General features: G+C 42.1%; 2 protein-coding genes across 2 annotated transcripts; both read right to left on the bottom strand.

The window, feature by feature from the left end:
• Window positions 1-13,136: 13,136 nt before the first annotated feature.
• Window positions 13,137-29,574, bottom strand: hinfp (histone H4 transcription factor). The gene is made up of 11 exons (XM_078532774.1): window positions 29,523-29,574; window positions 27,579-27,834; window positions 24,043-24,212; window positions 22,501-22,727; window positions 21,734-21,845; window positions 21,275-21,427; window positions 20,739-20,816; window positions 19,892-20,012; window positions 16,975-17,113; window positions 16,034-16,158; window positions 13,137-14,118 (listed from the first exon to the last, which is right to left on the bottom strand). Exons 2-11 carry the CDS (start codon window positions 27,596-27,598, stop codon window positions 13,590-13,592), a joined length of 1,674 nt encoding a protein of 557 aa, XP_078388900.1. The 5' UTR covers window positions 27,599-27,834; window positions 29,523-29,574; the 3' UTR covers window positions 13,137-13,589.
• A 4,779-nt stretch (window positions 29,575-34,353) lies between these two features.
• Window positions 34,354-55,605, bottom strand: dpagt1 (dolichyl-phosphate (UDP-N-acetylglucosamine) N-acetylglucosaminephosphotransferase 1 (GlcNAc-1-P transferase)). The gene is made up of 10 exons (XM_078532763.1): window positions 55,488-55,605; window positions 55,239-55,393; window positions 52,609-52,729; window positions 48,602-48,815; window positions 47,616-47,762; window positions 45,151-45,235; window positions 41,784-41,972; window positions 41,258-41,345; window positions 38,677-38,832; window positions 34,354-36,623 (listed from the first exon to the last, which is right to left on the bottom strand). The coding sequence occupies exons 2-10, from the start codon at window positions 55,391-55,393 to the stop codon at window positions 36,558-36,560; spliced, it is 1,221 nt and encodes a 406-aa protein (XP_078388889.1). The 5' UTR covers window positions 55,488-55,605; the 3' UTR covers window positions 34,354-36,557.
• Between the last annotated feature and the right edge of the window lie 3,783 nt (window positions 55,606-59,388).

Here is a 59,388-nt window from a genome sequence, read left to right as displayed (position 1 = left end):
GGAGAGGGTGGGGGACGGGGAGGGGTGGGGGTGGGGGAGGTGGGTGAGGAACAGGAGAGGAGGGTCTGTGGTAGAGGGGTGGTAGAGGATGGTGTGGGGGGAGTAGGAGAGAGGAGGCGGGTGGGGAGGGGGGGAAGAGAGGGTGTAGAGAGAGAAAGAGGTGACAGAGAGAGAAATGGGGAGAGAGGGAGGAGGGGGAGGGAGAGAGAAGGGCGGGAGGGGGAGAAGGAGGAGGGCGAGGGGGGAAGGGGGGGACAGAGAGAGGGCAGGTACAGAGTGGGGGGACACAGAGTGGGGGGATAGAGAGAGAGTGAGTGGGGGAGTGACAGTGAGGCGGGGGTCTTGAGACAGAGCGAAAGAGAGGGAGGAGGGACAGAGAGAGAGAGAGAGAGGAGGTAGCGACAGTTAGAGAGAGGAGGGAGAGATGAGAGGGGGTGAGGGACAGAGATAGAGGGGGGCTGAGGGAAGGGCAGAGAGAGGGGAAGAGGAGGGGGGACAGAGAGATGAGAGGTAGAGGGGAAGGGACAGAAAGAGAAGTGGGGGGACAGAAAGAGGAGGGGGGGGGAAGGACAGAGAGGGAACAATGAGAGAGGGAGGGAGAGGGAGGAAAGAGTGGGAAGAGACAGAGGGGGCAGGACAGAGGGAGAGGAGTGGTAGGGACACATGGAGGGGTAGGTACACAGGGAGGAGGGGCAAGTGGCACAGAGGGAGGGGTGGGGAGGGACAGAGAGGGAGGGAGGGGGATGAGGGGAGGCATACAGAGAGGATGGGGGGAGGAAGGAACATAGAGGGAGGGTCATTGAGGGAGGGAAATGGATGGAGGGAATGGGAGGGACTCAATGGAAGGGGAGGAGGGAGGAGGGGCACTGAGGGAGGGACACAGAGAGAGGAAGGCGGAGGGAGGGTCACAGGAGAGTGACACAGAGGGAGGGAGAGGTAGAGGGACACTGAGAGAGAGATGGAGGAGGAGGGAGGGACACAGAAAGAGGGAGGGTGATAGAGAGGGGGTGGGAGGGACACAGAAAGAGGGAGGGTGTTAGACAGGGGGTGGGAGGGACACAGAGGGAGGGATAGACAGAGGGGGGAGGGAGAAAGGGGAGGGATGAAGAGAAAGAATGAGAGAGACTAAAAGGGAGGGAGGGGAGGGAGGGAGAGAGAGGAGGGATGTGCGAGAAAGAGGATAGATTGAAGGGACAGAGAGGTTGGAAGGAGGAGAGATTGGAGGATTAAGAGGAGGAAAGAGGGGAAGGGATAGAGTCTGGAGAGGAATGAGAGGAGGAGGAGGAAGATGGGGCAAGAGGGGGAGGGAAGGGGGCTGGAATGGAGGGGGAAAGGAGAGAGGGAGATAAGACAGACAGGGCAGGAAGGGAGGAGGAAGAGAGAGGGGTGCCAGCCAGAGGAGGGAAAGGGAGAGATGTGAGGAAGGGAGAGCCAGAGGTGGCAGGGGTGGGTGGGTGGGGGGTGAGGGAGGCTGGTGGAGGAGGGAGGAAGGAAAGGTTGGAGAGGAGGGAGGTTGTAAAGAGAGGCATGGGGAGAGAGGGAAGTGGAAAGGAAGGAATGATGGGCTAATGGGGGAGAGCAAGGAGGGGGAGGGGGAGGGAGACAGAGGGCTGGGAGAGAGGGGGGGTTGAGGAGGAAGGGAAAACAGGGAGAGAAAAGAGAGAGAGGTAGGAACAGAATCATAAAGGAGCAGTAGGGAAGAGGGGAGAGGGAGACGGAGATATAGAATGGATAATAGAGGAAAGTGAGTAAGCGAGAAAAGAGGGAGAGAGACATAGAGGACAAATTTGCAGGGGAAGGCAAAGCCTCAATTCAAATCATAAGTTAATAATGTTTAAATGAAATTCAAAAACATTTTAAATTTGCTCTACAAATGTAAACACTCTGTGACATTACACTCAAATGTTCATCGGACCATTCAACCTCACTGTGCACACTTTCCAATAATAACTGGTTTGGTGTCGATCATAATTGTGTAGTTCGAACAGAAAATTTCCCTATAGATTGCTTTTTTTTTGCAATGGTTGTCAGTATCATTTTTTACGTTGCATTTTGTAATATGACTGACCTGGGAGTCAACCATTCATGGTCTGATGATTATGAGATACTCTGGAGGGACTGTCGTAGAACTCTAGGAACTGAAGTTGATTTTCAAAAGGAGCCAGAGCTGATGGTGCCAGAGATATTTTGGTGCATGTGACTAGCATTATTATCAACATTCCCTCCTCAAACAACTCACAATGTACACGCATCCTGAAGGTCATTCTCAAATTTGCAAAAATAAATTTTTTATCTGAGAGTTAAAGGCTGAGGACCAGAACTGACTAGTCAGTGCACATCTTTTACATTGGTTTGATTTTATTGCACTGATGTGATTGCGTTTTATTTAAATAGCAGAAAATGTGTGTGGATGTAGTTGCAGATCTTTAGGGAGGGCAGCAAAGTAATTGTTTAAAAAAATGAGTACAGCCCAGAGCAGAGCCACGATTTGAAAGAAAGAACGATTTATTTCAGAGGGTTGACCAAGCTGATATGACCTAATTAAAAGACATATTGTGGATGTAGATTTCCTTATCATTTTGGAAGAGATATTAGTTACAGATCAAACTGCTGCTGCCTTGATCCTTTATCAGGCGTGACTTATACCATTTTGTGTCTGTCATTGTACGGCTGCTGTCTGGGCAACTGGGGTAGAGCTGTGGATGGGCCAGATTATAAAGTTATCATTGATTCAGTCCACTTGTGAACATCAACAGGCCCCCTGGTAAAGTAGCAAGAAGCTTGCTCTTCTCGTTTCTCCGCCCCGTTATTTATTTTTCCCTTTTCTCTGCAAGGTGCTGGGACAAGCTCCACAGTTGCCAGGAGCCTTCTGGAAGAATGGCTTACATTTTTATAGCGTCTTTCATGACCTCAGGACATCCCAAAGCACGTTACAGCCAAAGAAGTACATTTGAAGTATAGTCACTGTTGTAATGTAGAAAACACGGCAGCCAATTTGCACACAGCCAGCTCCCACAAACAGTATATTTTTTTAGTCATTTATGGGATGTGGGCATCGCTGGCTAGGCCAGCATTTATTGCTCAATCTAATTGCCCTTGAGAAGGTGGTGGTGAGCTGCCTTCTTGAACCGCTGCATCCACATGGTGTAGGTATACCAGCAGTGCTGTTAGGGAGAGAGTTCCATGATTTTGACCCAACGAACACCTAAGGAACGGCGATATATTTCCAAGTCAGGATGGTGAGTGGCTTGGAAAGGAATTTCCAGGTGGCGGTGTTCCCATCTATCTGCTGCCCTTATTCTTCTAGATGGTACTGGTCATGGGTTTGGAAGGTGCTGTCTCAGGAGCCTTGGTGAATTCCTGCAGTGCATCTTGTAGATGGTACACACTGCTGCCATTGTTCATCGGTGGAGGAGGGAGTGAATGTTTGTGGATGTGGTGCCAATCAAGATGGCTGCTTTTTCCTGGATGGTGTCAAGCCTCTTGAGTGTTGTTGGAGCTACACTCATCCAGGCAAGTGGGGAGTATTCCATCACACTCCTGACTTGTGCCTTGTAGATGGTGGACAGGCTTTGGGGAGTCAGAAGGTGAATTACTCGCTGCAGGATTCCTAGCCTATGACCCGCTCTTGTAGCCACAGTATTTATATGGCTAGTCCAGTTCAGTTTCTGGTCATAATCAAACACAGAACACTTGAACACTACAGGCAATCTGGTGGATGCAAAAAAAGAAAAATCAAAAGTTCCTAGCTGAAATAAATAACTCTGAGAGCTTGGAACATTCTTTAAGCTAAGCAGTGACAACAGTTTCAAGGGTTACAAGTTCAAACCAGCAAAGAAATGTATCAGAGTGTATGAGGAGAGATTTAAGGCACTGTTTACACTGGAGCAGAGAACGCTAAGTGGATATTTTATAGAGGCTTGTGCAATTAAGAAGGGCCTTGTGAAAGTGAAAATTATTTTCTTTACTTGTGAGTAAGTAACAATGGAAGGCCATCAATTTAAGATTGTCACTAAGAGTAGAGGAGAAATTTCCTTGCACATTGTTAAATGTGACTGAGACAGAGACCTTTGCACCTTTTAAGATAAAATGATAAATATTCAGAGAGTTAGACGATACAGGGGTATGGAGAGAGAGCAGCCCAGAACAAAAAACAGTAAAAACTGGGAAATAAGAGTACTGGTCCGAACTGGTCTTGTATACCTTAAAATGGAACACCAGTAAAAACTGGGAAATAAGAGTACTGGTCCGAATTGTTTTTTCCTTCTGGGATGGCAGTGGATTAGTTTAGGAGAGAGCTGGCACAGATATGATGGGCAAAGTGGCCTCCTTATCTGGTAAATAATAATCTCTACAGCTCCGTGACACGTTCTGCAGAGGGACACCTTCAAAAGGAAGATTCTTAATAGAGTTGGTAGTGAATTTTTCCATCTCAGTTGAAAAACCACTACTGACATCTCAAGGTGAGCATTTGGGCAGCTATCTGTTCAAAGGCTGCCAAGTCTGTTGTTCAACAAAGTCCTCCTGAGGTTGGCTTCCTGATGTGGTCTTAAAAAACATATATATATTCATTGTGGTAAGTGCATTTTTATATTCAGTCATTACATAGCCTGCCCCAGGCTTCTCTGGCAAATGTGTTCGGTGAGATTATTTTTGATTCAGACATTAATGACCTTCTGACTTACTTTGCTCTCTCTGCGAGGACTATTTCTTGTTAATAGCTTCACTAGTCTTAGTGACTGGTACTGTTTTACATACGAACATGCGAATTAGGAGCAGGAGTAGGCCAAACTGTGTCCCTCCCTTTGTTCTAGTCTCTCCCACAAGAGTTAACATCCTTTCACCATCGACCCTGTCAAGTTCCCTCAGGATCTCATATGTTTTAATAAGATCACCTCTCAATTTTCTAAACTCCAATGGATACAGGTCCAACCTGTCCAACCTTTCTTCAAAAGATAACCCCACCATTCAGGAATCAGTTGAGTTAACTTACTTTTACTCTTGGCTTGTAAATTCTAGACTCCAGAATCTGTAAGGCTGGCTTGCAGACTGTTTACCATATTTCTCTACTGAGGCATCTTGTTGCACATGAGTGTTAAATAAGCACAAGTTGTGGGTGTTCGGGCCACTGACTGCTTAAACAGAATGTCATCAACAGTGGTAGGTTAAGACACAAGCAATAGTAATATTTGGCATTAATAATCAGTTAAATGTATGCTATTAATGCTGACTATCTATCCTAGGTGCCTTCACCCTCAATATTGTACTACTTTGCCAGAAGCTATCTACAGATGGTGGACTGAGCAAGGTTGCCTGCTATATTAGCCTGGTATAACGATTGTAGGGAGAGATTGTAGGGGAGGTGATGGCGTGGTGGTATTGTCGCTGGACTAGTGATACAGAGACCCAGGGTCATGTTCTGGGGACCCAGGTTTGAATCCTTCCCTGGCAGATGGTGGAATTTGAATTCAATAAAAATCTGGAATTAAAAATTCTAATGATGACTGTGAAACCGTTGTCGATTTTTGTAAAAACCCAGCTGGTTCACTAATGTCCTTTAGGGAAGGAAATCTGCCGTCCTTACCTGGTTTGGCCTACATGTGACTCCAGACCCACAGCAATGTGGTTGAGACTCTTAGATGCCCTCTGAACAAGGACAATCAGGGAATGGCAATAAATGCTGACCTAGCCAGCGATGTCCACATCCCATGAACAAATAAAAAAAAATTAGGAAGACTGTTATTAGTGGTACTCTCCTCCTTTAAGGAGGGAGGGAACCTTATGGATGACTGGCTTGTGGCTAATTTTAGCAATTACTGGACTGTAGAAACAGGAAGCTTGACAGTATATCAGCTGTTATGTCCCAGAGATGAAAGGACTATGTTTTCTAACCCATTGCACCACCTACAGGGCAAAAATATACTGATTCTCCAAGTACATAAAACTACACCTAATTGGAAAGCAAAGCCTCACACTTTAATAATTAATAAAAATAATGTTATGGGTGTCTGCAGGATAATTAGCAAAGTAGACTTGAGCATATGATCTAGGCTGACATTCAGTGCAGTACCGAGGGAGTGCTGCATGTGCGAAGTTTAGTTGAGGCCTTTCTGCTTGTTTAGGTGAATCAGGTGGAAATAAAGATCTCGAGGCATTATTCATAAAGAGCAGGTGACCTGGCCATCCCCACAATCCAAACCAGCAACAAAATATTGTGTGCAAACTGGCTGCTCTCTTTGCATGTAACACAGCCGTGACGTATAACTACTTGTGACTTTCTAGATTTAGACACTTCTTAACCACTCATACAACATTGCCTGATGCTATCTGCAAGATCTTCAGCCAGAATTGACAATCATACTAAAAAGATTTGACTGGCAAGTCATGACCTTTTGATTCCTACCCTGTCTGACAGACTTGCAAGCAGAACACCTGCCAAGCTCCTTGGTTGCAGACACATCAGACAGGTGGCTGAAGAATAAGGCAAAATTCTTCAGAAGGGATGAACCAATGCAAAAATACGATCATAAAAAGGAAACTTTTTATTTTTATATTCATCTATTAAAGTGATAATTGTTCAAGAAATGCAACAGTGACACGTATTACATTTTCTCATTTTTTTAATGGATAGAGGAAGGAAATATTCATGGAAAAAAAATTGCATTTAAATAGCACCTTTCTGGTGTCTGTCATTGTTTGTGCATTACAGCTAACACCCACTTAGACTACTAGGGCAGGAAGATGGGTTCTCCATTCAACCCTTCCACGGAAGGATTGTCCCTGCAATGTCACGCTAGATTATGTGCCCAAGTCCTGGAGTAGGAATTGAATTCACACATTTTTATTAAGGGACAAGAGTATTACACTAACTGAGTCAATCATACAAATATGGCACAGAGTCTCTGTATACACTGATAGATCATTTTAAACCTAAAAATATAAATACATTGGTGCTAAGGGAGCAAATACAGCAATCAGACTGATTGATTAGGTTATAAGACACCAAACCCAATGCTGCCACTGATGCAGATATATGGACACCCATTAACCTGCTCTTTACGAATCAATGAATGATAGGTTTATTATTCAATAAATGAATCACTATGGATTAATGTGAGCGATAAGTGCACATCATTCCCACTGCTTACACTTACTTCTTTCCTTAAGAGTGATAGAATCTTGATTTTAGGAACATGCTCCAGTCCTGGAATTAAGTTGATTAGACAATTTTCAAAATCTTAGTCCATAAATTGTAAGGAATATATCGTTTTATTTCTGTTGGACTGTCATGAAGAACATATTTTATTTTCTATTGGACTGTGGATTAAAATTACTATGGCTGCAGTTTGAAAGACATGTCCACTGTAACAGGATGAGGGAAATATACAATGTTGCAGTCCTGGAACAGAGTGTGCCATGAATGACAGCATGGTGCCGGAAAGGAGTCCCAGGCCAAGGGAGCCGCCTGACAATGTTTTAATTGGCTCCTGACCAGGTGACCAGGTTTTGAAAGCAGTGCAGCGGAATAGCTCCTAGCATGAAAGGAACAAGACCTAAAACCTTTCTCATGTGTGGAAGATTCCAGTAATTCCACAATAATAGCTAGCTGGCTTTTTCTTATATCTCTATAACCTGCTCTCTCTCTGAAAACCCCTGTCAAGAGGCAAAGGGGAAAATCACTGTTAGAGACATTGAAAGGCAAGTGCTCAATTAGTGAACAAAATACTGAAAGTGCTGGAAGACCACCTTGTGTCATCAACAAGAACTGAAAAGAATTTGGAAGACATCGATCAAAGTCAACCCATCGAATCCTGTACTCCGGAATTGGTGCTATTGAACTGTTTTATCCCACCCTTCAGACACACAAAAACATGGATTGTGTGTGTCTTGTATGTGTGTTCATTGGGATTTAAGAAAGGATAGGGTTTAGGTTATAGAGTGAGAAATTAGCAATTCATATTTCTTTCTTTTGCCACTGGTTAATGACAGTTTGTTCAATAAATAGTTATTAACTTATTAAGTTTACAAACCTGGTGCTCGTATTCTGTTAATCTAAATTAAACAGTTAGGTAGAATTAGGGCAATCTGGTGGCTTGATCAAACTTTTCACATTTGTCGTGGTTCGGGGAACAGTGGGGCTTAATATTACAGTGCACTATCCCCAGTGAGTCATGACAATGTGTCACGTCTGACGTTGTTGCTTAGCACTCTGTGAATTGTATATTTTAATATTTAATATGAAAGGTCTAAAATGATCTATTTCTCCACCATTACGCACAGCTCAAGGTGTTCTGTTCCGCTTTTATTATAAAAATTTACAAGCAACGTGTTAACACAGAGGTTAAGGTGCCTGCTTCACATTACCATGGCCAAATAGTCAACAGTTGTTTTGATAAAGTACAAACATTTGCTGCAATTTTATACTCAAGTGGCTAAACACACAAAGAAGATACTTTCCATCCTCCCATGTTTCACCAGTTATATTCCCTCCAACATTCAAGGAAACAAATCTCAGTGTAACCTTGCCCAGCTGAAAGGGTTAAAAGGTTTGTATCCTTCAGCATCATTGCCTCTGCTCTGCTTAACAGAAGGATGGATGAACAAAATGATCAGCAAGTTCCTTTCGCTGATCCAAAGGCACACAGACTCCTGTTCAAACATTTAACATGCAACTTGCGGATTCCTGTCAGCTGAAGCCAAGACCTCAGCAGTCTGAAATGAGGTTTTGCTTTTCCAGTTGAGGGCAGAGGATGCATTGTAATTTCAAAATTGGACAAAGTCTGTTACTGGTGGGATGCCACAAGGATCAGTGCTGGGACCTCAGCGATTCACAATCCATACTAATGGCATGGATGAAGCAACGGAGTATAATGTATCTAGGTTTGCCTGGCAGTATAAAGCTAGGTGGGGAAGTAAACTGTGAAAACACAAGAGTCTGCAAAGGTATTGTAGATAAAAGGGTGGGCAACAAGGTGACAAATTGAACGTAATGTAGAGATAGTGAGCTTATTCATTTTGGTAAGAATAGAAAAATGGGCTACTTTTAATAGTGAGAAACTAAATGTTGGTGTTCAGAGGGGAGTCTGGATGCTCTTGCACACAGTGAACAGAAAGTTAACATATAGGTACAGCAATTAGGAAGGCAAATTGCATGTTAATCGTTATTGCAATGGGGTTGGGGTACTAGAATAATGGAGCTCCTGCTTTAATTGTACAGGGTTTTTCTGAGACAACACTGGAATACTCTACAGTTTGGCCTCTACACCCAAAGAAAGATATATTTGCCTTTTAGACGCAGTGCAATGAAGGTTTACAAGGTTGATTCCTGGGATGAGAGAAATCAAGAATAGGCCTGTACTCTGGAGATTATGAGAGGTGGTCTCATTGAAACAAAAAATTCTGGGAGGCCTCGATAAGATTGATGGTGAGCACCTGCTTCCTTTGGTCGGAGAGTCTAGAACTAGAGTATTGCCGAAAGAAAAAAAGACAGGTATAAGCTTTTTGTTTTGCACTCATCAGGACACTCGTGAGAATACCAAATTAAGGGGGAAACAATAATTTATACTGTATGTGAAGAGAATGCTGATTGGTTGGCAAGTGGCATTCCACAACCACATCTCCTTCCTCAGCAACCATCTCCAGCTCCAACTTATTGTATAGATTCCAAATGAAACTCCACCCGTCGTGTTTCGGATCTACTCCATGATTACAGATATCTCTTACAGTTCTGATGTAGAGTAATCCACCTGAGATGTTAACTCTGTTTCTCTCTCCACAGACGCTGCCTGACCTTCTGAGTATTTCTAGCATTTTCTGTCTCATTCCAGGAGTTTAATACTTGCTCAGTGCTATTCAGAGTTATTCTAAATAATGCAGTACAGCCTCTCTAGTCCTACCTTTGAGAACACCCACTAAAAATAAGTTACAAAAAAAATGGTTACATTATCAAAGGGCACAGCTCCTGACAAACATAGGGCGCAAAGAAACAATGTAGATATTCCAGATAGCACTACAATAATTTTAACTTTAGTGATAGTACCATTTTGTTTCAGTAGGGTGTGGGGAGTAGAAAAGAAAATTTAAAAAAATACAGCTCTCAGTGCTCTGCGGTTATTAAGCTGAAATGTGTTTAGCAACTTGGGAATTCTGCCTCCCCAGTTTTCTGGCCTTGGGGGATTATTTTAGGTCCACTCCCTGACCTCTGTCTGGACTCTAAGTTTTAGTGCAACAATCAGTTTTGCACTGCGACAGTCTCCGAGTTGCATGTAAAACAAAACAGCCAAATTTTTTGTTAAAATTTGAAACCCAAATCCCTTGTATGCTCTGTAATGCACTGCTCTGCAAATGACACCCATTAGTTCATGGTGCCCAAGGTTCCCACAACACCAAGGATAGGAAACGTGTCAGAGGGTGTATTGCCTCAATTAGCACCCACTGATGTCATACCGACCCATAAGTTGCATTGTAAAGTGCAACCTCACTTGCAGGAAATAGGGTGCTAAAAATTGGTGGGGGCTAAGTGCTTCTGGCTCTGAGCAACTTTCCTCCCAACCTGTACCCATCATACTGAGTTATCAGCAGAGAGGGCTAAGAAATCCAGGCCATAGTTTCCAAGTTCCAAAGCAAACAGGAGTAGCATGGCCACACATCGAACATATTGAGAAACTGGCTGCAATCTTGCATAACCTTGAATGTACTTCAATGTTTATCCCTCCCCCCATTAAAGCAAATGTCAACGTATTGCTTTTCAGTCTATCTTTCTTAATTTCCCATTTTAACCTCCTCCCCTTATGACAATTCAATCCCCACTGGGGCTTGTTTTCAGATATTGTCCATCCAGTTTCTAGTCCAAGAGACAATTGTTCCCACATGAGCATTAACACCGAGTTTCCGTTGTCAGCTGGGACAGGATAGTCTTTACAGCTGAGTCAAACATTGCTCCCATCCAACATGCATATCAACTTTCCAGCAGTAATTGTTGGGTTGCATTCAAGGAGGGGAAATTATGACCCATTTCCTCCCCACCCTTAACTCATATACAAACTGTGGTACCCCCCCACCAACCACCATAGGAGAGATCAGTTATGTGAGCACCGAACAGGTATTTGATGCTGCCAACCCTAGGAGTTTGGGGGTCAATTTCTTTTTCAGTTGTGTTTATTTGTACCTAGCTATAAGTTTTGTCTTCCCCCTTAAATCTTGCTGCTTCATGGCTTCAAGATATCTGCGTTGGTCCCATTTTGAGCATCCCCCACTTTAATTGTTCCACCACTGGCAGCCTGCCTTCAACTGCCTAGGCCTTAAGCTCCGGAGTTCCCTCCTAAAACTCTCCTTTAAGACATTCCTTCAAACCGCTCTCTATCATCTGCCCTAATATTTCATGTGATTTGGTGTAAAATTTTGTTTGATAATGTTCCTGTGAAGCGTATTAGAACATTAAAGGCGCTGTATAATTATAATTTACTTTTGGTCCCTATCAACAACATTCCATTTTTTCATTGCTACATAATTAATTGGTGCCCTAAAGCGAAAATGTAAATCCATAGCCCTCCCATTGCAATATAGCGTGTTGGAACGTAAGATAAGGTCGCTGGTGTGCAAGATTAGCAATGCGCTCCACTGAGGTCCTGACCTGTCTTCTTGATGCACAGGAATATACTGAGTGGAGGCAGAATGGCTCCTGGTGTTGGCTCACAGTAACACTACAGCATCTTTAGAACTAGAGCACCCCTTATACCAAAGGGGGTAACACTCACGGATAGGGAAGGACAGGCCAACACTGCAGAGAATCTGGTCACGGCAAAGTTGCAATTCAAGTAGTTGGGGCCAGGAGGCATAACCTTCAATTGGCAAAAGACATTTAAGAAATGCCTCTAAGTGCACACGCTAGTGAACAGAGAATTAAGCAAACTTGCTCACCATACTATTCTAACACACTTTAGTCACATTAACGATTAACCTTAACAATTACATATTAGAACACTTTACTTTAATATTTACCCAAGAACTCTTCCCCCCCCCCCATATTGCCAAATAACACCATCTTTTAGAAGCAAATATGTGGCATATGGTGAACAGGTTAAAACTTCTAAATCAAAGCTACCTAGTAGCACACTGGCTAAATGTTGCATGCCAAAGCCTAGGATGGAAGCTCAAATGACATCTTGTTACTACTCAGTAGTTAATGGGGCTTTTAAAAAATATTGGAAGGCTCCATCCGGGGACAGGTTAAGAAGCAGGCTGCATCAACCTGGGAGCAACATGGTGTTTTACACATGCACGAAGGGGAAAAAAATCTTGAATTAAAGTGTTCTTGATATTTTGAATTTGATGCATCTTAAAGCTGTCTTCAGTCTATTTGATTCTGCTTGATCTTGGACAGGTACAATACAAATTGAAGTTAAAAGCAAAAACTCAAAAAGATGGGTAGCAGAGTCATGAAGAGAAAGAATGATCAACCACCCAGAGAATACTTACTTTTGAGTTCAGGTGGTGTTAAGTTTTGAACCAGAACAGATCCTTAAAAACTGGAGTGTGAGGGAAGAGAGTGGAGGTGGGAGTGGGAAAACGAGTATGCTGAGAAACTGGTGGTCAGATACTATCGTTACAGTACAGAAAACATTTTGGTCCTTGTTATAGTCAAGTTCACTCCTGACTCAAAAGTAAAACAGAATATACAATGTGATCTAAAGGCTAATGCTTCTAGGTCGAGATGGCAGAAATCAATGGCCCTCAAGTTAAATTATTTTAATAATTTCAGGAATCATATTGTTATTCCGCTGTGTAGAAGTAATGGCGGAAGTCTTGTGATGTAGTGGGTAGTGTCGCTGCCTCTGGACCCGGAGCTCCGGGTTCAAGTTCCACACCAGGGTTTGATGGCCTAGGAAGATGCGTTCATAATGTGGCCAAACAGGTTGATTATCAGCCTGGTGGCAGACAGCAAGAGTGGGAAAGTTTCCTGGTCAGCCATACTGTAGGAGGAAATGGCAAACCACTGCAGTACCAAGCTTAGATCATGGACCAATCCAAATGGAAGTCCATGGTCACCTCTTAGGGCATGGTGCCTGAAGGAACAAAAGGAAAGCAATGGCAGAACAAAGAGGAAATTTTCTACAGTAATTTTTACTCCTCAAGGGTAAGAACAAGGAGTTATTTTATAATTGTTTGTGAAGAGGACTGCAGGGCAAAAAGATAGTACATTTCACGAAAATGAACAGCAATAACACCAGAGGACTTTTACACAATAAAAATACAATTGCTGGTGAAAACTGTACTTGCTGTATTGACATTGACCACCTACCACCTGTCAAAATCTATTTTCTAACAGATTTGTTTAACCTAATGATTAAAGCATAATTTAATAGGGATCACATTGCGCCTGACAATGCTACAGATAAAACATAATGAACCCCTTGTTTTGAAGGAAATGGTACACTAAAAGAAACATGATGACTATAAATACACCCCATGTTGGCCAACCAAATCAATAGAGCATCACAAAGCTCACTCTTGACTCAAAAGTAAAACAGAATATACAGATCAGATCAAGGCTTAAAATTTGCATCAAGAATTTGCGTGGGTGGTTAGTCCTAGCCAATTATTTGAATGCCTAGTTCTTCTGCAGTCTTTTCTATATTGTCAGCTGAGGTTCCCTCAGCCTCCATATTTGTGTCCTCACCAGATACTCCTGTGTTCCCTGGGGTATGTGGTGCATTGGTCAGAACGTAGTAAACGGTTTCATTCTCTCCATGCTCGTTTGTCCGATTGACCACCCGGATGATGGGATTTTTATTCAAGTCGGGGGAATCCAATGACGATTCTTGGAGATCTTCTCCACCAGCAGCCTTATCATGACTGGGATGTTCCACGTACTCAGCTGTACAATAGTTCAGAGTATCAGGGCTGTGCCTCCCTTTATCATGTTCCTCACTGTTTGTTTCCTCCATTGGTTCCAGTATAATCCCTCTTAGGTTTGCTTCTGACAAAACCAAACTCTCTGACGTGCTGTCCACACGGCCTTCCTGCTTTTCCCGGTCTTTCATCAGTTGTTCGGTCAGTTCGACGCTCTCATAACGTACCAACTGCAGCCGCATGTAACCATCTTCATGCTCCTTGTATCTGTATGAATGAATATTAATGTGAAAGGTGAGGCCATGCAGTTTGTGCCCCACTTGTTATTTTTCTCTGCTTTACCCACAATTTGTAAAGTTCCTTAGCCAAGAGAGGAGACATATAGTTAACCTGCTTCTAACTTTCCTCAAGCAAGATACTAGGGTCAGGAGAGGTCTGTCTGCAGGTAAAGCGATTGGGATGATGATTTTTTTTCTTCCTCCTTCTAAGGAAATGGCTTGTAATAATTAATACTCATGAGCTGCTAAGTGGGAAATGGCAGATGTAAACCCAGGGCACGTGTGTAAATGTACTGTGCCAACATGCCAAACACAAGCCGTGTCACGAGAATGCCTTTCCGAGTGAGGTCATAAATGATCAGGAACAGCTGTCCATAGATTTAACATATTTTTATGGACCCAATGTTAGGTCCTGGGCAAAACAATACATCGGTCCAGATAAATGCTACATTCTGCCACAAGATGTCCCAAGTGCTGCCATGGGCAAGTAGTCAAAAAATGGGCATCTCAATTTTTATCCTCCAACTGGCCAATTTAGGCACATTACCTCCATGTAGGACAAGAGAACACAGCCTTAAAACCAGAGCCCGGCCGTTCAGGAAAGAAGTTAGACAACACTTTTTCACACAAAGGGTTGCAGAAATGTGGAACTCTCTTCTGCAAAAAGCAGTGGATGCTAACTCAAATAATTTCCAATCCGAGATTGATATATTTTTTGCAAGCCAAGGGTATAAAAGGATATGGGGCCAAGTCAGGTGGATGGAGTGAAGATGCAGATTAGCCTTGTCATTTCCCCATATCTCACTGCTCCCAAAGTAGTAAGTGTGCATATTTTTTTTAGAAATGGACATTTCGTTTTTATATTTCCTTACATATTTTGTTCAAATCTAAAGGAACTCTTTAAAAACAAAAAACATTCATTTCAAGGTCATTCTGAAGAAACACCTTTCTGTTCTAGTCAGCTGAAAAAAAAGATACATAGCAAAGATCCCTTAACCAGCCCAAGAACAACAACTGCTCGATTGACAAAACCAGCTACATTTCCCAAAGCAGCCATTCTCATTGTCACTGAAAATGAGACTGCTAACTCACTCAGTGCCAAACTTTGGGCAACTTTGCATCAGAGTTGAGGCTGCAGTGACTTATTTGATATAGTCAAAGAGATGCGTCCCATCAACCCAATAAGAAAGCAGCAAAATAGGACTGCGTCATTTCAGTTCCCGAGGAGTCCTGAGTTTAGCGCAGGTAGGAAAGGACAAATGGTTTGATCCTATGCTAAAAATGTCTGTTTTTAAACCAGGAGAAATCTGAAAGGACAGCATGTTGACCCAGTTTCCTTGTGATCACATGACTTTAACCTAGATACAGTAAAGATGAACAACTCTACAAGATTCTGACACTTCACCAGTTAAATTGAAACACAATATCTTTATAGAATCTTATTTTGAAAGTTCACAATTTTTTCAGAGTTAGGAGATTTATGGAGTCTCAGTTCACATAACCAATTACCATTCTGAAGTAGAATGGCTTGTACAAGTAAATTCACTGCCTGTGGACACATATATGTGCAAATCATTTATAGTATAACTTCTTTTTGAAATGAACCAAAAGACCAAGTCAAGGTCTCTCTCACACTTAATAGGGAAAAAGTAAATTTATTTGCACACAGACTTGTTTATGTAAATTAATAGTTTCTGGGCACAGGAGTGATGGGGTGAGGCAGGAAAGAAACAAGACATCAGCTGGTTTGCTACCCCAATTCCTCCCCCAATTCTTGTACATTACCATTCTTACTCATTAAAGTGGCAGAGGACCGTTCCCTGTCAAGTAAGGAATTGTATCTGACCCAACAGGAAATCAAGAGTGACAAAATATCATAAAAAATGAATGATATGCCAACATACCTGAACCGTGGGTGACCTGAAGGCCACTTAAATTGATGCTTCTTCCTGAGGTGCACAGTCAAATTGTTACCTCTGGTGAAACATTTGTCACAAACATGGCATTTGTATCTGGGTTCCAAATCCCCCTGGGGAAGCCAAAGTCACCAGTTACACCAAATCAAGAGTTAAGATGTTAAAGATAAACAGCTGCCACAACTGATCGCAAAGACTGAGCCCCTACTATAATTAGGGTGAAGAAGTGCTTATAACCATAACGAAGTATTAATGTTATTCGGTTCCTAATTTAAAAAAAAAATGAAATTGTAAATCCTCCTGACAATCTTGGAAATTGGTTTCTGGAGAGCAAGTCAGCCTGTATGAAAGAGTCAAATTAACATGCAGTTGAAGCTAACGAATCCAGTGTTAATAACGTGGTAGAAAAAATAAAATCTAGAGTGCCACAAACATGTCCTAGTAGGCGCTACAGAGTTGCTCGAGACCAAATTGCTCACTCGCTTGATTTTTCAATTGTGGATAGTGCAGGGAGATCAAGGAAAGGTGCAAGACAGAAAACACAGAAATCCTGCTCTCACCAACAATCATGTATAATGGGCACATCTGGATAGATCAATTCAGTCACCTACTCCGCTCCCTAGAAGGAATAGTAGGCCATCAAGAACTAGAGCTTCTTATAAGCCTATGCATTTGTCAAATACAATACAAGTCTAGTCCAGAACCATTAGTTTAACATTTTTATTAGCTGTTTCATTTGGTGTCAACAGTCATCAAACATCCTATAACTGCGAGGGTTACAAAACAGTCATCTCCTCTTTACTGATGCAACATCCCATATCAGGTGGGAGACTGTGGCCTTACAGGTGGATTGGCAGTACAGCTGTTGGGCATTACAGATTTCACTTTAAAAAAAGTAGCAAAATGCTGCACTGCCTTCAACTGCTTACCTCATGTACCTTCCTGTAATGGGACTTGATGGAATATTGGGATCGAGCACTGAATGTACAACCTGCAAACTCACAGCGATAAGTCGGATCCTCACTGTGCGTATCCAAATGCTTTCTTAGATCCACCAAGTTCTTGCAGCTGGGAAGAAACACATTACAGCACTTACCTCTATAAAATATCTTTATACAGATCTCAAACCGTCCCAATAATATTGGAAAAGCCCCAGTGCAAATGACAGCACAGAATTGGAGACTTGTCATTAGGAATGCTTGCTTGCTTTTCTTAAATGCAGAAATTTTGTTGTGGGGGTCAAAAGCAATCTTGTAATGGTGGCAGACACAGATCTATTCTATTCAAAAATCAGTAAAGACGTCAAGTAAAAATGTAAGGATTTCCCATCTAGTTTGGATTTTAAAAAGTACATCCTATTCTATCCCAGAGACTAAAGAGAAGTGATCCAAACAGAAATTCTTTCAATTAAGCTGTGGAATAACAATAACAAGAGATTGGCTACATTACCAGTAGTATATTACAGGCTGAACAGTGGAAGAGAGATCAGATTTGTAAAGCAAATAGAATGATGGGTATAAACAATGGTTGTAATTGCAAGACATTTAAATTGCCCAAAACGGGGCTAGAGATAGGAGAAAAAGAAGAGTATTTTAGGCAAGTTAATTAGGATTGTTCTGAGTCAGTGTGTAGATACTCCATCATTGCATGACTTGGCTCTGGGTAATGAAAGAACCTATTAGCCAACCTGAGGTAAGTAGTATTTGGAAAACACTGAGCATGATACCATTAACTTCAAGGTAAGAACAGAAAATAAACTGTCCACACAATGGCACTTTACAGGTTACAATCAAATTGGAAGATATAAAGAGATCACAACCAGGCTAAATGATTATGTCATTAGTGCGAATAATAAATATTAAAGGCTGGGCAAATATAAGAAGCACTGGAATACTACATGAAATTAAATTTAAAAAGGTTAAAATAAACTATAGCAGGGAACAAACATTAGCAAAAAAAAATAGATAAGCCATTCAGCAGATACTTTACTAATAGAAGGATAGCCATGGTAGGGATAGGGTTAATAAATGAAGGAAGGAGGTTTTTAGTATATCTGCCATTTTCCCGAGTCTCTACTAAGTATTTTGTCTTCAGTTTGAGGAGATTGTATGAAGATGTGTTATATAAAATATTAATTTACGTTATCGGCTGGACACATATAGAGCTTTTGCTAAACAAAGGTCACTGACCTACAGCAGTTATGTTGCATTTGTGAAGGATATAAACTGTTTTATGGAGACAGAGTCTTTGGAGTTCTCAGAGGCAGTGGCTAAAATAAGCCCAGATTGAAACTAGAGAGGGGTCAAGTGACCCAATTCTTGGGTGTAAAATATACTGGATTTGAACTAATAGTCAGATAGACTTGCCACAACGACAACAACCTTACCCCCTCCCTCTTTCTCCAAAACGTTTCTCACCAAAGCTGAGCTGTTTCTGATTTGAAAATGCAACAGAAGACCTCATTGCTGTAAACTGAGAGTTCATAGAGGAGTATTTTGAATTGACAGTACTGTCTCATGGAGAACAGAGAACCAGCCAGCCACGACTGCAGACTGACTGCTCCAGTGAGAAACCCAAGTACCAGCAGCTACTGTGGAAAGTGACCCTTCGGCTGTAAATAAGCATCTGGACAATCCATAAATATTTTTTTTCTGATTTCACTTTTCACTTGGCCAAGTTTTAAGATTCTGCAGAGTTTTATTTCTTTTTCACATGTTTGTGGGTTGTGTGTGTGTGTGTGTGTGTTTTGTGTGTGTTTTTGTGTTAGTAGGTAGTTGACCATATTTAAACCTTTTATTAATTTCTGCATCTTTACCTGAGCGAGTTTTAGAAATAAAACTAGATCTTTACTTGTTAACTTAATATATATAATATATTGAATTGACAATATCCTTTTAAAATTCAAACTCTGTCATGACTAATTCAGGAATGACACAAAGAGAGAAGCCAGCTCACCCTCCTAACATGACCATAACAAGATAGAAGTTGAGATTGTACAATAAAAGGTAATCAACTGTCCACACTCAAAAGAACCTGGAGAAGTTACAGAATAAACTGAGGCTCTGACCATTAATGTTTTAAAAATTCTGATAAAGGAACATTGCAACAAAGGGGGATAAACGTTAGGCCTTTCCTCAAAAAAAATTAAGGAAATTATAGGCCAGTTAGTCTTTCTTCAAAGTTGGATACCTAGCAGAACTTCTCCGATGAAATTACTTAAAGCATGATTTACTCATGTTTCTTCATGAACAAACATTTCTAAAAGGTCAGGCCATGAGCTTGAACAACACAAAACTCTAAAAAGTGGAAGAGGGTACAGGAAATGCAGTTTAAATGGATTTGTGAAAATTATTTGATAAGGTAACGCAAAATACTTGCATTAAATTAATGGAATAAGAGGGCCATGTCTGCATGGGGGGGCAAGGGGCAGCTCTAAAAGGGAGTTCTTCTTTGACTAGAAAGGTGTGTTGTGTACTGTTGCATAGTATTTTTGGCAGCCCATTAATGGGACGCACATAAAAACAATACAAATGTTGCATATAGGCTTATTAGCATGTTACCAGGATGAAGGGGTTAAAAGTTACGAAAATACACTTGAGAAGCTGGAGTTTTTTCCACTTAGTTCAAAAAGATTATCTAGATTATGAAGGGTAATGACAGGGTAAATTGTGATAGATTTGTTACAATTGGTTGGTGAAATGGTCGCAAGAGTGTACAAATTTAAGAGGTATGAAACTAGCCATGAGAAAAGCCAGACTGATCCACATTTCTGAACAGAGCAATATAGAGCTGGAAAAGCAGGAACAATTGGGCAAGATACACTAAAATCTTAACTGAAGGGCATACCTGTATTCACAGTACTCGCATCTGAACGGTTTCTCGTCGCTATGGCGGAATTTGATGTGGTTCCGCAAGGCAGAAGGTGCTGGGCAGGTCATATCACAAAATGGGCACTTGTAATAGTTCACTGGAAAACAAACATTCAATGTTCTCTCAAACCCAGCTGAGTATTTCATGTGTGTTCTGATATTAAGGGATAGTCAACTGTTTACTGAGACGCAGGATGACTGACTTTTCTTCTGTATACAAAAGAGAAGGAACTATAATTACACTGTAACATCCCATTGTTTTTTTTTTCAATTATTTTGCAAGATTTTTATATCCAATCCTGATTTGAGAGAAGAACTGAACTTTCTTTTGAGGGTGGATGGTAACAGTATGGTTTATTCCATCGAACTGAAAAGATAATTAACGTGTTACTTATTTGATGTTGTATAAAAGGCCATCGCTCAAACATTGGGAGGCATTCAATTCAGGAACTGAGGAATCAATGCCTAGCAATACTATGTCCATAATGAACTTTCCCAATTCTGCTCCAATATGCATAGAATAATGAAAGAGTGCTTGGTCCCTAATACTGTAATCTATGGTATGAATAACAGAGTAACTAAGTGACTCCCACTACTAAAGAGAGGAAACCTGAAAATACATTTCACCTTCCTGCAGGTAATAAGAATCTTCAAGGGAGGCGGTTACTTAGACTGTTCTGTTTATCATTAAAATGGAACACAAATTATTTTGGTGATGGTTGATATTTCATCGTTGTAAAACAGACATTGTGACTGAAAGGGCTGGTAGTTTGTATATAACATCCCAGATATAAAGATAAGCAACAGCATAAAACTCTGCTTACCATGATGCCGCATGTGATCCCTGAGTAGTCTTTCAGTGGCAAATCTCTTTGAACAGTGGGAGCATTGAAACCGTTGGTCTAGCAAAACAAAAATTTTGTGATATACGATTCTTTTAGTAATAGGTTCAATACCGTGTAAAAACAGATATTCACACGCTGCCTTTGTGAAATTCTGAATCTGCATTAATGGCATTAAATGGCATGCTCAACCACAACCCAGTTTGAAATCAGTGGCTTTACATCAAAATCACATTACTTTCACAGGATATTTCCACACTGGGACAACAAATCAATCCGCTCGAGAGACCATTTAACAACTCGCAATTGCAGTTCACTCCAGGAACCATTTGCAGCCTTTTGACTGCGTGCAGTGGTTGGGAGCTGTGTTATGTATCTCATTTCCAGGTTCTAAATTGGCTTCAAGTAACAAAGATGCCATGTTTCAAAGACAGAATTCCTGCCTGGGAAAATGATTTAAACAAACAACTACAAAACCAGGTCCCTTGCAACATTCCAAAGATTAAAAAATTACTTACATTCCATGGCTGTCTGCCTCCGGATATGGTCAAAGAACTTGGTGTTGCTGGCAAACATCCCTCCACAGGTAGGACAGGCCACCACTTTCTCCTGCGTGTGACTACGTAAATGCTCCCGTAGCTTAAACTTCACTTTGAAAGTTGCTTCACAATCTGAAAAGGCAGAAAACAGGGAATGAATTGTTCCTGTTTGTTTCAGCTTGCTGTGAGCAAACTGGCTGCCACGTTTTCTACATTACAACAGTGACTATACTTCAAAAGTGCTTCAGCGGCGGTAAAGCGCTTTGGGACATCCGGTGGAAGGCGTTTTTTTTTTGTTCTTGTGGCCTGTCATAACAAACTTGTCAAGAAGCATTCTCATTAAACGTCAACTCATGTCAGATGGGGTGGGTCCGCAAAATAGAAACTGTGGAACTAAGCAGAGGGTTCGCTGGGCAGTCCGGTTCTAAAAGGGCTCACCTTTCCAACAGCAGGGGATTATTAGATTAGCATCTGTGGTTGCGTCACGGTCTGAACACATTCCATGCATGTCCACATGTCTGTAGAACCATTCCGGATTCTCAAAAGTGCTCTAAGGAGAAAATCGAAATGCTGAAAAAAGCAGCACAAGTGCAGCCAGGTCATTAAAAAACTGTTAAAAGCAATGTGCAATCTGCGCCAGTTTCACCTTTAGATTAGAATAGGAGAAAACAGCATGAATCAGGGTATCTCCCTCCTGGCTAGAGTTTAATAGTTCACAAATGATGGAGCTTCTTCCAGTCCCCAGGAACAAACACATCCCATCAGTAAAGATGCATCTTCGAGAGAGAAACAAATTCAATGTTTCAGTCCTGATGAAAGGTCAAGCTGAAACGTTAACTGTTCCTCTCTCCAGGGAAGCTGCCTGGTTTGCTGAGTGTTTCCAGCCTGTGCTATTTTTATTTCAGATTTCCAGGATCTGCAGCGTTTTGCTTTTGCACCAGTAAAAGTGTTGCACGGTTAACAAAGGAGCTGGAAATCTGTTGCACAGATGAATGTTTGGGATGCTAGTTTCTTCCTCCAGGCAACATCACATTCTCTGACCACAATATAGTTCTTTTCACCTAGAGGACTTTATTTAATGCATTAATCATTGAAGTTCAAAAGTACTTTTGTTTTTATATCTCATGGGTAACATTAAAATAAACAAGAGAGAGTATAGAGAACTGAACATGGAAACGCAATTCGGATTTGAACGGTTGACTCACATCACAATGGCCCCAGAGACAAACAAAGCTCTCTGGGATTTCTGGAATGACATTGCGGCTCTGCTGATCCAGTAAACAGTGTTCGAGTTCAGTCTGAGCCTGCAGAGATTGTAGACCCCAGTGCTTCAGTTTTGTGTGGTAGGCATGAAAGTAAACGTGACGGATCAGGTCAGCTGAACTCTCCACTGAGTAGAACCCACACTCTGCCCACTGGCACTGGTGCTCCTCTAGGAAACAAATATACAAAACGGGATAAGCAGGGTTATTTTGCCCTGGCAAAACAAATTTTTCCACAATCCTACCTTATTTAACTTCCAGCACCAAGTCAGTGTTGTCTACAAGATATATTTGCCGGGCTTGAAGGTTTTAAATTGCTACTTGTTTTAATTCTAAATAGTGGATGGGTTGGATTATATTCTACTGAATTGCTATATCAGCCATGCAGTTTTATTACAGGATATGCCTGTGTACTTTTTTAGTTTATTAGCTCTTTCTTGCCATTTCTGAATGGCTAGTTTATTTGATTTGGGCCGGTGGGAGCAAAAATCCACGATGACGTGAACTTCTGCTTCAGCAACACCAGGAATTTACAAGCAAGTTGCTGTCTTATTGTATCTGATGTTAAATGGATGAGAGGCAAATACAAAATATCTGCTCCCAACTGCTGAACCAACTGTTCTAAAGTACTAACTGTTGTAATGTGGGCCAGCAGAGATCATGTTAAAATTGCACGGATCTCCCTTTCTATTGCCATATTCTGAATTTGGGCAATTTAAAATTAAGTTTCTCTTTCACTCAACTGCATTACCTATATACACATAATAATGAAAATACATTTCCAGACAATGCATCATTCCTTCAGAAGTACGAAGGAAAAACAAGTTAAAGTTAAAATTTGAATTTACCCATATATAATGGCTGAAAAGAATATTTCCAAAGTGTCCTTTGCAGAATCAGAAAATGGCCATGCAAATTTTTTAACATTTCACTAACTCCAACTCATCCAAAATATCATTAGATCATTAAATCCTGTTCATCAAACTCCACTGGCTCCCTGTGCCCCAGTGGCCAGGATACTAAATGTTAAAAGTTTCAAAAAAAGAGCTAGCATTTTTATAGCATCTTTTACAGCCTCAGGTCTTCTTAAATTGTTTTACAGCCAATGATGTAACTTTAAAGTGTATTCACAAAATGGGAGAGACGAATACATCAATTATAGCAGGAATATAAGCTATCCCTGCATATTTTCCAGCAGGAAAACATGAACCAAAACAGAGCAGCAGGGGTGGAAACTTGGGTGCTAGCCACTCATAGCCTGCCATACATAACCCTGAACAGAAGGGGAAAAATGGCCAAAGCAAAACAAAAAGAGCTGTACCTATAAAGTTGTTTTCATAACCTCCAGCTATCACTGGCTAATTCCCAGTTATTTTCATACATAGTGCCACACTGAAATTATTTGCAAAAGTTTTTAAATCAAAAGTTACCATCACCAATCTCAAAATAATTCTACACTGTCCATCCACTGCACTGTGACCCTACCTTGTGGTTCAATGTCATTTTCAACCCCTTGGACTTGGTCCTTTAAATGCCCTGCGATGTGGTTGCTGAAATCTTCCATTCCAGATGCAGTGAATCCGCACGAACCCCATTCACACAAAAGCACCAGAGAATCGTACTTCATATTCTTCCCAGCTGCCATTACATCATATCTAGACAAATAAGAAAATGCATTCACTTTGTTATTGAATTCAGGATACTATATCTTCTGCTCTGTCAGATTGTAAGTTGTTTTTTTTTAAAAAATATAACAAGATTCATTACACAAATTCTGGGAGAACTTTAAAAGGTTTTGACTGCCTTCCCAGGAGTTAATAATTCAGTTGTTGACTGCTGATAACTCAATGTTGTTGTGGTAAACTTAAAAAACTTAAGATAAAAGCAAAATAGTGTGGATGCTGGAAATGTGAAACAGAAACAAAAATTGCTCGAAAAACTCAGCAGGTCTGACAGCATCTGTAGAGAGAAAGACAAAGTTAACGATTCGAGTCCGTGTGACTCTTCTTCAGAACTAAAGAGAAGTAAAAATGTGGTGAAATATATACTGTTTAAGGGGGGGGGGGTGGGACAGGTGAAGCTGGATAGAAGGCCAGTGATAGATGGAGGCAAAGGAGAGATTGCAAAAGATGTCATAAACAAAAGGTTGAAGGGGTGTTGATGCTGGCATTAAGAGTAGAAAGCAGGATGAGCAAGTGACAGATGGCCCTAGTAAGGGTGGGGTGGGGGGAGGGGACATTGTGGGAGAAAAGATCGAAATAGGCTAAAAGGTGGGGATAAAACAATGAATGGAAATACATTTTAAAAATAATAGAAATATGTGGAAAAAATATATATATAAAAATTAAATAAATATTTGAAAAAAGGGGATCAAAGGGGTGAGGATGGAGGAGAGAGCTCACCATCTGAAGTTGTTGAACTCAATGTTAAGCCCGGAAGGCTGTAAAGTGCCTAATTGGAAGATGAGGTGCTGTTCCTCCAGTTTGCTTCAGTGGAACATTGCAGCAGACCAAGGATGGACATTTAGGCATGAGAGCAGGGTGGTGTGTTGAAATGGCAAGCAACAGGAAGGTCTGGGTCAAGCTTGCGGACTGACTGAAGGTGTTCTGCAAAGTGGTCACCCACTCTGCATTTGGTCTCTCCAATGTAGAGGAGACCGCATTGGGAGCAGCAAATGCAGTAGACTAAATTGAGAGAAGTGCAAGGGAAATGCTGCTTCACTTGAAAGGAGTGTTTAGGCCCATGGACAGTGAGGACAGGGGAAGTAAAGGGGCAGGTGTTGCACCTGCTGCGGTTGCATGGGAAGGTGCCGTGGGAAGGGGTTGAGATGTTGGGGGTGATGGAGGAGTGGACCAGGGTGCCCTGGAGGGAACGGTCCCTACGAATGCTGGTGGGGCGGGTGAAGGGAAGATGTGCTTGGCGGTGGCATCATGCTGGAGTTGGCGGAAATGGTGGAGGATGATACTTTTAATGCGGAGGCTGGTGGGGTGAAAAGTGAGGACAATGGGGGCCCTATCATGGTTCTGGGAGGGAGAGGAAGGTGTGAGGGCAGAGGCGCAGGAGATGGGTCAGACACGGTTGAGGGCCCTGTCAACCACTGTGGGTTGGAATCCCACAGTATATATTTCACCACATTTTTACTTCTCTTTAGTTCTGAAGAAGAGTCATGCGGACTCAAAACATTAACTCTGTCTTTCTCTCCACAGATGGTGTCAGACCTGCTGAGTTTTTCCAGCAATTTTTGTTTTTGTTTAAAAACTTAACGTTTTCACAATTGAACAAATCTCAATGATTCATAAGGAATTAAATGTGAAAGTAAAGGTAATCCCTTATTTATAAATCTATTTATTTGTTTATTCCAAAGAAACCGGCTGCTGATGGTTTACATTTGGTCACAGAATGAGGAACTCCATCCCAGAACCTAGCTGTAACTGATTAGATTTTCCTCAGCATTGGTCATCAAGTGAAGCTAATGTGCTTTAAAAGTTGCACCATGACACTTGTGTGATACACCCAATTCAGCACCTCAAACTGCTTCTGTTATTAGTGACAGACATGTATTTGCCCTAATGTCATCTAGAGGGAACTGAAAATAGAACTACATTTACATAGCACCTTGCATGTCCTCAGAAATGCCAGAGCTATTTACAGCCAAAGAACTACCTTTAAGGTGACCAATAAAAAGTAAGATACTGCAGATGCTGTAAATATGAAATAAAGACAGAAAACACTGGAGATACTCAGGTCAGGCGGCATTAGAACCTTTAATGAAAGGTCACAGACCTGCAACATTGACTCTGTTTTTCTCTCCACAGATGCTACCTGATCTGCTGAGTGTTTCCAGCATCTTCTGTTTTTATTTCAAACTACCTTTGAGGTGTTCTTTTGCAGGCAACTCATTTAGTTTCCATAAAATCAAACCTTTGGAAGGATGAGATACAAAGCCAATTGTAATACTGAATCTTTCCTGGTGGACACAGTATAAAAATATCACATTTCATTTCACGGAAAACCCAGTAGAATCACCTCCAACATAGCCGGGTCAAAATACCTTCATCAAGCTCTACTTCACCCTCGTGACATCATCATCTCTGGAGTGAACCACTCCAAAGGAAATGTCACATTTCTATTGAAATGCTACTATCAGGTCATCTACTGTAAAAATTAATCTCTTAAAGTTGACCATTGCTTGCTTTAGAATCAAAAGTCTCATTTCACTCCCAGCAGAGGAACTTAGCTAGCTGTGGCACCCAAAGAGAAAGGGGATGAAATTCTTCCTGTTTTAATGGAAAGTTACTGTGAGCATAAACAGAAAATCTCACTTGTACTTAACTTTTTTAGTAAAATTCTTAAGTCGGGATCCAAGACCTCAATTCTCACTACTTAAAAGCCTTTCGATGAACGATAATTTAACAATTAAAATACTGAAATCATATAATGTATGATTTGTAAGATGTAATATTGAGTTTGATATTTTTCCACTGAACTTGAAAAATCACCCAGCTGTATAATTAGACATTGTGTATTTTTAAATGTGGACTACGTTTAGGGTGTTTTGAGCTGTACATGACCATGATGGGATAGGTATTCCAATAGTACTATGGGGTGCAGCCTGACACAAGAACATGTTGGCATCAGCGTAATTTCTCCCATAGCACATCACTGTCAATACACTATTCAAGACTAGTGACAACATTGGAAAAATGCTCATCTGGAAAGGAGGCACCAGCCAATTTCTCTTCTGTCTATGTCTAATTTATAAGTTTGTTCATGGCCTGAGGTTGCTCGCGTATCGGTTCTTTCATGTTCATAATCATTTCTGAAGGCCATGCCATAAATTATCCTTTTGTGGCTATGGGAATTGGAGAGTCCTTTCTGATACGTAACTCCTGGTTTCACAGGAGTGGGGTTATAAGAGTTTGCAATTAATTTTGCTGTGTCTGACTGTGCTGTATACTATCCTCTGTTTTCCTAGTGCTGTTAGCTGCTCTTGTGGTTTATTAAGGACACCAGACATTTACCCTCTCTTCCGCTTCGCCATTTTGCTTCACTCCAATCACATCCTTCATCCAGTTGCTCTCGAGTGTCTGAGAGCTTGCATCTTCTAGGGCGCTAAGGTTCTCAATATATCAGCATGCCCAGTTCCATCTTAGTTCTTCCCTGGTTGTCCAACACAATCTGCACATGGAATTTCAGTCCCTTGTTGGCTTACTCTGGAGATGGTTGCACTCCAGGGTCTGCCGATAGCCAAGAAAAGTGTGAAGGTCTGAACAATTCCTGAGAATAAAATAGGACAGTTAGAACACTGCTTATGTACATTGTGTACTGCCATTTTAGATACCTGATTCATTGAAGATGATGGCCTGTAAACTTATAGACATAAAACTCCCATATACCTACAGCAATGTGGGGCTGCTTTCACTACATTGCGTGTATTTGTCAAACACAATTTTCAACCACGTTAACGAAAAATATTTAAACTATTTCAGTCCACCCGAGCAGTAGATGGAGTTTCAGGTGACAGAAAGGTAAATTCAAGTAAATAGCTTGGGTTTCTAATCTGGCGTGTAACAGTATTAAACAGGAAGACAACTATAATTGGAATGGAGTCTTTTCACAAAGCCTTCCAAGAATACATTTTAGGTCTCATTTTAAAATGAGTCACCTATAAGTAGTTTCTAGAATTAAAAAGTATTCACATATAAGTTACAGTAGAATGTCTGGAATCAATAAAAGTGTAGCATATCTCTATTCTCTGCCCCTACCCCACAAATAAAACTTTATCTTTTAATCTATTGAAGATCTAGAATGCCACATATCCATTTCAAGACCAGATTATCCACTTACTGTTGGAAAATAAAATCAGAAAATACAGGAAATACTCAGCAGGTTTGGCAGCATCTGTAAAGAGAGAAACAGAGTTAATGTTTCAAGATTGATGATCTTTCATCAGAGCCCAAGGAGGTTCCTAGGAATTCCTAACAGCAAAAATTTGATTTTGTTTTTAAAAAAACAGAAGCCTATTTGCCAATTATTTCAGGAGGGGCATTAAATTTTCAGAGAATTCTAACATTAAGAATTTTTTAAAAATTCTTTCATGGGATGTGCAAGACCAGCATTTGTTGCTCATTCCAAAGAAGGTGGTGGTGAGCCACCTTCTTGAACCACTGTGGTCCATCTGGGGTAGGTACATCCACAATATTGTAGTAAAAGCAAAATACTGTGGATACTGGAGATCTGAATTCGAGACAAAAAGCACTGGACAAAAATCAGCAGTTCTGGCAGCATCTGTGGAGAGAGAAACAGCGTTAACATTTCGCGCCCAATATGACTTTTCTTCGGAACCCACAGTGCTACTACGCATTTGGATACAGCAAAGCATGCAGATCTGGCATCTGAGGCTCCAATCCCACTCTGGTGCTGCTGGATTAGGATTGGAGTAGAAAGATGTGGGAGATGCCTTACATTTGGGCTACAGCAAGGCAGCACTAAATCTGCCTTAGGAATACAGGGCTTAGGAGCAGGAGTAGGTCATTTAACCCCCTGAGCCTGTGCCGCCATGCCTGATCTGGTTGCGGCTTCAACTCCACCTTCCTGTCTACTCCACCGCCCCCAGCCCCCTCACTCCTCCAAAATCCTTGATTCTCTTGTCTATCAAAAATCTGTCTAACTCAACCTTGAATAAATTCAATGACTCAGCCTCCACTGCTTTTTTGGGAAAAGAATCCCACAGATTAAGGACCCTCTTGAGAGAAATATTTCTCCTCACCTCTGTCTTAAAAAGGAGACCTCTTGTTTTTAAACTGTGAGCCCTAGTTTTAGTCACCCCCCCTGTTTTTTTCCTCCCCTCCCCAGAATAGGTGAAAAGGAGAGGTGGGGTGGAAATAAAATTAATTCTTTCCCCTTCCCACCCCCAGGTGGAAGGAACTGTGTAAGGGACCAGAGTCAGCTGTCAGCCTCCTCACCTGGATACCTCACCTGGTCTCAGCCCCAGGTCAGGGCTGGCACCGGAAGTGCAGACGCCCCCACCGCCCGTCGCGCGCCTCCTACACGCAGCCGCCAGTCACTTCCGGCGCCCGGGCCAATCAGAAAGCAGCTCCTCGCCGCTGCTGCGCCTGCGCCGATTCAAACCCGTTTCATTTGCAACGGCCGCATGAGTGGAGGGGGGGAAAACACAACGATCCCCCTCTTCCCCTCCCGCCGTATTATCAAGATTTTTTTTAACCCCCCGTAATAATGTTGAGTTAACCTCCTCCCCCCAAAAAACCCTTTAAATTTACCTTCGCTGGGCAGGACAATGGGGGGGGGGGGGGGGGGAAATCCGTGCTGATTGACATCGCCTTTCTCCAATCGGAAAGCTAGCTTTGGAGGCGGCCCTCGACAAGCTGACCAATCAGAAAATGACAGGATCGTCTCTTGGCTCCGATTGGTGCAAAATCGTGTGCCACCAGCTCAGTGGTCCGGACCGATTCGTTAAAATTCTTACCACGGAAAAAAGGTTCCGCCGCCAATGCCCACAGGATAGATACATTCCATCCATAGCATTTACAGCATAAACAGGCCATTTGGCCCATGCCGGCGTTTATGCTCCACATGAGTCTCCTATCACCCTTATTTAATTTAACTCTATCAATATTTCTTCTATTCTTCCTCATATATATATATATATATACACACACACACCTAGTTTCTAGGGTTGCCAACTCTCCAGGATTGGACTGGAGTCTCCAGGAATTGAAGCTCAATCTCCAAGACACTGCTCTGTGCAACCCTGGGGGAAGAATCATTTAAAAAAGTATTTTTATTTTTTGCCATTTTCTTTGAACATTTCTATTTACCAGATAAAGAAAAATATTGAAAATTGTGGGGGGGGGGGGGGGGGGGGTGGAGAAGGCTGTTTGACTGACAGTCAAGCATCATCCAATTGAGTAACAAGTCTTTTTGCTTTCCCATTGACGTAGGAAGGCAATGCGTCACAAGGATGTAAATAAAATATTGCGGATGCTGGGAATCTGCAATAAAAACAAAAAATGCTGGAAAAAATGTAGCAGGTCTGGCAGCATCTGTGGAGAGAGAAACAGTTAACTTTTTGAGTCCGTATGACTCTTCTGTGCTGGCCAACTAATGGCTGGAGTGTGGGTGCAAGTCATGTGATGAAACCTCCAGAAAAACCTTTAATCACAGTTGGCAAACCTAATTCCTCAAGTGCATCAATGCTATTCACCATTCCTTGTGTTACAAGTTACACATTATAAACACTCTGGGTAAAGATGTTTTTCCTGAAATCCCTGTTGAATTTATTAGTGACTATTTAATACCTATGGCTCCCCAATTCTACAAGTGGAAACAACAGGGAAGAAATTTGTTCATTAGTGCTGGAGGAATAAGACTTGCATTTATAAATCGCCCTTCATGACCACTGGATGTCACAAAGCACTTTATAGCCAGTGAAAAACATTTGAAGTGTAGTAACTGTTATAATGTAAGAAATTAAGCAATCAATTTGCACATAACTCCCACAAACAGCAATGTGATAATGATCAGATAATCTGTTTCTGTGATGTATGTTAGTCGAGGGATAAATATTGGCCGGAACAATGGAGATAACTCTTGCTCTTCTTCAAAATAGTGCTGTGGGATCTTTTCATTCACCTGACAGCGCAGATAGGGCCTCGGTTCAACATCTCATCTGAAAGGTGGCACCTCTGACAGTGTAGCACCTCTGACAGTGCTGCACTGGAATGTCAGCCTTGACTTTTGTGCTGAAGTCCTGGAGTGGGACTTTATCCTGGAACCCTGTGACTCAGTGGTGAGAGTACTACTCACTGAGCCACAGCTGACACTTCTGAATTGGAAATCTAGGAAATGGCAGAGCTGGCTCAAAGGACCAAATGGCTTACCTCTGCCCCCAGTTCTTATGTTTTCCCACAAACAGCAACTCATTTCCAAACTCGGCTATTAGGGAAGTTCTGGCAATAATTCTCAAGACTAGATTTCCACTATGCATTGATAATTTAAAAATCTAATAGTGAATCTAACTGATAAAAAAAAATCCAAATAAACATTTAGTACTTCAAATTATCCACACATATTGCTTTTTTTCCTGTTATTCCTCCCCCTGTCCCCAACAGAGTTACAGTTGCAAAAATCTAGAATTTTGTTGCTTTATCAAGCGTCAGGAAAATAGGTGCAACAAACTCACTTGCCATAGGGGAACGAGAATGTGTGTAAGAATTCTGTTATATTTTCTCAGTAGTGTTATGCCAGTTATTTAACACTACACTAATTTTTAATTGACAACAATTACCAACAACCTGCCCCTTCATGCCGAAATCAGCACCAAAATTGCCAAGGTCGCAGCTGTCATGTCGAAGTTGAGACGTCAAGTATGGATCAACAGTAAACTAACCAAAAATACAAAGCTCTGAATATACCGGGCTTGTGTTCTCAACACCCTCCTTGACAGTAGCGAGGCATGGACTTGTGCAAGCAAGAAAAGCTTCCACCTCCACTGTCTCAGATGAATATTGGGCATTTCCTATCAAGACAATGTGCCAAACATGGAAGCACACCAGTGTGCAGGATCCCCAGCATGTTTGCCCTCTTTAGTCAGTGGTGACTCCATTAGCTGGGTCATTTGAACTGAATGGATGATGGCCACATCCCCAAAGACATGTTCCAAGGCAAGCTTGCTATCAGCATAAAACCAATAGGTCACCCACATCTGCGATACAAGGATGTCTGCAGGCAAGTTGACCGGGGTTGGAGTCGATATATGGAAAGTCACAGAATTGTTACAGTGTAAAAGGAGACATTTGGACCATCGTGTCTGAGCATTTTAACTTAGTGCCAAGCTCCTGCCTTTTCCCCGTAACCCTGCACGTTGTTTCTATTTAAATAGTCACCCAATACCCTCTTGAGTGCCTCAATCAAACCTGCCTCCACACTTCCAGGCAGTGCAATCCAAACCCTAACCACTCGCTGCGTGAAAAAATTTTTTCTCACCTCGAATTTGCTTCTTTTGCAAAACACTTTAAAACTGTGCCCTCTGGTTCTCGATCAGTTGTCGAGCGGGGACAGCTTCTCCCTATCTGCTCTGTCCAGGCCCCTCAGGATTTTGAAAACTTCTATCAAGTCTCCTCTTAGCCTTCTTCTCTCCAAGGAAAACAGTCCCAACTTCTCCAATCTTTCCTCATGACTGAAATGTCTCATCCCCGGAACCATTCTGGTAAACCTCTTCTGCACTCTCTCCAATGCGTTCACAAGTCCTTGCTGCTGACCGGAGTGCCTGGAGACAAGCAGTCATGGAAAAAGCAGAGGGCAAAAGAAATGAGCAGATGGTGGAAAAGAGAGCCCGCCTGAAGGAAAAAAACATCAGTCGACCGTGGGCTAACAGCATTCATCTATGACAGGTGCGGAAGGGACTGCCATTCACAAATTAGCCTCTACAGCCAGAATAGCCGATGTTCAATACAGAAGCATCATTCACCCGGGGCACAATCCATCATCTCTTGAGATGGACCAATGCCTAAATCTTAGACAATGGAGCCTGAGCCATATCATTATTGCCTAAGTACATGGTCACAATATAATGGCAAGATTAAGTTTGAAGCAAGATGATAATGCACCAGTTTTTTTTAAATTAATTTTTCATGGGATGTGGGCATCACTGGCAAGGCCAGTGTTTGTTACCCATCCCTAATTGCTCTTTGAACTGAGTTGCTTGTTAGGCCATTTCAGAGGGCAATTAACAGTTAACCACATTGTTGAGGGTCTGCGGTCGCATGTAGGCCAGAGTGGGTAAGGATGGCAGATTGCATTTCGATTGAACCAGATGGGTTTTTAACAACAATCAATGATAGTTTCATGGTCACCATTACCGAGGCTTCCAGTTTTTTTATTAATTCAATTTAAATACCACCAGCTGTCATGGTGGCATTTGAGCCCAGATCCCCAGAGCATTAGCCCGCAACTTTGGATTACTAGTCCAGTGACAATCGCACTCCAGAGACCGACCACAAAATCTGAACTGACACTTCAATTCAGTACTGAAGAAGTGTTGCACAATAACAGACTTTGGTTGGACCAAAGTCCCGTCTGCCCTCTCAGGTGATTGCATAAGATCTCGTGGCACTGTTTCAGATAATAGTAGGGGAGTTCTCCCCAGTGTTCTGGCCAATATTTCTCCCTTGACAAACATCGCTGAAACAGATTACAATCATTTGCTGTTTATGCAACCTTGCTGTGCACAAATTGATAGAAACTATATTTACGGGTTGTGAAGTCCAAGCCTAGGGGACATAGCCTAAAAATTAGAGTCAGGCCTTTCAGGAGTGAAGTTAGGAAACATGTCTAAATGGAGAGTGTGGTTGGAGTTTGTTGCCCTTTTCTGCATACTGCATTGATGCTAGCTCAATTGTTAATTTTCAATCTGAGATTGACAGATTTCTGTTACAAAGGCATTTATCACAGGATATGGTACAAAGGCGAATACAGTGGTCATATGGAATTAGCTCACAGATTACCCATGATCTTACAGAATGGCAGAACAGGCTCAAAAGGATGAATGGACGACTCCTGTTCCTAGGTACTTCATTGGCTGTAAGGTGCTCTGGGATGACCTGAGATAGTCAAAGGCACTATATAAATACAAGTCTTACTTTTTGTTTGGCACCAGGACAAAGCGCATCCTCAATATTCCTAAGCATCTGAAGGGATAAAGCACTATAAAATGGTCCCATTTTGAATTTGCTATGCACACTTAGTGTGGTGATATATAGCCAGTGCACATAAAAGTTAATTTCTTTAAAGATTTTATTTAGATGCTAAAGTCACAATTCTCAAAGCCATGTTTGCCTTTAAATTATCCAAATACTAGAGTATCTCCGTCTCAATTGTACACATACATATACACAATGTATAATTTTTTATATAAAAAGCAATATGCTCTTGCACTTCAATTTATTCAATTATTCATTAATTCTTTCCAGTTACCAGGCACTGAATCGAGGTCACACCAGGGCAACAGCAACTTAACGAAGAAAGTGCGAATTATTCACACTAAGGACTCCTAAACAATAGGTGAAGCATTTCAGTAACCATGTGCACAGCCTGCAACAGCTCTTCACAGTGAGAAGTTTCTCTCAGACTCAAAAATAAACAGGATTTCTGCTTATCTAATTTAAGATTAAATTAACAGTGCCAACTTAAGTCATTTGTGTGTACTATCACAATTGACAATAATATTTTTGTGCATTTTCAAATCAGTTGTTTGAGGCTTGATTTGAACTGCAAAGTATTAGAAATAAATTACAACTTTTGAAGTGTGCCAGCAATATTTCAAAGCAGAGTTTCTCAGGGCTTCATGCACTCCATGGTTTGCTTTTGTATACGTTCCCAGTTTCCATCCATTGCAATGTCTTTTTCAAAAAAAAAAATTAAGTGATAGTATTAAAACCAAAAATGCTGCAAATGCTCAGCAGGTCTGGCAGCATCTGTGGAGAGAGAAACAGTTAACGTTTCAGGTCAACTGACCTAAAACGTTAACTCAGTTTCCCTCTCCACACATGTTGCCTGACGTGCTGAGAGCTTCCAGCATTTTCTGCTGGTATTTCAGAATTCTGACACTCACCGTATTTTGTTTTTGTTTGACTAACAAGTCATTTCTTTGGATTTTTGACCTGGGTAACAGGCTGTCTAATAGCAGACTTGCTATGAACCAGTGGCTAGTGGGAAAGCCACATCTCTTAACTACGTTGAGGGAGCTACTTGGCTATCTGTACCCTTTGACTGCAGTTACCCTTTTAAATCAGGGTGGCAATTTAATCAGCATTCCTGCCAGGCCAATACTTTTGCCTGATCCATTCTATCAGAGTTGCAAACATTGTGCCTTACTCATCACTGAACTTTTGCATATCCTGGGAAAGCTTTAATGGACACTGGAGAATGTGTCACCTAACCAGATTGCATTGTCAGCTTTTCACCCCCGAGCATAGTTCAATTCTATATTTTATTGCAGTTTTAAAATGGATGCTCGCTATTGCACAAGCCTGCATGCATACCCATTGATATCACATCTAGAGCTTTTGGCAAAGGAGTCATTTTAATATTTGGTCACACCATACCCAAAGATTCAGCTGTACGACCTTTAGGAGGAGGCTCAGGTCTATCAATGAGCTTTCTCCTCATTTACTGTTGGTGTACAGTCTTGTCTTAGTGATGACAGCTCTGAGTTCTCAAAAATCTTCATTCTACTGAAGATCCAGTGCATGAACAATGACAGACATCCTTTAAATCCTAACATGTCACGCGCAATTGGAAAGGATATTTTATGGCTGAATTTATAACAGATGGCAAGCTTCCATGCCTGAACAGGGAACTGCAATGATACAGGAGTTTGAGTGATTTCACACTGCCTTAGTTCACATAAGGTCTGAATCTCTAGAACTAAAAGATATTTGACGGTGATAAATAGTCCTGAAATGAAAATAAGGTTCTCTGTGACTTAAGGTATTCTAAAGATTCAACTTACTGTAAAACAGAAAAAAGCCCTTAAATATTGCACCAAGTTCTAGAGGAACATACGGCAATGAACTGTGCAATACAATGAAGTACATGTTAGGGAAAATTTACAAAGAATTTAAATTATCCCCACACAAACTGGAGGAAACATACAGTCATCTTATTATTTCAAGTGATCCCTTACAATGTAAAAATTGGAGTGTGACTGAACATTCCCTATTCCATCATTTGATTCCCGTAATTTCTAAGGAAACGAAGTCAAAAGTCTGCAAACCTAATCTTCAGTAACATTATTTAACCATGAGACAACAGATACTTTTTAAAAAAAGACAAAAAAACCCAAGCACATTCATCCAGAGCAGCGATTGACACTCCAATATTCGCTGAGCTGGGGGTGCAATAAGGGGATAAGTGAAAATTAGCCTGACCCCCGCCACAGGAACAGCCCATGCTGTGCTTCAAGTATTTTTGATCGAGAATCAGACATCGTAGAACCAGCGGACCAGGTGATAGCGGACCATGAAAGCAAACGCACTTCCAGCAACCTGGGTGTTGGGGGTGAGAAACACAAGGTTAAAAACACAGAAGAAACAAAACAGTAAGACTGATTTAATTTCTCTCCGCTGTGAACTTTTTTGTAGATTTGATCAAATATAAAATCCGTCCAAAACAAAAACAGAAGTACCTGGAAAAACTCAGCAGGTCTGGCAGCATCGGCGGAGAGGAAAAGAGTCGGCGTTTCGAGTCCTCATGACCCTTCAACAGTTCCAGACCTGCTGAGTTTTTCCAGGTAATTCTGTTTTTGTTTTGGATTTCCAGCATCCGCAGTAGTTTTTTGTTTTTATAAAATCCGTCCAACTTTGCAACAACACTTGGTCAAATTGGGTGCCCCAGTGGATTAAATTAAGCATGCAATTCCTCCACTTCCTGGCAGCTGGATTCAGTCCAGAGACAGGGGGCAAAAATCTTCTCTCTAGTGGCTGCAAACATCCAACATAAAAGCTATGTTTTTTGCTGAGATCACAGGGGCATGGTTCAATGAAAAAATTGTCTAGAGTTTGGGAAATCTGTTCAGAAAGACTGCAAGATTAGCTGGGTGTAAGAAATAGAATAATCTGCACGGTTGGAGAGAAGGCTCTTGAAGTTGTTTTTTAATTCATTCATGGGAAGTGATCTTCGCTGGCTGGGCCGGCATTTATTGCCCATCCCTAGTTACCCATGAGGAGGTGATGGTGAGCTGCCTTCTTGAACCGCTGCAGTCCGTGTGGTATAGGTACACCCGCAGTGCTGTTAGCAAGGGAGTTCAAAGATTTTGACCCAGCGACAGTGAAGGAACGATGATATATTTCCAAGTCAGGATGGTGAGTGACTTGGAGGGGAACCTCCAGGTGGTGGTGTTCCCATCTATCTGCTGCCCCTGTCCTTCTAGATGGTAGTGGTTGTGGATTTGGAAGGTGCTGTCAAAAGAGCCTTGGTGAATTCCTGCAATGCATCTTGTAGATGGTACACACTGCTGCTACTGTGTGTCAGTGGTGGAGGGAGTGAATGCTTGTGAATGTGGTGCCAATCAAGTGGGCTGCTTTGTCCTGGACGATGTCAAGCTTCTTGAGTGTTGTGGGAGCTGCACTCATTCAGGCAAGTGGGGAGTATTCCATCACACTCCTGACTTGTGCCTTGTAGATGGTGGACAGGCTTTGGGGAGTCAGGAGGAAACATACAGCCATCTTGTTATTTCAAGTGATTCCTTACAATGTAAAAATAGGAGTGTGACTGTACATTCCCTATTCCATCATTTGATTTCTGGAATTTGTAAGGAAACTACGTCAAAAATCTGCAAGCCTAATCTTCAGTAACATTACTTAACAATGAGACAACAGGTACTTTTTAAAAAAAAGACAAAAGTTGGCACACTGAGAAAGAGAAGTACAGGAAGATAAAAGCAAAACACTGCAGATGCTGGAAATCTGAAAGAACATAAAATGCTGAAAAACTCAGGAGGTCTGGCAGAATCTTTGGGGAGAGAGAAACAGAGCTAATGTTTTGAGTCCGTCCACTCCGAAGAAGAGTCATTCGGACTCAAAAAGTTAACTTGGTTTCTCTCTCCACAGATGCTGCCAAACCTGTTGAGTTTTTCAAGCATTTTCTGTTTTTATTATAGTAGTGCAGGAAGATTTGCTCAGCCCATGCTATAATGGGTCCCAACATGGAAGGCAAAAACATTAAGAACATTTTTATCAATATTCACACCATGTCAGCTGCTCTAACAGAATACATCACCAAGCATGACTGATTCTGCAACAATGATTCCACCCTCCTGTTCGAAAGCCAATTAGACTTACGAAAACCTCGCTCAACTTACCATGACCACGGTGAAATAGAATTTGTTAGGGATCTCAGGTCACTAGGTCTATATTTGCTGACAAGGCTACGTCTAGTTATTTACAAATAATTTAACACACAGAATTGTAAGAAACATCTAATGTCGTCTAAAACAGCTCAGTATACACAGCAACAATTGACGCGTTATAATATCTTTCACCTGCTCTGTTGGTTAAGTGTAATTGGGTGCAAGGTTTTACTGCCTGTCGCAGGTCTCACCTGGATGAGCAGAAGTATAATAGTCAGGGTTCTCTCGTGTGTTGGGCCTATCAGCTTTATTACAAAGTTAATCAGGGTGAAGTTGTTGCACTCTGTGTATTCGTTGTTTTCTCCAATTCCACGGTTCACCTCCACCAGCCAGAATTTTTCAGCCACCTACAAGAAAGGGCGTTAGCACTCATTTGCAAAGTGAACAGTTTTCATCACTTCCCAACTTATTTTAAACAAGGAATTCCCTCCATGTGATCTGGGGCTGATGATCTCTGTGATTGGCTCATTAGGTCAGATTGGCTTGTATTCCCATGGAGAAAGGTGCCTTCTGTTGATTTTTCCCACTCTCTGACAGCACAAACTTCTACTCATTTTAGGAGTAGACTCTTGTTTGTTCATTTGCTTATTTTAAACACTAATCATTTACAACCAAATCGCTTTAGTGCAAACAGCCCTGTCACAGGTTAGTATTTGTGAATTAGATTTTTTTTTTAAGTAAACAAAGTGAAATCTGAAGCAAACAGATCCACAGCTCTAGGTCTAAGTTATTGGATAAAAGCATCTTCTCCAAAGATAAACCTGGCAACAGTGGGTAAATAAAGATAGTAAGGATAAGATTAACTTAACTAAATTGCTTGACATAATTACAAAATCTGTAACCCAGGGGACTCAAATGCAGAAGGAAAATCACAGTTTAGATCAAAAAATGAAAAAAAAAGGCTTGCATTCCTATCGTGCTTTTTAATGACTCAGGATATCAAAGCATTGTACAGGCAATAGTTTTTTTTATAAATGTAGTCACTGTTGCAATGTAGGAAATGCGGCAGCAAATTTGCGCACATGAAGCTCCCGCAAACAGCAATGTGATGTTGACTGAAGCCAAGACAATGGGGATAACTCCCCTGGTTTTCTTCAAAGTAATGCCATGGGATCTTTTATGTCCATCTGAAAGGGTAGATGGGGGTGTCGGTTTAACATCGTATCGGAAAGGCGCTACCTCTGACAGTGCAGTACTCCCTCAGTGCTACACTGGAGTGGACAGCCTTAATTTTTGTGCTCAAGTCTCTAGAGTGGTATTTGAACCCACAACCTTTTGACACAGAGGCATGAGTGCTACCATTGAGTCTCCGCTCCCAATTTAATTAAAAAATAACTTAAAATATAGCACTTCATCACATCTCAAACATTGCACTTACAATAACATAGTCACTGCATTTCAGAGAACCACCAGCACTTTGTTATTGTTGACTACGTAAAGGAGGCATTTGTGGAAAGCTGTTCCATTTCATTCTCAGCATTTTATTTGTTGAACGCAGATTTCAGACAGGTGTGGCAACTACATTTTAGTGATTTCACCAGAAGTGACGATAAGCTTCATTTCACTGCATTGGTACCCACATGTTACATGGAAATTAGTTTAGTTCTAAAGCAAAAACTGCAAAAGAGCTAAGTCAGGTGTGTATTGGAAAATTAATTGTTAAGGCAATTCAGCAGTTTAGGGTTGTCCAAAGCACACCGGGCTCAACTTCAAAGTTGAGAACCAGTTTTCCCCTCCTTCGCCATGCAAAAGCACACCTCCTTCTAACAAAATGGCTGTGTGGTCTACAGCAGACAGCAGGGAGCCTGAAAAGGGAGAACATACATAAACAGGGATGGCAAAACTACTATATATATATATATATAATATATATCTTGAGTTGATGCTGTGCCCCCAGAACACTGAAATCAATGGGTTTCCAGGCTGGTGCTGCAACTTCTTTAAAAAGGAGATTACAAGAACTGTTAATTTACTTGCTCCAGATCTGGTGCTGTAACATTGTTCAGACCATAATGACAAAGTCAGCTATAAGAAATTCCATTCTGGCCAGGGTCACAGGAAACTCACCAGTTGGTATGCAGGTGCAGCAAGTGATTAAGAAGGCAAATGGAATATTGGTGTTTATTGCAAGGGGAATCGAGTATAAAAGTAGAGAAGTATTGCTCCAGCTGTCCAGGGCCTTAGTTAGACTGCATCTTAACCACTGTGTACAGTTTTGGTCTCCTTACTTAAGGATATAAACGCTTTAGAGGCAGTTCAGAGAAGGTTCAGTCGTTTTGATTCCCAGAATGAAGGGATTGTCTTACAAGGAAAGGTTGAGCAGGTCAGGCCTATACCCATTAGAGTTTAAAAAAAATGAGAAGCGACCTTATTGAAACATACAAGATCCTGAGAGGACTTGAGAGGGTGCATGCTGAGAAAATGTCTCCCCTTGTGCGGGGAGTCTAGAACTAGGGAACCAATTTTAAATTTAAGACTGAGATAAGGAGAATTTTTTTCTCTCAGAGAGATGTTAGTCTGTGGAATTCTCTTCACAGAGAGCAGTGGAGGCTGGGTCTTTGAATTTATTCAAGGTTGAGTTAGACAGATTTTTGATCAACAAGGGAGTCAGGGGTTATAGGGGATGGACAGGAAAGTGGAGTTGAGATCACAATCAAATCAGCCATGATCTTAATCAGCCATGATCTTATTGAAAGGCAGAGCAGGCTCGAGGGGTTGGATGGCCTACTCCTGCAGCTAATTCTTGAGTTCAGTTTCGAATAAAACAAGTACCTTCAATATAAAGTTTCCAAGTTTAGGCAAATCCTTAGTTTTGAATCTTGAGTAGCTCATGCCCAGCTTTCCAGTACTGGTGTCTAATCTGGGTGTGAAAACAAGGAGGAAAGAAAAACAAACATGATTACTATTGATGCACTGTTTTCTGGCACATATTCCTTATACTGTACATAGATACAAGGTCTAAATGTAGACATTTTTATGCCCAACATCTAAGACAATTTCAAGTTTAAATGGGCAAGAAGCCAGTTGGAATCCCTTCAACATCCCACTCCACCAAGTTTCAACATTTAAAGTTTAACATTAGCCACTGGCAATGCACTTGCAAATGTTTAGTTCACTTTCAGATTTTTTCAGCGGACTTAATTTGCTTCACTTTAAGTAGTTGGTTGGCAGAGGTTTAGAAACAGGTTTCTCATTTCCTACCGCTATCAGAGATAGTGTAATACCTGGAAGAGAAAAGAGCCTCGCTCTGATTTTTTAAAAAGCACGTGGTAAAGCTGGTATTTAAAGCTGGACGTACCTTGGTAGTCTGTGTCGTGGGCACGGAACTATATGGAAGAGCTGAGGCACCGAGTAAAGGAAGTTGAGCACCTGAGGGATGAAGAACAGCATCATGGTCTTACTGAAGTGGCCAAGGATCCCGACCACTGCGAAAGTCATTCCCGCAAAGTAACAGAATGTGTCGCCCACAAAGGCGTTAGACGGATACCTGCAGCACATGAAGGAGTACAGGTCAAAATGGCTTTACCCTAACAAACCGTGGCACAGCTCCAAGCTTTCAGCATAAAGAATAAATCACAGTGGAATAAGGAATTCAACTGCCTATTCCCTCTAATGTTTGAAGCTGTATACGTACAGTGACCCCATATTCAAGTTTCTTTTTACATATAGTTTCCCATTTTTGCTGAGGTTTCTAGCTTCTTCCAAGAGGGACAGCATCTAAAGGAGACGCAGGAACAGAGGGGCCTCGGTGTATAAATACATAGGTCATTGATGACAGTAGGGCATGATGAGAGAGCAGTTAGTAAAGCATATAGTACCTTAGGCTTTATTAAGAGGGGCATTGAGTACAAGAGTAAGGAGGTCATGTTGAACTTGTATAAGACACTAGTTAGGCCTCATCTGGAGTACTGCATCCAGTTCTTGAGGAACGACGTGAAGGCACTGGAGAGAGTACAGAGGAGATTCACCTCTGACTTGGAACTATATCCAAGAAACTATTATTCACCAGAATAATTCCTGGGATGAAGAACTGCAGCTGTGAGGATAGATTGGAGAGGATGGGTCTGTTTTCCTTGGAGAAAAGAAGGTTGAGAGGAGACTTGATAGACGTATTCAAGATCCTGAGGGGTAGGGATAGGGTAAATAGTGAGAAACTGTTCCCACTCAAGAGAACATCAAGAACTAGAGGGCACAGATTCAAAATAATTGGCAAAAGGAGTAAATGTGATGTGAGGAAAAACTTTTTCACCCAGGGCATGGTTGGAGTCGGTAACAAACTTCCTGAAAGGGTGGTGGAGGCAGGTTCGACTGAGGTATTTAAAAGGCAATTGGATTGCTACCTGAAAAGGGAGAATTTGCAATGTTACGGGGATAAAGCAGGGGAGTGAGACTAGGTGGAATGCTCTTTCAGAGAACCAGTGCAGACTCGATGGGCTGAACGGCCTCCTTCTGCGCTGTAAAGATACTGTGAAGGCTCTGGAGCCACCACTATCCACTTAGCTGGACTTTCTTTGCCCTTACCACTTGAAAAAGGGACTTAAAAAAAATTCTTTCACAGGATGCGGGCAATGCTGACAAAGCCAACTTTTGTTGCCCATCCCTAATTGCCCTTGAGAAGGTGGTGATGAACTACCTCCTTGAACTGCTGCAGTCCATTTGGTGTAGGTACACCCACAGAGTTGTAAGGAAGGGAGTTCAGGATTTTGACCCAGTGACAGTGAAGGAGCGGTGATATAGTTCCAAGTCAGGATGGTAAGTGGCTTGGAAGGGAGCTTGCAGGTGGTGGAGGTCCCATTTTGCAAAATTATGAACCAAATACACTTAACCAATAGGATTGTGGAACAAAGAGGAGATTAAACTAGGAAATATTCCCTAACACAGTAAAACACATATGCCAATAAAGCATGTTTTCCACTTTAAAATGCTCTCTTTAGTATGATGAGGCAAGAGAATACACGATTCAATTTCTAGCCAAACCTCCCCAGATTATTAAATTAAAAATTACCACTTTACACAGATATGCAATTAAAATCATCCCTGTATCAGTTGTGGCAAAAATACACACAAGCTCTTAGGGTACAATGCATGGAAAATGTGGAGGTGGATAGGAGGAACGCCTGAATTATTATTGGATATGCCTGAATTAATATTGAATTATTATTACTGAATTATTGATAAATGGTACTGTCGTACTTTGCTTCACTGTGATTCAATGCTTATGAATATGTTTCAGCCACATCCCATATTAATCTCTTCTCCACAGGGTTTCAAACTGAGGTCTGTGGATCCAGGAGGGGGTGGCAGGCACTGGGGGAGAGGGGATCCCATAGGTCCATAGATTTCAGTATTTTATGACTTACTAGCGTTTTTCACAGTTTCTTTATTAACTCTGTTGTCATTTTCTATCAATAAAACTTCATCATCTGTTTGCGGGCACTGCAACAGGCAATTTACTAGCAGTGATAAAAAAGATGTTTCATACAGAGAAAGCATGGCTGTCCTTTGGGTAGCTGACATTGTGCTCATGTAGACAGATGGGGGAGGGGGGCTCTCCAGGGCTGTATCAATACTTGGATGATCGCCCTCAAACTGTTGCTCTATACAATAGATTCCTTACAGGGTTTAATAAATTTATAGAACTTAATGGAATTTTAGGCGCTGGCCACAGTAGCTTTTCTCCCCATTTGGGATTGTAATAGCTAGTTTCATGTAATAAAAGAAACCAATATGCAATAACAAATGAATTGTTTCACATTCAAGATTTGTGGGGAGTCCAAAAGAAGGGAGCATTAATAGGAGATAGTTTCTAATAGATCTCATAAAGAATCGAAGAGAAATTTCTTGACTCAGATTATGGTGAGAACATGGAGCTTGCTACCACAGGGAGTGGTTGAAGCAAATAGCAGATATGTTTGCACATGTTTTTTGCCCTCCTGCTCCTTTACAATTCCCTTTTGAACTCAATCTGTTTGCTGAATGTTTTAATTATAAAGTAGAGACCTATTCCAAGTAATGCACAGGAAAGAAAAAATAACAGTGCGAATATCAGTGCAGCTCATTCCAGTTAAGCCGATACCATAGAACCATAGAAAAGTTACAGCACAGAAGGAGGCCATTCGGCCCATCCTGTCCACGCCAGCCAGGACACCCAGGTGCCCTTTCTAATCCCACCTTCCTGCACCCGACCCATAGCCCTGCAGCTTACAGCATTTTAGGTGCAGATCCAGGTACTTTTTAAAACAGTTTAAAATTTCTGCCTCTACCACCAACTTGGGCAGCGAATTCCAGACGCCCACTACCCTCTGCGTAAAAAGGTTCTTCCTCATGTCCCCCCTACACCTTCTGCCACTTATCTTGAACCTATGTCCCCTGGTTCTAGAATTCTCCATCAAGGGAAACAATTTTATCCTGTCCACTCTATCTATTCCCCTCATAATTTTGTACATCTCAATCAAGTCACCTCTCAGCCTTCTTTGTTCTAAGGAAAATAACCCCAACCTGTCCAATCTCTCCTCGTAGCTGCTCTTTTCTAACCCTGGCAACATTCTTGTAAACCTCCTCTGCACTCTCTCCAGAGCTATTACGATACCTGTATGGATTAGGTACACTCATACCTAGTGTTGACTGCCTGAGGTGAAACAACAGAAATGTAAAACTTATCATACCAGTTATGGTACAGCAGTCCTAGAGTGGTGAAGAAAAATGGTATCATGAAGTATAAGGAGAATATGTGGTCATCCTTGTAGTCACCTAAAAGAGGAAAAAAACCACACTGATTAATATTTATCCCAGACAAGTGCGGGTACCATTACCCAGAACAGCTGTAATCTCTTGCTTTAATCCTTCTCTGTAAGTTTGGTTTCCTCCCTTTTGCTCTATACCAATTCACAGTTAAAGAAGAAGAATCCCAGCCAAGACGGTGCTAAAGTTGCTACAACTGGTCTTGCCACATTTGGCCCACTCATGATTGAAATCTGCTGACAGTGATGGAGAATGCATGTCAGTGTAGGTGAGGCAACAGCAAGGCTGGGAGACCAAAAAAAAAATGGAAGAGCAACTTTGCCCATTTTAGTCTAGTTGTTTCAACACCAAAGATCTTCAAGCTAGGTACAGCATTCAGCAGGAGAGCAATATTTCTGCAACTTGAAGAACATCCAGTGTCAATTTTTCACACCCACCTTGCTTATAACTTTCCAAAGTGACTTATCAACTTAGTGTCTAACTATGAACAGCTTCATACTGTATGTCCATGCCCACCAGGATCTGACTTGAGAATGCCCTAACTCATTTTATTTAAGATTTGGATTCATAATTCATTACACCATGCAATACTCAATCAGGTTACAAGGAGCAGAGGCTACTTTTTTTTTAGATTCACTCATGGGATGTGGGCATCGCTGGCTAGGCCAGCATGTTTTGTACATCCCTAATTGCCCTTGAGGAGGTGGTGGTGAGCTGCCCTCTTGAACCGCTGCAGTACATGTGGCATAGGTACACCCACAGTGCTGTTGGAGGGAGCTCCAGGATTTTTACTTTTTTTTCAACTAGAGCATTTTTCAGCTTTTAGTCAAGAGAAATTGAAGCTAGTAAACAATAAAAACAACAATAATCTTAGAAATATATTATGTATTTAACCTATTACAACAAAGAACCAACATTAGGTGGTATGGTATATTAATGTGTGGAACTCTTAGAGATTTACGGGTCCAGGTCTTTTGGTCTCTAGACAGTCGGGGGCTGGATGTACCCCGCAAGATGCACTGTGGGACCCTTCAAAAGTTGCAACATAATGACTCCATGGGACTTGCCCGGGAAGTTTGCACTTCCGATGGACAATTCCCTTGCTCCCTGGGACCCTTCTAAAAAGACTCCAACTCTGAGTTACAGTTGGAGACTTCGGACTATTTCTGGCTTACTTATCTGGATAGTTACCCAGGAAATGTTAGAGTAAAAACTAATCTAACACCTGGGTAACCATACAACTGACACCCATTCCCCCCCAATCACTCACATTGACTCCCCCCACCCCCAACCACCCCCTCGACCCCGACTCTCCTCAACCCTCAGACTCCACCGCTGACCCCCCTCAACCTCACCTGACTAGATCCCACCACCCAACTCCCCTCCAACCCAACCTCACCAGCTTGCCCACCTACCACCATACATAGTTACCATCCTACCTCCTTACCCACCCTACACCTTCACCCACCCTATCCTTTTACCCACTTACCATCTCTCCGTAGCTTTGGAACATTTAAACTCTTTGCTTGCCAGATTACGGTAGCTAGTGCTGTAATAAGGTGGGGGCGGGGGATGGCGGTGGCTTTTACGCAGACTCTCTCTGCTGTTCCCTCCTGCGCCGAGTCAGTTTGGAAAATCCTCCATTGGCAGATTTCCCAGAAAAATCGGAGGGAGGTATGGTTTTTCCCTCTGTTGTATGGTTACCCAGGTAAGGGTTCCAACTGAACGGAAGATTTGGGCCGTGATATCTTGGAATTAATCCCAGACCCTGGATACAACTCACTTGTTAAGCTTGTGCCATTATTTAGTGGAGTTGTTCAAACGATAAGAGAGGGCAAACACTGCCTTGCCAGTAAGATTGAAGAATTGATCCAGGCTTCACCTCTCTCACAGCTGTCTTCAACTCTCAGCACAAACAGAGGCTGGTACCCTCCACAAGAAGTGGAGGGAGGGTTAGTCTTTCTTCTGCTGCGTCACTTAGTGGACAGCTGAAAAGCAACATTGGCAGAGATCTGGGAGTTGCTTAGTGATGCTTCCTCCAGGGAGAAAAAAATCCTTTGTAAAATAAATTAACTTTTATCCCCTGAATCACCAATGGAACTACATTTTATATCCAGTTAATGGGTTTCCTTAAAATCCCAGTGTTAAGGTATTTCAAATCCTAAACCAATACTTCCAATTTTACTGAAAAATGATGGTCCCTCTTTTACATGATGACATAAGCTGAACCAATAAGATGAGGATAAGTGTGAGAGTCATGACATTATCAAAACAATCGACTGGGAGCAGGTAAAGCAACAAAAACCTAACATATAAAATAAAATCAAAATATTCAATCCTCAAAAATGTGAGGCTGCAACATCTAAACCCCATGGTTAGATCAACTTACCATTTAACTCTATTAAATTGAAAATAATGATGGACATGGCAATCACCAGAGACTGCCCAGCCTCAATGCCATTGATGCCAGCCAGAATGTTGATGGCATTTGTGCAGAACACTGCCAGCATTCCCATATATGCATAATACAGGATTCCTGAAAGGAACAATAGAAAAAGAGATGGATATTTACACAGGAATTTATCCAGTATGACCAGTACAGAGACAGTGCATTCAACCACGTCTTGATTCTACTCTCTCCCAATTAAATCTTATGACACTGCTTTACAACAAGAATAGTTTAATCCCCAATTAGAGCAAGTTCAATACATACATAAAATTGCTTAATTTGCGATCACAATTATTTCTAGGTCCTGCTTAAAGAGAAAATAAATATTGCTTGCCTATCATCCTCCTTGACTGTATCAATGCACGTCTCAACACTAGCAGCCAATAAAAGCCTCTCCTTATAAATTATACATCCTTACTGCTCTGCACGCTTGTGACTTCCCTACTGAGATCACTAGATCCATTATTCACTGTTCCATCCTCCCCTCACTCAAACAACATCATTTCCCTCCGTTGACATCACAGTAGTCCTAAACACTTGAGTTTCAGCCTCCATTTATAATGGTCATGTACGTTACAAATCTCCAACTATAAATTGTCAGTCCACCAACATTTTGCTTTGTTTGGGTGTCACTATGCCTGCTTACAAGAGGGAAACAGAGCTGGCTAGTCCATGCATAAGATTTTGTAAAGTTGCCTCACTAATTTTGGGTTCTCACAGTCATCAAGTCAAACCTAGCGTAGAATCTCAGGAGTACATATTAGCACCATAAAATGCTAAAGGTCAGACTTATTGAAATGATTTGTTTGTTTCTTACGAACTCACAAGGCAATAGTCAGGATAGTCTATAGTCTATCAAGGAAGCTCCCACTTTGCATTATGCTAATGCTGCCAGCAGCTAGTCGACTCCAAGCTCGAGAACTTACCCAAGTCTAAATGGAGACCCAGAAAGATGCGAAAGGGCTTTGGCACTACAATCACGGTATTGCCAAAGTTGGTAAAGTACACCATGAGAAGGGGCAGGGACGCCATGGTCGGCAGTAGCAGCTTGTGTCTCCATTGCAAGTTCAAGACGTCGTCAGCGAACCCCAGGAATATCATGCAGCAGATGGCAAGGAGCGCCCCAATCAACTGTACAAACTGAGAGCACAAATTCAAATAAAATTACAGCACAAACTCAACATTTATAATGCAATCCTTGCACTGTGCTGACTTTCCACTAAAACCTTTGTCTCTCTTTCTTGTGACACAAACCACAATCTTCCCTGAAAAGGCTGGGTTTGTACATGCTGCTACTGCCAGATGCTTGGGAAGCCTGCAAAAAGGCTTTAATTAAAGCAATTTAGGTACCCTGTCTCTGTTTTCTGATTTTCTTTCCAGATCTGGACACCCACCTGAGTTTGGACATTATGTGGGGAATTGTAAGCAGTGTGTAGCTCATATCATTCAAATCATTCCATGACACAGTGCATTGGCACCCCAATTTACTGCACTTTGGGCAAAATAAGTCTGTCCACATGCAGTGCTTTTGCATTGTCATGAAGCTATTAATGTATATAATATTTTGGAAAATATTTTTCTTTTAAAATAGAGGTTTAGTCTGCGGGTGTGTCTTAATTGGATTAAAGCCAGCTAGTCTGGGTGCTTTGATGGGTACTATTTTTGATATGTAAGGGAGATAGCGTTCATTTGCATTTTTTGAATACAGCACTCAAGAAGTGGGGTGAAAACTTGATGCCCATCTAGCAGCTCCCAAACCATATGTTTATATTACTAATAAAATTGGTATTATGAATGGGGTTTCATTGTTAAAAGGTGAAGTTCAAAGAGGCTGGTGAGACAATGAGAATTTGAATTCAATCAGTGGTGGTAGGTATAACTTCAGCAGTTTTCGGGTGTGTAGAGCAGAGGCAATGTGAGACCAAAAGGCAGCTGTAAGCCTCCAACTGGCTTCACAGTGAAAAGAACCTAATTTTCAATGCATAAGGTGACAATGCTTTGCCTGGTGTTTGGTTGAGTCTATGGGTTGCTGATGCCTTAATGGAGGTTATTTTGGGAATTTGTTAAAAGTTATAACAGTAGTAATTTGTAGCCATGTGTATATATTTTAATCTGTGTAAATTAACAAAATGCGAAGTCCCTTGGGGCATTTTACTACATTAAAAGTGGTATATAAATGCAGGTTGTTGTTATCACGGCATTTGAAATCACTCATTCTTTTCACTGCACCTGCTCAAAAAAATTATCTTTAATATTTTACATAGGTCTTAATAAATAGCGGATGAATTGCAAACTTTCTTGATGCTGTTATGACCGATGCAGTTGGTAAAGCGGAGTTATTTAAAATTCCCAGAGGGAAACTTTAAACAACTGTCACAACCTATAATTTTAAGTGATATGTCTGAGATGCGACTCTAAATTCAGGAATCATATCACCAGTTCTCGAGGCTTGACATTAAACTAATTGAAACATTTTGTTAATTTACACAGATTAAAATATATACACATGGCTACAAATTACTACTGTCATAACTTTTAACAAATTCCCAAAATAGCCTCCGTTAAGGGATCAGCAACTCATAGACTTAACCAAATACCAGGCAAAGCATTGTCACCTTATGAATTGAAAATGAGGTTCTTTTCACTGTGGAGCCAGTTGGAGGCTTACTGCTGCCTTTTGATCTCACATTGCCTCTGCTCTGCACACCCGAAAACTGCTGAAGTTATACCTACCACCACTGATTGAATTCAAATTCTCATTGTCTCACCAGCCTCTTTGAACTTCACCTTTTAACAATGAAACCCCATTTATAGTACCAATTTTATTAGTTATATAAACATATGGTTTGCTATCTGCAAGATATGCATCGAGTTTTCACCCCACTTCTTGAACTATGATTCAGAATCGTAATCAGATAAAATTTGACACCAAGCTACATAAAAAGGTGTAAGGACAGGTGCCAAAAGTTTGGCCAAAATGACTGTCAACATGCTTTAGAATGAGATCAAAACTGTTTTCACAAGAACAGCAGCAAGCAAATTTTATGCCCTCACTAGGAAGTTCTGAGGAACAAAGGGACCTTGGCGTGTGTGTCCATAGATCTCTGAAGGCGGAGGGGCATGTTAGTGGGGTGGTGAAAAAGGCATACGAGACGCCTGCCTTTATCAATCGAGGCATAGATTACAAAAGTAGGGAGGTCATGTTGGAGTTGTATAGAACCTTGGTGAGGCCACAGCTGGAGTACAGTGTGCAGTTCTGGTCGCCACATTATAGGAAGGATGTGATTGCACTGGAGGGGGTGCAGAGAAGATTCATCAGGATGTTGCCTGGGATGAAACATTTAAGTTATGAAGAGAGGTTGGATAGATTTGGGTTGTTTTCGTTAGAGCAGAGAAGAGGGAGGAGCGACCTGATCGAGGTGTACAAGATTATGAGGGGCATGGACAGGGTGGATAGGGAGCAGCTGCTTCCCTTAGTTGAAGGGTCAGTCACAAGGGGGCATAAGTTCAAGGTGAGGGGCAGGAGGTTTAGGGAGGATGTGAGGAAAATTTTTTTTACCCAGAGGGTGGTGACGGTCTGGAATGCACTGCCTGGGAGGGTGGTGGAGGCGGGTTGCCTCACATCCTTTAAAAAATAGCTGGATGAGCACTTGGCACGTCATAACATTCAAGGCTATGGGCCAAGTGCTGGTAAATGGGATTAGGTAGGTAGGTCAGGTGTTTCTCACGTGTCGGTGCAGACCCGATGGACCTCTTCTACACTGTGATTCTGTGTGATTAGGCTGTGGTTGTATTGAACAACAAAACTTATATCACGCCTTTAACATAATGAAACATCCCAAGGTGCTTCACTGGAACATTACAAAACAAAGTATGATATCAAGCCACATAAGGAAATATTAGGTCAGATGACCAGAAGCTTGGTCAAAGAGGTAAATTTTAACAAATGTCTTAAAGGAAGAAAGCGAGGCAGAGAGGCGTAGGGAAGGAATTCCAGAGCTTAGAAAACTGAAGGCGCGGCCGACAATCGTGGAGCAATTATACTTGGCTCCCAGTTAATCCTTGGCCGATTAGCATTTTCAAAGAGGTGTAAATTTTGGTTAGGAACAGGATTGATGGTTGCAAGAATAAACGTAATAGGGAAAATCAAATGTTGGGAGCAGCACAATGGTTCCCCGAGCCTCTGCGACTGTAACAGTGTCATACCAAGGGAGGCAGCTGAGATCAAGGCTTCTGTGTATTTTAATCGTGGAAGGGCAATGCCTATGTATCAGTTCTCTGCATGCTCATTACTAATATCAGTTCTTTTATTCCAACATCAGAACTGCAGAAGCACAAAACTGTCAGGCTAAGGGGACTGGATTACCCATGTAACTGCTGGGAAATGGAGCAGGAGAGGCTAATGGATTGTTGAGAGTCCATGGATGACGTATGCTTGAAGGCCCAAGTTCCATGCTACTGTAACAGCAAGGAGAATTACTGAAGGTGATAACCTACATATAGATTTGGGAAAACATGTCAGTCAATCTCAGGATGATTAAAAAAAATGGCTTGCATATTTATAGCACTTTTCATGACAACCGGATGACTCAAACCACTTTACAGTCAATGAAGTACCTGTTTTTTTTAAGTGTAGTCACTGTTGTAATATATAAGATTAAAGATGTAGGTATCCTGGTTCCTGGATTTACCAGTGGTTTTCAATTGAATTTGCAATGTTAAAGTAATTGTCAGTTCAAGTTGGAATAATACTGCTCTGCTGCTTGAGCAATGTCTAGGGAAATCACACATGAATTTCAGATATTGGTCATCCCAGTGCTCATCTTAAAGTACAGGATAACACTGCTTGAACCAGTGTAATAAACTAGCTGAAGGATGCATGTGCAGTCCATGCAGAGAAGGTATTTTTTAAATAGGGAAGGAGATCACTTACCACATCATGAGGAAAGCTGATACATTGCTCCTTCACCCAGCAGTGCAAAAAAGGAACAGGGATGAAACAGAAAAGAATGATGAGGAAGACAACACCGCTGATTACTCCCTGGGATTCGGGGCTGCGAGACAAATGAGCAGAAATTTACCAGGAATGCAGGAAATACAATGGAATGAAGTCACACTTTAACATTCACCCAAGAGCAAGTTCAAATTTTACAGAATGACCAGGGCTAGCTGCCTAATTGCGAAGCACATTTGTAGCGTACTGCTTTGGGAAATACTACAGTGTTTGTTTTTATTCATAGCTTGGTTTATTAATTCAACAAACTGTACAGCTGCTAGTGGTGCAAGGTTATCATTTCACTGGTTGCATCACGTTACTGCTGTAAAGTGTCAGCTATGTCTCGCTGGCAGCATTTACACCTCAGAGTCAGAAAGTTGTGGGTTCAATTCCCATTCCAAAATCTATGCTGACACTCCAGTACATTACTGAGACTCCCATTTCACATTTCAGAGCTCAGCTCTGAAGAAGAGTCGTAGAGACTTGAAACGTTAACTCTGTCTTTCTCTCCACAGATGCTGTCAGACCTGCTGAGTTTTTGCAGCATTTTTTGTTTTTGTTTCAGATTTCCAGCATCCGCAGTATTTTGCCTTTATATTAAAGTAGGACCCAGCAGTAGGGAAACTATGGCAACATGCAGAAAAGATACATAAGAATGGTTCCAGGGATGAGGAACTTCAGTTACGAAGATAGGTTGGAGAAGTTAGCCTTCTTCAAGGAGAATAATCCTGAGAGGAGACTTGACAGAGGTATTCAAAATCCTGAGGGGTCTGGGCAGAGCAAATAGGGAGAAAGAGTTCCCACTCATGAAGGGATCGAGAACAAGAGGGCAGAGATTTAAAGTAATTGGCAAAAGCGATATGAGGAAAAACTTATTCACGCAGCGAGTAAGGTCTGGAATGCACTGCCTGAGGGTGTAGCAGAGGCAGGTTCAATCAAAGCATTCAAAAGGGAATTAGACTCACCTGAAAAGGAAAAATGTCAGGGTTATGGGGGAAAAGGTGGGAGATAGATGAACAAAAATGGACAGTGGAAAATCCACTGAACATGCTGACTGGACATGGAAACAGTCATTTTGAGGAATCATATCTTTAACCAGAATTACAATTTGTCCACTCTTTCTAATCACAAACCCTATTCCTAAGTCAAGCAAAAGCTGATTTTTTCTTGTTGTAGTGACTGCACATTTAACACTGTTTTACTATGAGCAAGCAAACACATTGCTGCTAATTTTGGAGTGGAACCAATTAGAAAATCAAAAGAAAAATGCCCGAGCCACAGAACATGTCAATGGAACTCACTTTGTTGCAATGAGTTTATGTAATAGGATGCAACAAACTGACTCACAGGTGTCCCAGCTCTTCTGCACATCCAGCAATTAACCCAGCACCTGTGCAACATGCGGTCAGTAGGGTTGCCTGTTTTTTGCCACTGGGCAGGGTGCAGAGGAGGGGGCTTCGAGACAATTGTTTGTGCACTGATGCATGCTTTGCTGATAGATCTTAATATCTTCATCAAATAACAAAATAAATAAAATCAAACTTGTAAAGATCTGAAATAAAAACAGAAGACTACATTTCAAAAGTATTTCATTGGCTGCAAACGCTTTAGGACATCTCATGGTCGTGAAAAGCGCTTCATAAACGAAAGCCAACTTGCCCAGCATCAAGGTGCTAATTGCTCAAAACCAGCTCCGCTGGACGGGACATGTCATTCGTGTGCCTGATGCCAGACTCCTGGACCGACTGCTCTACTTGGAACTTGGTCACGACAGGAGACTCCCAGGAGGCCAGCGGAAATGCTTTAGGGATGTCCTCAAAATATCCATGAAGAGATCAAACATACCCGCTGACTCATGGGAGACCCTGGCTTGTGACCAACCAAAATGGAGAAAGCTAATTCAGGAAGGCACTGAACACTTGGAGAGACTTTATCAGGATCGTGCAGAGGCAAAGTCGAGGCATCGGAGGGAGTGCACAAACCTCCAAACAATCCATCCACCCAACCCTTCAACACTACCTGCCCTTCCTGTTGTCGAGTCTGCAGATCGGACATTGGACTCGTTGCCCAACTCAGAACCCATCGAAATGGAGTGGAAGCAAGTCATGCTCGATCCCAAGAAAGGAGAGAGGTTGAACAAAAAGCCTTTCTCCCTTTTTAATTCTCTCACAGCGCAGACCCCTGGTGTTACGCCAGCCCCAAACTGTTCATGCCAGTTCATTCTCCTCCATTGGCACACAGGGCATCACGTAACCAGGTCCTGCCCCAGTCGAGACTCTCCCGGCTGACACGCAGCTGGTGGGACGCAACCCACCCCGGTGCCAATTATTGTCAATGGTTGGCACATCCAGTAACCCACCCCGGTGCCAATTATTGTCAATGGCTGGCACGTCCCGTAACCCACCCCGGTGCCAATTATTGTCAATGGTTGGCACGTCCCGTAACCCACCCCGGTGCCAATTATTGTCAATGGTTGGCACGTCCCGTAACCCACCCCGGTGCCAATTATTGTCAATGGCTGGCACATCCAGTGCCAGTTGCTGTCCTATCCAGGCTTCTATACTCACATTTGCTGCTTGGAGGTTTTGTTTAGGTCAATCCCATAGAGTCTGGCTGCGATGAAGTGCTCCCTGAAGGCGGGGATGAGGATGACAGTGCCCAGGAAGCCCACCAAGGAGCAGCTCAGGTTGATGAGCAAGGGGAGGGCGGGCAGGGCCGACATCTAAAGGGGGGAGGAGGGAAATAAAATTAACTAAACTTCCATTGCAGGAAACACCCGCGTCTGAACATCGCATTACCATCTCGTGTGGGCCTACCTGCAAACCCCAGGCCTACCAAGTCTCACAGCAGAGAAAGGCAGAGCCTCCCTGACTCATCCCCCGGCCCCGGGTTCGCACTCAAACCCGGAGGCTGGCTAGGCCTCACCCAGTCCGGCTGCGCATGCTCAGCGGCCGCCGGGCGCGACTGCGCATGCCCAGCTTCCGCCGGGCGCGACTGCGCATGCCCAGCTTCCGCCGGGCGCGACTGCGCATGCCCAGCCAACGCCGGGCGACAGATACTCTGGTTCGATGCTGCGCATGCGCATCCACATTTCCCCCGACAAGCAGCATGCTGGGGGTTGTAGTCTTTCTCCCTCAGCCAGGTGAGCCTCTTCTCTTTCTGCTTCGAATCGTGTTCTCCTGCCTGTTCAGCTGAGCTTTGGGTAAACTCAATGAACGCTTCTGTTATTAGATACGTTCTTTAACCATTTTTATCTATTTTCCTCCTTGTCGTTTCCCTGTAAAGCATGATGAGATGGTTTCTAAAAAAGTTGTTGTTGCTAAATATATTTAGATGAGCAAGTCTCTTTCTCTCAGGTGGCCCCCTATGGCTGAACAGGACAAACACAAGACCAGATTGATGATGTCCAGGTCCATCACTTTGTTTGATTCTACTCTACCTGTGCTGTTAGACTGCCTGAAATTATGGATAAATCCACAACAACTTACATTAAACCTTGTGAAGATTGAAGCTATATATTTTTGGTTTCCACTGTTAACCCTGAACATTCTGCCCACCTCTCTCCAACCCCACCATTGTGCACTCAATTTCAAGCAAGTATCTCACAACCTTGCTGTTTTATTTGACCCAGAGCTGAACTTAATCCACAATCTGTCCATCATCACAATACTGCTCACCTCCTCTTCCATCTCAATCCCACCTCTACCAAGACCCTGATATGCACTTTGACACCTCCAGACATGACTCCTCCAATATCATTTCTGTCAGCCTCCCATACTCCATCCACTGTAAACTTCCAACTCATCCAAGATTAAAAAGTCCATATCCTGTGCAACACTATACAGCATATCCATCAATACTCTCCCATCTGCCCTATATTGACTCCCCAACACAATGAATTTCTCAATTGCCCATCACATCCTCTCTCTGCAGCCTCTAGTGTAAATTATTTATTTTATTCTTTAGTACTCAGACTCTGACTTTTTCTGCATTATTTTTCCCTTCACCCCATTATTCGCAACAAAGTCTCCAGCTGCCTTAAACCTAATCACTGGAAGACTCTTCCTAAACCTCTTCATCTTGCTACTCCTCTTTCTATTTTGAATCACGTTCTCCTGCCTGTTCAACTAAGCTTTTGGTCACTTCAACAAACTCTTCTGTTATTGGATACATTCTTTTATCCTTTTTATCTATTTTCCTCTTTCTTCCTTCTCTGTAAAGCATGATTAGTTGTTTCTAAATATATTTAGCATTATATACATATACATTAGAATTATATAAGACATAGGAGCAGAAATTAGGCCATTCGGCCCATCAGGTCTGCTCCGCCATTCAATCATGGCTGATAAGTTTCTGAACGCCATCCTCCCGCCTTCTTCCCGTAACCTTTGAACCCCTTACCAATCAAGAATCTATCTATCTCGGTCTTAAATACACTCAATGACCTGGCCTCCACAGCTTTCTGTGGCAATGAATTCCATAGATTCACCACTTTCTGGCTAAAGAAGTTTCTCCTCATCTCTGTTCTAAAAGGTCTTCCCTTTACTCTGAGGCTGTGCCCTCGGGTCCTAGTCTCTCCTACTAAAGGAAACATATTCCCCACGTCCACCCTATCCAGGCCTTTCAGTATTCTGTAAGTTTCAATCAGATCCCCCGTCATCTTTCTAAACTCCATCGAGTATAGACCCAGAGTCCTCAAACGTTCCTCATATGTTAAGCCTTTCATTCCTGGGATCATTCTCATGAACCTCCTTTGGACCCTCTTCAGGGCCAGAACATCCTTCCTGAGATACGGGGCCCAAAATTGCTCACAATATTCTAAATGTGGTCTGACCAGGGCCTTATAAAGCCTCAGCAGCACATCCCTGCTTTTATATTCTAGTCCTCTTGAAATAAATGCCAACATTGCATTTGCCTTCCTAACTACCGACTCAACCTGCAAGTTAACCTTAAGAGAATCCTGGACTAGGACTCCCAAGTCCCTTTGCACTCCAGATTTCTGAATTCTCTCCCCATTTAGAAAATAGTCTATGCCTCTATTCTTCCTACCAAAGTGCATGACCTCACACTTCCCCACGTTGTGTTCCATCTGCCACTTCTTTGCCCATTCTCCTAACCTGTCCAAATCCTTCTGCAGCCTCCCTGTCTCCTCAATACTACCTGTCCCTCCACCTATCTTTGTATCATCTGCAAACTTAGCCAGGATGCCCTCAGTTCCTTCATCTAGATCATTAATGTATAAAGTGAAAATTTGTGATCCCAACACTGACCCCTGCGGAACTCCACTAGTCACCGGCCGCCATCCTAAGAAGGACCCCCTTATCCCCATTCTCTGCCTCCTGCCAGACAGCCAATCTTCTATCCATGCTAGTACCTTGCCTCGAACACCATGGGCTTTTATCTTTCTGAGCAGCCTCCTGTGTGGCACCTTGTCAAAGGTCTTCTGGAAGTCCAAGTAGATAACATCCATTGGCTCTCTTTTGTCTAACCTACTCGTTACCTCCTCAAAGAATTCTAATAGATTTGTCAGGCATGACCTCCCCTTGATGAAACCATGCTGACTTTGCCCAATTTTACCATGCACTTCCAAGTATTCTGAAATCTTATCCTTAATAATGGACTTTAAAATCTTACCAACAACCGAGGTCAGGCTAATCGGCCTGTAATTTCCCGTCTTACCTCACTCCCTTCTTAAACAGGGAGGTTACATTAGCGATTTTCCAGTCCTCTGGGACCCTCCCTGACTCCAGTGATTCCTGAAAGATCACCACTAACGCCTCCACTATCTCTTCAGCTATCTTCTTCAAAACTCTGGGGTGTAATCCATCTGGTCCAGGTGATTTATCCACCTTCAGACCTTTCAGTTTTCCTTGCACCTTCTCCTTGGTAATGGCCACCATATTCACCTCTGCCCCCCGACTCTCTTGAACTTTGGGGATGTTACTCGTGTCTTCCACTGTGAAGACTGACGCAAAGTACCTATTCAGTTCCTCCGCTATTTCTTTGTTCCCCATTACTACTTCTCCAGCGTTATTTTCCAGCGGCCCAATGTCCACTTTTGCCTCTCTCTTACCCTTTATATATCTAAAAAAACTCTTGCAATCTTCTTTTATATTACTGGCTAGTTTACCCTCATATTTAATCTTCTCCCTCCTTATTTCTTCTTTAGTTGTCCTCTGTTGGTCTTTGTAGGCTTCTCAATCCCCCGGTTTCCCACTGCTCTTTGCCACATTGTATGCTTTCTCTTTAGCTTTTATGCTGTCCCTGACTTCCCTTGTCAGCCATGGTTGCCTCGTCCTCCCTTTAGTATACTTCTTCTTCATAGGGATGAATTTTTGCTGTGTCTCCCAAATTACCCCCAGAAACTCCTGCCATTGCTGTTCCATTGTCTTTCCTGCTAGGCTCATCTCCCAGTCAATTCTGGCCAGCTCCTCCCTCATGCCTCTGTAGTTGCCTATATTCCACTGTAATACCGTTACATCTGATTCCAGCTTTTTCCTCTCAAATTGCAGGGTAAATTCTATCATATTATGGTCACTTCCTCCTAAGGGTTCCTTCACCTTAAGCTCCCTTACCAAATCTGCCTCATTACACATCACTAAATCTAGAATTGCCTGTTCCCCAGTGGGCTCCACCACAAGCTGCTCCAAAAAGTCATCTCGTAGACATTCCACAAATTCCTTTTCTTGGGATCCACTACCAACCTGATTTTCTCAG

The sequence above is a fragment of the Cetorhinus maximus genome, chromosome 2 (genome assembly GCF_964194155.1).
Source record: "Cetorhinus maximus chromosome 2, sCetMax3.hap1.1, whole genome shotgun sequence".
Lineage (NCBI taxonomy): Eukaryota > Metazoa > Chordata > Chondrichthyes > Lamniformes > Cetorhinidae > Cetorhinus > Cetorhinus maximus.
Note: the sequence above shows the minus strand (reverse complement) of the source record. Positions and strands in the feature narration are given on the sequence as shown.

What these genes read in the sequence shown, in the direction of transcription:
- hinfp (XM_078532774.1), bottom strand. Translation starts at nt 27,598, where the DNA reads ATGGCGAAGCGGAAGAGAGG. An exon ending in AAATGACATTGAACCACAAG is followed by an intron (nt 22,728 to 24,042) that starts GTAGGGTCACAG and finishes TTTGTTTCCTAG; the next exon opens with AGGAGCACCAGTGCCAGTGG. An exon ending in TGCGAGTACTGTGAATACAG is followed by an intron (nt 17,114 to 19,891) that starts GTATGCCCTTCA and finishes GTTTCTTCCCAG; the next exon opens with CTGCAAGAACTTGGTGGATC.
- dpagt1 (XM_078532763.1), bottom strand. Translation starts at nt 55,393, where the DNA reads ATGTCGGCCCTGCCCGCCCTCCCCTTGCTCATCAACCTGAGCTGCTCC. An exon ending in GGACTGCTGTACCATAACTG is followed by an intron (nt 41,973 to 45,150) that starts GTATGATAAGTT and finishes CATGTGCTGCAG; the next exon opens with GTATCCGTCTAACGCCTTTG. An exon ending in CCACGACACAGACTACCAAG is followed by an intron (nt 41,346 to 41,783) that starts GTACGTCCAGCT and finishes TTTCACACCCAG; the next exon opens with ATTAGACACCAGTACTGGAA.